At 36.3% G+C, this 72,089-nt stretch overlaps 5 protein-coding genes across 6 annotated transcripts; 3 read left to right on the forward strand and 2 right to left on the reverse strand.

Annotated features, from left to right (window-relative positions):
* Positions 1-22,240: 22,240 nt before the first annotated feature.
* LOC140865747 (protein ROOT HAIR SPECIFIC 17-like) lies at positions 22,241-25,864 on the reverse strand. The gene is made up of 9 exons (XM_073270491.1): positions 25,484-25,864; positions 25,134-25,224; positions 24,382-24,458; positions 24,210-24,298; positions 23,941-24,115; positions 23,660-23,847; positions 23,461-23,563; positions 23,034-23,365; positions 22,241-22,931 (listed from the first exon to the last, which is right to left on the reverse strand). Exons 1-9 carry the CDS (start codon positions 25,709-25,711, stop codon positions 22,613-22,615), a joined length of 1,602 nt encoding a protein of 533 aa, XP_073126592.1. The 5' UTR covers positions 25,712-25,864; the 3' UTR covers positions 22,241-22,612.
* Positions 25,865-30,601: 4,737 nt separating this feature from the next.
* LOC140864757 (glycerol-3-phosphate acyltransferase 9) lies at positions 30,602-35,935 on the forward strand. Its single transcript, XM_073269103.1, has 12 exons — positions 30,602-30,794; positions 30,881-30,938; positions 31,378-31,496; positions 32,179-32,278; positions 32,730-32,825; positions 32,935-33,031; positions 33,663-33,750; positions 33,819-33,915; positions 34,245-34,330; positions 34,663-34,782; positions 35,467-35,565; positions 35,736-35,935. Exons 1-12 carry the CDS (start codon positions 30,688-30,690, stop codon positions 35,782-35,784), a joined length of 1,116 nt encoding a protein of 371 aa, XP_073125204.1. The 5' UTR covers positions 30,602-30,687; the 3' UTR covers positions 35,785-35,935.
* A 795-nt stretch (positions 35,936-36,730) lies between these two features.
* LOC140863372 (isocitrate dehydrogenase [NAD] regulatory subunit 1, mitochondrial-like) lies at positions 36,731-39,618 on the reverse strand. The gene is made up of 4 exons (XM_073266748.1): positions 38,976-39,618; positions 38,238-38,477; positions 37,419-37,497; positions 36,731-37,134 (listed from the first exon to the last, which is right to left on the reverse strand). The coding sequence occupies exons 1-4, from the start codon at positions 39,477-39,479 to the stop codon at positions 36,860-36,862; spliced, it is 1,098 nt and encodes a 365-aa protein (XP_073122849.1). The 5' UTR covers positions 39,480-39,618; the 3' UTR covers positions 36,731-36,859.
* Positions 39,619-41,405: 1,787 nt separating this feature from the next.
* Positions 41,406-44,080, forward strand: LOC140863147 (U-box domain-containing protein 15-like). Its single transcript, XM_073266337.1, has 4 exons — positions 41,406-41,903; positions 42,081-42,197; positions 42,341-42,772; positions 42,862-44,080. The coding sequence occupies exons 1-4, from the start codon at positions 41,601-41,603 to the stop codon at positions 43,960-43,962; spliced, it is 1,953 nt and encodes a 650-aa protein (XP_073122438.1). The 5' UTR covers positions 41,406-41,600; the 3' UTR covers positions 43,963-44,080.
* An 831-nt stretch (positions 44,081-44,911) lies between these two features.
* Positions 44,912-50,796, forward strand: LOC140860977 (ubiquitin domain-containing protein DSK2b-like). Of its 2 annotated transcripts, none has more exons than XM_073263974.1 (9): positions 44,912-45,029; positions 45,201-45,470; positions 46,746-47,474; positions 48,083-48,279; positions 48,361-48,474; positions 49,689-49,744; positions 50,185-50,213; positions 50,292-50,387; positions 50,470-50,796. In XM_073263974.1, the coding sequence occupies exons 2-9, from the start codon at positions 45,245-45,247 to the stop codon at positions 50,616-50,618; spliced, it is 1,596 nt and encodes a 531-aa protein (XP_073120075.1). In that variant the 5' UTR covers positions 44,912-45,029; positions 45,201-45,244; the 3' UTR covers positions 50,619-50,796. The 2 variants fall into 2 exon arrangements, with proteins under 2 accessions (XP_073120075.1, XP_073120076.1); XM_073263975.1 differs by lacking the exon at positions 44,912-45,029 and adding an exon at positions 45,035-45,119.
* Positions 50,797-72,089: the final 21,293 nt, after the last annotated feature.

A 72,089-nucleotide genomic window follows, 5' to 3' on the forward strand; every position in this document is an offset into this window, starting at 1 on the left:
GAGCAGTTGGGAACTGCAAAGGGTATGTTCTATATTGAAATAAACATTTCACTTAATACTACTTCTTGGGTATTGGATACCGGATGTGGATCTCACATTTGCAATGATTTGCAGGTGATGACAAGAAGTCGCAGGCTTAGAATGGGTGAGACCCAGCTGAGGCTCGGGAATGGTTCCAGAGTTGAAGCTACAGCCATTGGAGATGTTTGTTTAATTTTGCAGAACGGTTTTAAGTTATTTTTAAGAGATGTTTTATTTGTTCCGGATTTAATTAAAAACATTATTTCTGTTTCTATGCTAGATAGAGATGGTTATTCTTGCAATTTTGTGAATGGGATTTGCAATATTTACAAGAATGAATGTTTGATTGGAAATGGACAACTTGAAAACGATCTATACAACTTAAAACTGAAAGACGTTCCAATAAATTATATTGATAAACCGGCAACAACAAACAAAAGGAAAATCGATAGTCAAAACCCGGCGAACCTTTGGCATGCTAGGCTAGGTCATATTTCCTCAAGGAGGATGAACAAGCTAGTGGGAGAGGGCATGTTTGATATGTCTGATATTAACTCTCTACCTACTTGTGAATCCTGTCTAAAAGGGAAAATGACTAAATCTCCTTTTAAGGGGAAGCCTGAGCGTAGTCAAAATCTGTTGGATTTGATCCATACAGATGTTTGTGGACCATTTAGAGTTGGGACTCAATATGGCCACACCTACTTCATTACCTTTACTGACGATTATTCAAGGTATGGGTATTTATATTTAATGAAATATAAGTCTGAAGCATTTGAAAAGTTCAAAGAATTCAAGGCTGAAGTAGAAAACAAGCTAGGTAAAAGTATTAAAGCACTTCGATCGGATCGAGGTGGAGAATACTTAAGTACCGAGTTTTTGGACTTTCTAAAAGAGAATGGGATTCTCTCTCAGTGGACTCCTCCTATGACACCACAGCTTAATGGTGTATCGGAGCGTCGTAATCGAACTTTGTTGGACATGGTTCGATCCATGATGAGCTTCACTGAGCTTCCACCTTCGTTTTGGGGCTATGCGCTTGAAACGGCGGTATTGTTGTTGAACAACGTCCACACTAAAGCAGTGGACAAAACACCATACGAGTTATGGAATGGCAAAGCTCCTAAGTATTCGTACTTAAGGATTTGGGGATGTCCTGCTTACGTGAAGCAGACAGTGGGAGATAAGTTGGATAGTCGATCCAGCTTATGTTATTTTGTAGGGTATCCGAAGAATTCAATCGGATATTATTTCTATTATCCTGCTGAAACAAAGGTGTTTGTTTCTAGGAATGCCACCTTCTTGGAGAAGGAGTTCTTATTGGATAAGAAAGGCGAGATGATGGAACTCGAAGAAGTTCGAGAAGAACCCGAAATACAAAATAACGATCCTACACCTCAGGAACCATTGCTGGACACGCCTGCACCTAGAAGATCCGAGAGGACTTCTAGACCTCCTATTCGATATGGTCTTCTTCTTGAAGGGGATCAAGATGAACCCGACATTGGATGTGATCCAAGAAACTTCAAGGAAGCAATTTCTGATGCGGATTCAAATTTATGGCTTGAAGCTATGCAGTCGGAAATTGATTCGATGCATACAAATCAAGTTTGGTCTTTAGTAGATCCTCCCGATGGAATTGTTCCAATAGGGTGTAAATGGATCTACAAGAGAAAGATTGGGCCTGATGGTAAGGTATTGACCTACAAGGCGCGATTGGTGGCGAAAGGTTATACTCAAAGACAAGGAGTTGACTATGATGAAACCTTTTCACCAGTTGCGATGTTCAAGTCCATAAGAATCCTTATTGCTATAGCTGCATGGTATGACTATGAGATATGGCAAATGGATGTGAAGACTGCTTTTCTTAATGGAGACATTAAGGAAGAAATCTATATGAAGCAGCCTGAGGGGTTCACATCCATGGGAAGCGAGCATAAGGTATGCAAGCTTCAGAGATCAATTTATGGTCTAAAACAAGCATCAAGAAGTTGGAACCAGAAATTTGATGAAACAATAAAAGATTTTGGTTTCATCAAGAACCCGGAGGAACCGTGCGTGTACAAGAAAGTAGTTAAGGATGCTGTGACATTCTTAGTACTTTATGTTGATGACATCCTACTCATTGGGAATGATGTAGGGATGTTGCAGTCAACAAAGATATGGTTATCAGGTAGATTCTCGATGAAGGATTTGGGTGAGGCATCCTACATTCTTGGGATACAGATCTATAGAGATAGATCTAAGAGAATGATAGGACTCACTCAATCAACCTACATCGACACCATATTGAAACGGTTTTCAATGGATGGGTCCAAGAGAGGACATCTACCCATGTGTCATGGAGTTTCTATATCCAAGTCTATGTGTCCCAAGACTGATGCAGAGATAGAGAATATGACACATGTACCATATGCGTCAGCTATAGGTAGTATCATGTATGGGATGATATCTACCAGACCGGATGTAGCATTTGCTCTGAGTGTCACGAGCAGATATCAGGCTAATCCTGGTCAAATGCATTGGAAAGCCGTGAAGGACATTCTTAAGTACTTACGAAGGACTAAGAATATGTTCATGGTATATGGAGGACGAGAAATGAAATTGGAAGGCTATACCGACTCTAGCTTCCAAAGTGACGTGGATGACTCAAAGTCAACCTCTGGATTTGTGTTCATGCTCAATGGCGGTGCTGTCTCTTGGAAGAGTTCCAAGCAGGACACCACAGCGGATTCCACCACTGAGGCTGAATACATTGCAGCATCAGCTGCTGCTAAAGAGGCCGTTTGGATGAGGAAATTCGTCCAAGAGTTGGGCGTAATTCCTGAATTTGTTGGTCCAGTCCCGGTGTACTGTGACAACACGGGTGCCGTTGCTCAAGCAAAGGAACCAAGGTCTCATCAAAGATCCAAACACGTACTGAGGAAATACCACATCATCCGGGAGATTGTGGAAAGAGGAGACATCACTGTCGAACGAGTGGCCTTTGCAGACAATATCGCTGATCCGCTTACTAAGCCCTTGCCAGGACCATTGTTTGACAAACATCGCGAAGCAATGGGTCTACGTAGTATGACTAGTTGGCTATAGGGCAAGTGGGAGATTGAAAGAGTGGGTGCCCAGTGAGCCAACTTGTGGCTATGGGCTTTGATGACTCTTTGTACAAACGATCTTTTGTTTAATGTAATTTACACTTTTATTAATGGCAATGACTTTATCTTTCTTCATATTGTTATATTGTGATATACTATTGTTGTTTTGATAAAGACCTTGAATATACTATAGTGTATGTAAGATGTGGTAGAACATGGGGATGTCTATCATGAAATACATCTTATAGTCACTGTATATTCTAAACTGTTCCTAGTCGATTGAGCCGTCCGAGAATAAGGATAAGGATTGCTCGAGTTTGAGACTAGCATTTGTGATGCAGAGTACCACGTTTCATTGGTAGGGAACATGGAGATGTTCGAAGCATGCAAATGAATATTCATAGGATGAATAATCGAACTACCCTATCCGGACTTTCCAAGTGGTTATCACTTATCGAGTGGATAAAGTCCGCGATTTTGGTTGTACACCATTAGTCCTTACTACTTGAAACATCATGGAGACTCTATATGCTAGTACTGTGCTTTGACTCGTTTACCGACTCTATGGGGGTCATCAGGTGTCGGGATTGGGTACAGTTACAACACATATAGGAGTCGATGCATTGTTGTCAAGGATTCACCACATACTTGCGAGTGTGGATATCCTATGCGATCTGAGGAGATATTAGTGTGACAAATCTCTGGCCAGAGTACTTGATGTGATTTAAGAAATGGTTTCTTAGTAGCACATGCGATGTCACTAATTTTATCTTCAAGATGTATTGCATAGTTATCGAATCTTGAGCGACTCTCGATATACCAATGGTTGTTGATTCGATCGGGATATATGGATGAAGGGACCGTACTGTACGCTAACCAAAATCTACTGGTTCTTGTAGGCACTATCAGTGATACCTAGGGAATCATGGGGCGATGTTGCTAGGCGCTTTACCATGATTCGTTGGGCAAGTTGGAAATCGTTGTTCCGAGTCACAAGGAGTTGTGAGCCCACGGCTAGCTGTATCCCTGAACCATTGAGGGTCACACAGTGTAATGGAGTTTTAATCCCCATTGAGATAGTTAAATTTAAAGAGTTAAATTTAATGAATAAAGAAGTTGGACTTCTTAAATAAGAGTAGGGGAGTAGGATTTCCTAAAATGACATAGGGATGTACATTTTTGGAAACCACTGAATTCGGATTCAGGAAAATTTATCTTGACTTTAAAATGTGCAGAAATGGTTTCTGTGCACATTGGTGAAATCGGTTCATCAATTGGAGTCACGATGAATTTTATATTAATTTCTGAACATGCGGGCTTTGCTTGTCGGGCCTCAACTTATGACTAATGGGCCCTAAGGTGTTAGTGGCCTGCATTATAAATAAGTTATTGGAGTACAGAAATCACAACACAACAGGTCATAATTTGAGACAGGTTTTTCGAAAACCCTAGCCTCCTCTCTCTCAAATTCGGCCGCCCCCTCCCTTCTCTGCGTGAGAAATTCCGGTCTGTGATTTTGAATTGCAGTCTGGAATAGCGAATCAAATTCGTTTATTCTCTTCGTAGAAAACTTCTGATAGATTTTCTAGTGCAATCTATCAGAGGGATTAAACCTCCATTCGTGGACCTGATTGAAGGAAAGCTTGTTCATCAGTTCCAGGGAGATACAAGAAGCGCAGAGAAATCTGTGTGGTGTCCAATAATCTCGCTTCGAGATTGAAGGTAAAAATTACATAACAGTTATTTAATTTTTACACACACAAATAATTTAATCGTAAACGGTTGATACCCACACTATGGAATTGTTCCATAATAAAATTTTTAAACTTCCGCTGCACCGGGTATCAATCGTGATTGATCTGAACGCCAGTTTTTCCAACATCAGTATGCTGCTTTAGGTGAAAACTGAATTCTCATAATTCCTAATGCATTTGAATTTGATTAGAATTATGAAAATTAATCCGTCAATATTTGAATAGGTTTAACTGTTCTAGAAATAGACTTTTAAATAAATTAGAAGAATTCTCTGTGATTTAAGATTAAATCTGGATCCTAGATTTGCCACTTTTTTGCATAATTTGTTTGGTACCTTCGTGTGTCTTGGTTGTCTCATTTTAATTAAATTTTCCTTTCAGCTATTTTAATTCATATTTCTTAAGCAGTTTTTATTTTAAATTCTTATTTTATTTAAGTCAAATCTCTCTTTATGATTTTGTCTAGATTAAGTAAAATAATTCATTCTTGAAAATTAAATACAGTCCCTGTGGGGTCGATACTTGGACTATCTGTCCACTTACTATTACTTGACCTAGTGCACTTGCTAGTTGATACAGAATTAAGCGGTCATAAACTAGGCTCAGTTTCAGGACATGACAGTTACATGAATTTTCATTTGTTCTATAGGCTCGTACCTCTATGTCCTTGAGTTTTAAGGAGACAGAAAATCATGTCTGGTAGATGAATCATGACTGCAGGACTAGAGCGTGATTAACAGCACCATGGGTAGGGCCATCCGGTTTGGTAGAGGATCGTTCCCATTATATCGGATGTTTCTTCGGGTACATACGACAAAATTTAGTCTTGTATTTACTTTTATTTTCGTTCTTTTTATGACCGAAAAACATGATAGACTCTATAAAAAATATCAAAAATGAAAATAACATACAAGTTAAATGGAAAAAAAAATGAAAATAAGATGCAAGCTACATGAATACAAATGAAATTCTGAAAGAGTGGGTGCCCTGTTAGCCAACTTGTGGCTAAGGGTCTTTATGACTCTATTTGTAAACAATCTTTGTTTAATATAATTTACACTCTTCATTGCCTTTTGCTTTATCTTTTATCATATTATTATGTTGTGACGTACTATACGATGTTTAGATAAAGACCTTGAATATACTAGAGTGCATGTAAGATATGATAGTAGATTTGAATGACTATCATGAAACACATCTTATAATCACTGTATATTCTAAACAGTTACTAGTCAATTGAGCCGTCCGCAAATAAGGATAAGGATCGCTCGAGATTGAGACTAGCATTTGCGATGCCAAGTACCACGTTTCATTGGTATGGAACATAGAGATGTTTGAAGCATGCAAATGGATATTCATTTGATGGATGATCAAACTACCCTATTCGGACTTTCCAAGTGGTTTTCACTAATTGAGTGGATAAGTCCGCGGTTTTGGTTGTACATCATTAGTCCTTACTACTTGAAACATCATGATGAGACTATATATGCTAGTACTGTACTTTGACTCGTTTACCGACTCTATGGGGGTCAACAGGTGTCGAGATTGGGTACAGTTACGACACATATAGGAGTCGATGCTTTGTTGTCAAAGATTCACCACACGCTTGCGAGTGTGGATATCCTATGCGATCTGAGGAGATATTAGTATGACAAATCTCTGGCCAGAGTACATGATGTGCTTTAGGTTACTTGGTTTCCTAGTTTCACATGCGATGTCACTATTTGATCTTCAAGATGTATTGCATAGTTATCGAATCTCGAACGACTCTCAATATATCAATGGTTGTTGATTCGATCGAGATATATGGATGAAGGGACCGCACTGTACGCTAACCAAAACCTACTGGTTCTTGCAGGCACTATCAGTGATACCTAGGGAATCATGGGGCGATGTTGCTAGGCGCTCTTACCATGATTTGATGGGTAAGTCGGAAATTGTTGTTCCGAGTCACAAGGAATTGTGGGCCCACGGCTAGCTGTATCTCTGAACCATTGAGGGTTACACAAGTAATAGATTTCTAATCTCCGTTGAGATAATTAAATTTAATGAGTTAAATTTAGCAAATGAGAATTAGGACTTCTTATTAAAGAGTAGAGGGAGTGAGATTTTCTAAAATGACATAGGGATGCCATTTTTGGAAATCACTGAATTCAGATTCAGAAAATTTATCTTGACTTTAAAATATGCAGAAAAGGTTTCTGTACACATTGGTGAAATTGGTTTATCAATTTGAGTCACGATGAATTTTATATTAATTTCTGAACATGCGGGCTTTGTTTGTCAGGCTTGAAATTATGACTAATGGGCCCTAAGCTGTTAGCAACCCACATTATAAATAAGTTATTGCAGTACAGAAATTAGACACAACAGTTCATAAATTTCAAAACCTAGAGAGATCTCTCCCTAAGGTTTCGGCCGCCCCTCTCCCCTCTGTGTTCGAAAATCCAGTCTGCAATTTTCGAAAATTGCAGTCTGGTTTAACAGATAAAATCTGTTAAATTCTCTTCGTAGAAACTTCTGATAGTCTTTCTAGTGCAGTCAATCAGAGGGATTTAGAATTCTGTTCGTGGACCTGATTCAGGAGTTGATCGAGCGAGTTATCAGTTCCTGGGATTTACAAGAAGAGCAGAGAAATCTGTTGGAGTCCATAACCTCAAGTTGAGACTTGAGAGGTAAAATTTAATTGCATTTTATTTTACTTATTTGTTTTAATCGTTAGGATTTGATACTCATGATCTGGAATCGTTCCATATCAGAAAAATAAAAATTTTTAAACTTCCACTGCTACGGGTATCACATCTGACAGCGGATCAAACGATTAAAATTTATCGATTGTACAAAGCCTCGATTTTTCAAAAAAATAAAACAAAAAAAATATTTTTCGGGAGGCTGCCCGCTGCCCTGCGCACAGATTGTCTGCGCGCAGCTAGGCCGCGGGCGCGGCCCAGCAGCCCAGCGTGCTGGGCTAGGGCAAACGTTGCCCTAGCCCGGCGCGCAGCTGGGCCGCACTCGGCGGCCCAGCAACTGGGCTGGGCTCCCAGCCCGAAAGTCGGGGGGGGGGGGGGGGTGCTGCCCGGGATTGTCCCGGGCAGCCCAGAAAAATTAAAAATATTATTTTTGAAATTTTGAATTTTGGCCCGTTAATTGTTATCGGGCCCGGTTTTTGGCCCGATTAAAAATTGTTTAGTTGGGTCAAAATTGTTCGAGCCCAAAATTTTAAGAAAATTAATTTTTGGATAAATTTTGGAAATTTATAAATTTAATCCAATAAATTAAAATTTTTAAAATTAATTATTTTGGTACAATTGATTATAAAATATGATTTTATATATGAAATTAGATTTTATATATAAAATATGATTTTATGGATAAACTAGATAAAATATGATTTTATATATAAAATAAGATTTTATGTATGAAATATGATTTTATCTATTTACTATTATTGCCACTTTGAATTGCATGTTATCCAATCATTTAATTGAATTAAATAATTGGATAAAAGGATGATCGATTGCCATGACCAAATTTTTAGGTGCATTTTAGGTTGTTTACATTTGGTTTTTATTATTACTGTTGGATTTTATTAATGGGCTTGGTTTATGGCCCAATTTGATTTGTCATTTGTAATAAAAGTGGGGCCTGGTTAATGGCTCGTTCCCACCCTTAAATATGTATCCCCTACTTGTCATCGAAATTTATTGTAAATTTATTAGACTTAGTGGGAGATAAAGATTTGAAGACAATGGTGGGCCCAGCAGACAATAAAAACCGAAGAAATGTAAATTGGAAGATCAATGTAATAGGATTGCATTGCATACTTGCATATCACCTAGGATTGGACTTAGACTCGTGATTGGCAACCACGGGTCGAGTAGATCTAGGCATCGATCATCCTTTATATAATATTTGATATTATTGTTGTATGCATGTTTAGAAGAAATTGCATGAATCCCGCAAGCATACAAAATTTTAAATGATGAGACAAATTTTTCAAAATTAAAATCCCTCATTTTAAATATGATTTAAAATTGATATCAAGATTAACAAAAGAGAATTTAAATATTGTTTAAATGTTCCTACCTTCCATCAAGATGCTACCCGCGGGCATGGTCCGTCTCATATTATTGGGGGGCCCGTTCATCGGAAAGTTGTACATTGGATCGACACATATTGTAAGTTGGGTGGAACTCCCGTGGGATTGGCTCATATTATTGGGGATCCATACGGCGATCTTCCATCACAACTTAATATCGGTGGGTCATCTTGACATGTCACAATAAACGGCGTCATATTATTGGGCTCTTATTGGACATGAGGTAAAAACATGGGGGTTGTTTTGGAAGCAATTGAGCTCTACCTTTTGAAAAATTATGGTTGGCTGATATTATTCGTGACTATAATTTGTCAATTAGACTCCATGTTCCTACTAAGGAAACCAGTTTCTCGTTTTCATTAGAGGGTGGTGAAATCGTTAAAATAGTGGGAGTGTAATTCATAAAATTAATCTCGCCTTATTTTATGTCTTAGTAAATGAATTAAACAATCACCGATTATTTTCTGTTTCTTTTCAGTATTTCATTATGATGAATTCGCGCAATCCACATGTTCCAATTCTCAAACAAAATAAAATGACTGGCGCAAACTATACGGATTGGTTCCGTAAATTAAAATTGTCCTGAGTTCGGAGAAGATTTTCTACGTGCTAGAAAAGGCTCCTCCGAAAATAGCCCCGGCTGATGTAACTTCGGAAATGTTGGCCGAACTATAGAAATGGTGGGACCATGATCTCAAGGCTAAATGTTCATGCAAAGCTGGAAAAGTCTAAAGAAGTTTGCCATCACTTCAAGAAACTCGGTTACTGGAAGCACAACAGCAAAGAATATATCGAGCAGTTACGAACTGCAAAGGATATATTTTATATTGAAATAAATGTTTTACTTAATACTACTTCTTGGGTATTGGATACCAGATGTGGTTATCACATTTGCAATGAGTTACAGATGATGACAAGAAGTCGTAGGCTAAGGATGGGTAAGACCCAGTTAAGGCTCGGGAATGGTTCCAGAGTTAAAGCCAAAGCTGTGGGAAACGTTTGTTAATTTTTCAAAACAATTTTAAGCTATTTTTTAGAGATGTTTTATTTGTGCCAGATTTTATTAAAAACATTATTTCTATGCTTGATAGAGATGGTTTTTCTTGCAATTTTGTGAATGAGATTTGCAATATTTACAAGAATGAATGTTTGATTGGAACTGGACAACTTGAAACGATCTATATAACTTAAAATTAAAATACGTACCAGTTAATTATGTTGATAAATCGGCAACAACAATTAAAAGGAAAAACGATAGTCAAAACCCGGCAAACCTTTGGCATGCTAGGCTTGGTCATATTTCCTCACGAAGAAGGAATAAGCTAGTGGGAAAAGGAATGTTTGATTCGTCAGATATAAACTCTCTACCTACTTGTGAGTCCTGTCTGAAAGGAAAAATGACTAAAACACTTTTTAAGGGAAAACCAGAGCGTAGTTAAAATCTATTGGATTTGATTCATACAGATGTTTGTGGCCCATTTAGTATTGGTACTAAATATGGTCACACCTACTTCATTACCTTTACTGACGATTATTCTAGGTATGGGTATTTATAATTGATGAAATATAAATCTGAATCGTTTGAAAGGTTCAAAGAATTCAAGAATGAAGTAGAAAACCAGCTAGGTAAAAGTATTAAAGCACTTCAATCTGATCGAGGTGGTGAATACTTAAGTACCGAGTTTTTGGACTATCTGAAAGAAAATTGAATTCTTTCTCAGTGGACTCCTCCTGCCACACCTCAGCTTAATGGTGTAGCAGAGCATCGTAATAGAACTCTGTTGGACATGGTTTGATCTATGATGAGCTTCACTGAGCTCCCACCCTCTTTTTGGGGCTATGCACTTGAAACGGCGGTATTGTTGTTGAACAATGTCCACACTAAAGAAGTGAACAAAACACCATATGAATTATGGACTGGAAAAACTCCTAAGTATTCGTACTTGAGGATTTGGGGATGTCCTGCTTACGTGAAGCAGACACTGGGAGATAAGTTGGATAATCGATCCACTTTATGTTATTTTGTAGGGTATCCGAAGAATTCGATCAGATATTATTTCTATCATCCTAATGAAACAAAAGTGTTTGTTTCTAGGAATGCCACCTTTCTTGAGAAGGAATTCTTACTTGATAAAAAAGGCAAAATGATGGAACTCGAAGAAGTTCGAGAAGCACCCGATATACAAAATAGCAACCTCACACCTCAGGAACCAATAATTGACACGCCACCTCTTAGAAGATCCGAAAGGACTTCTAGACCTCTTGATCGACTTAATCTCCTACTTGAAGGGGATCAAAATGAGCCCATCGTTGGATGTGATCCAACAAACTTCAAGGAGGCAATTTTTTATGACGATTCGAATTTATGCCTTGAAGCCATGTAGTCTGAAAATAGACTCCATGCATGCAAACCAAGTTTGGTCTTTAGTAGATCCTCCCGATGGAATTGTTCCTATAGGGTGTAAATGGATCTACAAGAGAAAACTTGGGCCTGATGGTAAAGTGCTGACCTACAAGGCACGATTGGTCGCAAAAGTTTATACACAAAGACAAGGTGTTGACTATGATGAAACTTTTTCACCAGTCGCAATGTTCAAGTCCATAAGAATCTTAATTTCCATAGCAGCATGGTATGACTATGAGATATGGCACATGGATGTGAAGACTGCATTTCTTAATGAAAACATTAAGGAAGAGATCTATATGACGCAGCCCGAGGGATTCACATCCATGGGAAGCGAGCATAAAGTATGCAAGCTTCAGAGATCAATTTATGGTCTCAAACATGCATCAAGAAGTTGGAACCAGAAATTTGATGAAACAATAAAGGAATTTGGTTTCATCAAGAACCCGGAGGAACCGTGCGTGTACAAGAAAGTGGTTAAGGTTGTTGTTACATTCTTAGTACTTTATGTTAAAGACATCCTACTCATTGGGAATGATGTAGGGATGTTGCAGTCAACAAAGATATGGTTGTTAGGTAGATTATCAATGAAGGACTTGGGTGAGGCGTCCAATATTCTAGGAATACAGATCTATAGAAATAGATCTAAGAGAATGATAGGACTCACTCAAGCACCCTACATCGACACCATATTGAAAAGGTTTTCTATGGATGAGTCCAAGAGAGGACATCTACCTATGTGCCATGGAGCTTATCTATCCAAGTCAATGTCTCCAAAGACTGACGAAGAAATAGAGAAAATGACACACGTACCATATGCGTCAGCCATAGGTAGTATCATGTATGGGATGATATTTACCAGACCGGATGTAGCCTTTGATCTGAGTGTCACGAGCAGATATCAGGCCAACCCCGGTCAAATGCATTGGAAAGCTGTGAAGGATATTCTTAAGTACTTAAGAAGGACTAAGAATATTTTCATGGTTTATGGGGGAAGAGAATTGAAATTGGAAGACTATACCGACTCTAGCTTCCAAAGTGACGTGGAAGACTTGAAATCAACCTCTGGATTTGTATTCATGCTCAATGGCGGTTCTGTCTCTTGGAAGAGTTCCAAGCAGGACACCACAGCGGATTCCACCACTAAGGCATAATACATTGCAGCATCAACTGCTGCTAAAGAAGCCGTTTGGATGAGGAATTTCGTCCAAGAGTTGGGGGTCATTCCTGAAGCTGTTGGTCCAGTCCCGGTGTACTGTGACAACACTGGTGCCGTTGCTCAGGCAAAGGAACCAAGGTCTCATCAAAGATCCAAACACATACTGAGAAAATACCACATCGTCCGGGAGATCGTGGAAAGAGGAGACATCACTGTCGAGAGAGTGGCCTCTGCAGACAATATCGCTGATCCATTTACTAAGCCCTTGCCAGAACCATTATTTGACAAACATCGCGAAGCAATGGGACTACGTAGTATGACTAGTTGGTTTTAGGGCAAGTGGAAGATTGAAAGAGTGGGTGCCCTGTTAGCCAACTTGTGGCTAAGGGCCTTTATGACTCTATTTGTAAACAATCTTTGTTTAATATAATTTACACTCTTCATTAACTTTTGCTTTATATTTTATCATATTATTATGTTGTGACTTAATATACGATGTTTAGATAAAGACCTTGAATATACTAGAGTGCATGTAAGATATGATAGTAGATTTGAATGAGTATCATGAAACACATCTTATAATCACTGTATATTCTAAACAGTTCCTAGTCAATTGAGCCGTCCGCAAATAAGGATAAGGATCGCTCGAGATTGAGACTAGCATTTGCGATTCCAAGTACCACGTTTCATTGGTATGAAACATAGAGATGTTCGAAGCATGCAAATGGATATTAATTTGATGGATGATCGAACTACCCTATTCGGACTTTCCAAGTGGTTTTCACTAATTGAGTGGATAAGTCCGCGGTTTTGGTTGTACACCATTAGTCCTTACTACTTGAAACATCATGGAGACTATATATGCTAGTACTGTACTTTGACTCATTTACCGACTCTATGAGGGTCAACAGGTGTCTAGATTGGGTACAGTTATGACACATATAGGAGTCGATGCTTTGTTGTCAAGGATTCACCACACGCTTGCGAGTGTGGATATCCTATGCGATCTGAGGAGATATTAGTGTGACAAATCTCTGGCCAAAGTACATGATGTGTTTTAGGTTACTTGGTTTCTTAGTTGCACATGCGATGTCACTATTTGATCTTCAAGATGTATTACATAGTTATCGAATCTCGAACGACTCTCAATATACCAATGGTTGTTGATTCGATCGGGATATATGGATGAAGGGACCGTACTGTACGCTAACCAAAACCTACTGGTTCTTGCAGGCACTATCAGTGATACCTAGGGAATCATGGGGCGATGTTGCTAGGCGCTCTTACCATGATTCGATGGGTAAGTCGGAAATTGTTGTTCCGAGTCACAAGGAGTTGTGGGCCCACGGCTAGCTGTATCCCTGAACCATTGAGGGTTACACAAGTAATAAATTTTTAATCCCCATTGAGATAATTAAATTTAATGAGTTAAATTTAGCAAATGAGAATTAGGACTTCTTATTAAAGAGTAGAGGGAGTGAGATTTTCTAAAATCACATAGGGATGCCATTTTTGGAAATCACTGGATTCGGATTCAGAAAATTTATCTTGACTTTAAAATATGCAGAAAAGGTTTTTGTACACATTGGTGAAATTGGTTTATCAATTTGAGTCACGGTGAATTTTATATTAATTTCTGAACATGTGGGCTTTGCTTGTCAGGCTTGAACTTATGACTAATGGGCCCTAAGCTGTTTGCAGCCCACATTATAAATAAGTTATTGCAGTACAGAAATTAGACACAACAGTTCATAAATTTCAAAACCTAGAGAGCTCTCTCCCTAGGGTTTCGGCCGCCCCTCTCCCCTCTGTGTTCGAAAATCCAGTCTGCAATTTTTGAAAATTGCAGTCTGGTTTAACAGATCAGATCTGTTAAATTCTCTTCGTAGATACTTTTAATAGACTTTCTAGTTCATTCTATCAGAGGAATTAAGAATTCTTTTCGTGGACCTGGTTCAGGAGTTGATCGAGCGAGTCATCAGTTCCTGGGATTTACAAGAAGAGCAGAAAAATCTGTTGGAGTCCATAACCTCAAGTTGAGACTTGAGAGGTAAAATTTAATTGCGTTTTATTTTACTTATTTGTTTTAATCGTTAGGATTTGATACCCATGATCTGGAATCGTTCCAGATCAGAAAAATAAAAATTTTTAAACTTTCGCTGCTACGGGTATCACATCTGACAGATCCAAGAACGTGTTCTAACAAATTCACCATAACATAAGCAAAAATAAAAAAATACATGCAAGTTACATGTCATGCACTGAGTCCAAGATGCATCATCGACATTATTTAACAATTTAAAAATCGTGAAAATACAAGCCATGTAGTATGTAAAATAGCCAAAATACAGTCTATAACATAAATCCTAACTGTTTTTACAATGAAAACCAAGTGCGGAAGTAATACCATAATAGAAATTAAAACCAAATTTGATGCTTGAGTCTTCATGTCTCGTATTTGATCTCCAACCCCTAAACATGTGTTGTTCATCATCTTCCAATTGATCCTATCCATTATCTGAGAGGAAAGTAAGAGGTGTGAGTGTCTGGGAAACACTCATCAAATGGGAGCCAATCGTACATACGAATATCAAGACATACATATAATAAGAGTTGAAAGGTGACATGTCGCAGAACATGTCGGGAAATGAATCAAGATAGAGATCAGACATAATTCAAAACATTGCATTAGAACATATTATAGCTGAAGCATAAACTTATACATGGCACACTTATTAATTTTCTTTATCCATGATATATTGATCAGTCTTTAATTGTAACTCCTTTAAGGAACAATGTCTTATATTCGTTATTATAATCAATCGTATCAGGGTCTTATCATATCTTATCATGTTTTCGGAAATTTTCTTATCTTTTCTCAATTCAAATCCTAACAGTGCATTTCCAAATTTCACAGCATATCAAGGAATCATGCAGAACGAAACCAATAGCGGAGCTAGAAATTTCAATCTACCCGGGCTATAATTTTTACCTCTTGAATCATTCAATATTTTGAATTTAATTACCCGGGATAATATCAAATTATTTCAAAAAGTTTTGAAATTAATATATATAAAATTTTTTAAAAAAATTGTGCCACCCGTGCTTTGTGTGGCTCCGCCATTGAACGAAACATATATGAAATTGACGTGCATGAAACGAGTATTGTACGATCAAGTTTTTAGAAAATAGGAACATCATTATTTTAAAACATACATATACAAGCCCACTTACCTTGATTTATTGGATTAAAATGTGAGTGAAACTTGCCGGAAGGATCTAACACAAAGGCTTTCGAATCCTTGAAATTGTGCAGAATTCGGTGCTTCAGGTTTGTATTATCTACTCTGTCTTGGGCATGCGCAACTCCTTGCTTGAATCTTGGGGTAGAATTTTGGCTACTGCAATGGATTGAAAGTGGTAGAATAGGGACACAAAATTCTGATGTCCTTCTTACTCGAAAATGCTAGTGTTTTTGTGCTTAATAGTGTGATTTTCCTCTCAATTATTGGTGTATTTATAGGGAACTTGAATCATATGAATGACCATGATTTTAAGGACATTATAGTCTATTTTTAATGTCATTATCAGCCATTAATTGGTTGTTAAAAATTTGATCAGTGACTCTTCAAATTCAAAATTGAATGAGGATGAAATGCTTGGTCCAAGATGGGGTTACATTGAGCTTAATTCAGCTGAATAATCCCTCAACAAATTCAAATTTGTGGCTGTTGATGGGTGCATGAATTTTGAATTTTGTAGTGTCAAGTTGTGGTGCACTATCTTGCTACATGCTTGGCCTTTTATATCTCCTTATGCTAGTTTGAGTCTTCACATTACAATTTACAGGACTAAAAATACAAATTTATCGTTAACATGTTCAAAAGTGAAAAAAATACAAATAACATGATAGCAGTTGCAGTTCTCCTATCTTATGTATACACACACAATTATTCATTGTAATTTTGGTTCTCAAAGAAGTCAGAATTTTATTTTGAGTTGGTGATCATCTTTGTTTTATTTCAATTTTAATCTATCATTTTACTATGTTAGCCCTTCTGTCGTGGGAATATTTGGGGGTGGAGTGCTCGACACCACATTGACATTTACTATTAAAATTATACAAAATAAAAGACTGAACAAATTGTTAAAAAATATTTGAATCAAGATCGAATTAGGACAATATCGAGATACAAAAAGTTCATAAAACCGTCTCATAAGTCAATTGTGTGATACATATATTGTTAGATATAAGTTCTTAAGATTTTATTTTATCTTATATTCTTGTTTATATTTTTACCTTGTATATAGGTATTTATCTTGGGATGTGATTTGCATCCATCTAGACTGATAGTATTACTCTTGTATAAATACACTTATTGTGAGATCAATAAAATTATCATTCTCTCAATCTCTACATGGTATCAAAGCCATTAGACCAACACCATTAAACCCTAAATTTTTTTCTTTTTACATGGTCGATGGCTTGCCCCAAGTCACCATCGTGACCAACACTACCTCCTCCTCACCGTTCGCCTCTCTCATTGCCATCAATGTGGCGGCTCAAGTTCCTTTGAAACTCACCTCTACAAAATACCCAGCATGGCGACTTCAATTCCAGTCTCTGCTCATCGGTTATGATCTCTTTGGATATGTCAATGGCTCGACGCCTTGCCCTTTGTCGACCATCACAAGTGCCGGTGTTACGGTCTTCAATCCTGCTCACACCTTCTGGGTTCACCAGGATCAATTGTTTCTCAATGGTATTATTGGTGCTCTCTCCCCCACCTTAATTTCGTTTATTGCCGCCTCTCTCACGTCTCATGATGCATGGCACACCTTAGCCAAAACCTATGCGGCTCCAAGTCGTGGTCTATCTTACAACTCAAGACTCAGATTTCTAACCCGATAAAAGGCTCCAAGTCTATCACATACTATATGCACGACATCAAGGCAACTGTTGATGCCCTTGCTGTGATGAATGTCCCCATCGACATTGAAGACCTCATGCTGAAAGTGCTCCATGGTCTTGATGACAATTATAAAGATCTCTCTCATGCTCTACAGGCTCGTGGCGTTCCTGTCTCCTTCGATGAATGCACAAAAAGCTCATTCACTTCAAGGCCCAGCTTTCTGCCAAAGCACCACCTTCTGGCCATTCAACTACGGCCTTTGCTGCATCTCGCTCTGGCCACCAGCAGCCCTACAACTCCTCCCTTGGTCAAACTCGTTCACCGGGTGGTCCACGGGGTCGCGATTATCGTCCACCAAGCACTTTGCAGTCACGCCCCTCCAGCTCCAGCCACACCCCTCGCCCCTACCTCGGCCGCTGCCAACTCTGTGGCACCCAAGGACACTCCGCCAGGTGTTGTACCATATACCAACATCTACCATGAAACCCGCAAACCCAACCTCCAACTTCTCAAACATGCCCTGCCTATACTCCACCCCAAGCCCATACCGCCTCCCACTCCTATCCTCCTCCGAGTCCTGCCGAGTGGCTTCTAAATTTTGGGGCCTCTCATCATGTCCCCACAGACTTATTCAATCTGTCTTTGCACTCGCCCTACCATGGCCCTGACAACATTGTTGTGGGCAATGGTTCTGGTTTGTCCATCTCACACACTGAAACTCTTACTTTACGTACATTTTTGTCATTCTTATCCTTGTTTGATACATTATATGTTCCTTCAATGCAAAAAAATCTTATTTCTGTTGCCTATTTATGTAATACTAACAATGTTTCTGTTACATTCCTTCCCTCCTCTTTTCAGGTGACGAATCTTCACACGGGAGCTCTGCTGCAAACGGGTCATGTAAGAATGGTGTTTATGTTTGACCATCCCCTACCACTTCCTCTACTACCCCTGTCGCACTCACCTCTGCTGCTGAGTCTCTGTCTCTCTGGCACTCCCGTTTGGATCATCCCACCTCGGCTGTTGTCAGTTATCTAGTTTCTAATAAGGCCATTCCGGTCAAGTCTCGCTCTTTTTCAAATTTTCATTGTAACTCATGCAATATTAATAAAAGTCATAAACTTTATTTTTCTGATTCGACTCTTACTTCCTCGTCCTTTCTTGACTTATTGTTTTCGGATGTCTGTACCTCTCCGGTCCTCTTTTCCGATGGGTACAAATATTACTTAATAATTGTCGATCACTACTCTAAATATATTTGGTATTATACCCTGCATCGTAAATCTGATATTTTGTTTTCTTCGTCTATAAAAGTCTGGTTGAAAATTACTTTAATCGTAAAATCAAATGTCTTTACACTGATAATGGTGGTGATTTTCTTGCTCTCAAACCCCTGCTAACTCAGTATGGCATCACCCATCTCACCACTCCACCCCATACACCTAAACACAATGGCTTCGCTGAACGCCGCCATCTGTATATTGTTGAAACGGGTCTCACCCTTCTTCATCAAGCATACATACCCTCTAATCTCTGGCCCTTTTCCTTCACCACTATTGTCTATCTAATCAATCGCATGCCCAAGTCTAATCTGTCCATTGTCTCTTTCTATGGAAAGCTTTACCTTTGTCGCCCCAATCTCAACAAGCTTCAAGTTTTTGGCTGTCTATGCTATCCTTGGTTGCATCCGTATACCAAACACAAGTTAGATCCTCGCTCCTCTCCGTGCGTCTTTCTTGGCTACTCGCTCACTCAAAGTTTCTATCTATGTCTTGATCTCAATTCCTCTAAAATGTTTGTCTCCCGTCATGTCCGCTTCATTGAGTCAGTCTTTCCTTATGTACCGTCCCTAAACAGCCCCTTACCCAAAACATCTTCGTCCCCTAACCTCTCGGCCATTCCAATCCACAACCATGTCTGCCCCGTACCTGCGCCACCTTGCATGGACCCACAAAAGCTCTCCCGTCCGGATTCTTCATCTGCTTCCCCGCCACCCACTCCATGCCATACGCCCTCAACCACCCCTTCATCCTGTTCGCAAAGCTGCCACCCCATGCTCACACGGGCTAAAAATCATATCACCAAAACCAAATAAAAAGTACTCCCTTGTTTCCACCTCTGGTGCCGATGATAGCGACCTCACCTGTGTCACTTCAGCTCTTCGTGATCCCAGATGGCGTTCTGCAATGTCTTTAGAATTTGATGCACTACTCCAGAATGGTACATGGGATCTTGTTCCACCTAATCCTTCCTATAACCTGGTTGGCTGCAAATGGGTTTTCCGTACCAAACGTCTTGCTGACGGGTCTGTTGAACGGTATAAGGCTCGACTTATTGCAAAAGGATTTCATCAACGTCCTGGTCTTGATTTCCATAACACATTTAGTCATGTGGTTAAACCAGTCACTGTTCGCACTGTTCTCAGTTTGGCTGTGCACCGTGGCTGGCCTCTGCGTCAGCTCAACGTCAACAATGCATTCCTTAATGGTTCTCTTGATGAAGAAGTTTATATGGCTCAGCCTTCAGGGTTCACAAACAGTAACTTTTCATCTTATGTTTGCAAACTCAACAAGGCTATCTATGGTCTGAAGCAAGCTCCCCGTGCCTGGTTTCATGAGCTCCGACGATTTCTTCTTCATCTTGGGTTTTTGAATTCTCGCTCCGATAGCTCGCTGTTTATTCTTCGGAGTTCAGGCCACTTATTATATCTTTTTGTCTATGTTGATGATCTGATTCTAACAGGCAGTCCCGACCATCTGGTTGATGATATTGTTACCCATCTGGCCTCTCGTTTCTCACTGAAAGATTTAGGCCCTCTGTCTTACTTTCTGGGTGTTGAAGATGGTTCTCATTCTGGTGGTCTCACTTTATCCAAATCCGTTATACGCTTGACATCCTTGAACGGTTTAACATGCAGCACTGTAAGCTCGTCAGCACTCCTCTTGCTGTTGGTAGTTGCTTGCAACTTAATGATGGTGCTTCTCCCACTGATGCTACGTGTTATCATCAAGCGGTTGGTAGTCTTCAATATCTTCTCATGACTCGTCCTGACATTGCCTTTTTTGTCAATCATCTTTCTCAGTTCATGCACTCTTCCTCTGAGACATATTGGAGTGCTCTCAAGTGTCTGCTTCCCTATTTGCATGGTACTATTAACATGGGCCTTCACATTCGCCCGAATTCCTCCTCATCCCTTCATGGCTTCACTGATGCGGATTGGGGTGGTAATCCTGACGATCGCTACTCCGCAGCGGCATATGTCATCTTTCTTGGTGCCAATCCTATTTCCTGGAGCTCCAAGAAACAGAAAACTGTTGCTAGGTCATCTACTGAGGCCGAATACAGGGCGTTAGCTTCGGGTGCTGCTGAAATCTCTTGGATTTGTTCTTTACTCGATGAACTTGGTGTCTCTCTCCCTTCCGCGCCTGTTATCTACAGTGACAATATTGGTGCTACATATTTGTGATAATCATGTGTTTCATTCTTGTATGAAACATATAGCATTGGACTATCATTTCGTTCGTGAGCTTGTTCAAGCTGGCGAGTTGCGTGTTTCCCATGTTTCGTCTGCCGATCAGCTTGCCGATGCCCTTACCAAACTTTTGTCTAGCCAACGTCTTCGGCACTTATTATTCAAGATTGGTGTTTCTTGGAACCTCCATCTTAAGGGGGCATGTTGGATATAAGTTGTTAAGATTTTATTTTATCTTCTATTCTTGTTTATATCTTTACCTTGTATATAGGTATTTATCTTGGGATGTGATTTGCATCCATCTAGACTGATAGTATTTCTCTTGTATAAATACACTTACTGTGAGATCAATAAAATTATCATTCTCTCAATTTCTACATATATCCTATCCGATACGACCTATAAAAATATTAAATATTATTTTAAGACCGAATTTTACTTTAAATGAATCAAATCGTTCAATCTCACCACACGACAAGAGACCCGCTCTACATGGATGAAAAGAACGTGGCAATAGTATACTGTATACATGGGGTGTGTGTGAATTGTGATGAGACAATAATTGAAGGATTGATGAGGCAGTGGGGCATGTTGTTTCACTGGGCCCGTCAGGCCCACCATCCAGAGCCCACAAGTATTTTCCACCAAATTCTAATCATCCTATGCCACAAATTTCATTTGCGTCAAGTCCTTTGTTTGTTTTTTTTTTTATAATTGCCTATTGTCAAATCAATTCTCAACTTTTGGTCATTTCTCTCTACACTTTACAGTTTGTTAGCAACATGGGATCCATCCTATTTTTTTTCCTCAAGTTTTGATGCGATCATGCAATCACCGAAAGTGAAATAACATGTATATTTGTTTTTTTTTTTTTTTAATTTCTGGGTTTTTCGAATTTGGACACAAAAATCAGTATTTTTTTTTTTGACAATTTTAACGTCCCATTTTTTTAATGTTTTATTCCCAAATATCTCATATTGTGGCTGCTTTTTGGTGTTACACATAGATATGAATGCAATTTTGGTTAATGAAATTGGTCGAATTCAAATAAAAAATATTTCAGTTTTTCATTTTCTTCGCGATTATGTTTGAATCAATAGGTCCGCTACATAAATTAAAGTTCCCACCTCTGTGATTTCCTTTTTTTGAACGAAAAAACATTCATTAAAACCACAAAATTAAGTCATTAGTTACAAGAACAGAACGTAGAACACTACTATTAATTCACCCTATATTCGATGGAGAAAGAAAGAATTTAGGTTGTGTAGGATCATCAATTCATTCAATATTACAATATAATGTTGAATTGAGAGGGGTGAAATTTGTTCTCAAGAGTCAGTATACCAACTCCTTGTGATTTGATTTGTGCTTGAGCACTATAAACATGTAAAAATTGTTGCCTAGTAGTAACAGATACGAAGAATGGAATGCCTTCAAGAAATTTACAACTTCTACAAGAAAAAAAAAAAAAAAAAAAAATATAGCTAGCCCTGTACAGCAGTTCATCCATCATCTTTCCTCAAAACCGTGCCGCTGTGTTACTATATTATAAGATCGAGCACGCGCCACCGCGTGCTGGAGTGAGTTATCTCCATTTAGCTGTCAGGAAATGCATCATCCAAACGTGCATGCTCCTAAGAATTTAAGGGAGGACCCGGAAGATTTTGCATGATTTAGGCCACACTTGGGATCAAATTAAAGTCCACTCGAATATTCATTAAAACTTGTGTCCGTTGAAACTTGCTCAATATCTTCCAACAGTGATTCATCTCTAACGTTGTTAACGTTGTCCCTTGCTTCATGAGAGTACTTTTCACAGATGCAAGGCTGCGGGTTTTCGTGGAACACAGTACCCTTTCCTGGCTTCACCTCATCAGGTTCTCCCATGAAACCAACTTGGGATTTTCGCACCTCTGAGGCGAATTCTTCCCACGCCATTCTGTGTCGATCATGAAATGATCGATACAGCTTCCTTGCGTTGGGGCGAATCGTAGGCTTGTGTCCGAAATATCTCCTGCAACAAGTAAAGAAGACGATTTTAATCGGAGTATGTACTACTAATTGAATATGCATAAAAAAAAATAAAAATAAAGAGCAGTGACCAATTATTAGTTACCTCCTCCCAGCTAGTATTCTTGCCATGTTTCCATTGTTATTTGCCACGAAAACATCGCTTTTGTCACAGACGATGAAGTCCAATGCAGCCATGCGAGAGGAATACGGCGAAAACTCTGCTAGCTCTTCCTTGCTAGCAAGGCTCTCTTTAGTGTGGAGATTTGGGAAGAGGGCTTTCAGAGGTGCCAGTGTTTCATCACCTCCGTATACTTCCCCTGACGCTACGTATATATGAACGTCGCTCCCGAATCCTAACGCTCTCAACATCAGCCCAACTTCCTCAGGACTAAGAGGGCACTTTCCATTCCTCCGTTCCTTGTCTGGATTTTTAGTCTGCAATATATATTTCAAGCATGCCAATGGTAAACATATATACTATGATCAAAACTTTTGATGGGGTATATACTCATGTTACTGTCTGGACTTACATGTAAAGTAGGCCATCTCTTTCGTATCGCTCCAAGTTCTTTTATTTCTTTCTCTCCACCACCATAATAGCATCCAGAGAATGCCAGCATATCGGGTTCGTATCTGCCATGTTAGAAGCTTGGCATGAATATTGGTCCTTGTGTATGAATATTAATCCTACATTGCAAATAATGCACAAGTTTCATGTATATATAGTACCTTAAATGCAGAGCAACAAAATGTTTGCTTTTCATCCTCATTCTCTCTGTCAGTTTCCCACCCATCTCAAGAATAGGATCGGTATACCTCAAAGCATGGTAGTTAACCCTACATCTCAGTTTCTGTAAATCCACGTCCAGCCGATTCGACAGCCTGTAATCAAACTTTGTAAGCTGGACTGCCTGCACCTAAAGAGAGACACGAGATGTCGATCGCTTTAGTGCTTGTATTGTATCTCAATGAATCAAAGAAGGAAGGACATTTAATTAGCATATACCCACATGCTTTTTGTTGAACTTGGGCAGGACACGAGTCCGGTAGCACTCTGGATCGCATTTCCTTGGAACACGCATGGTTACGACGTTTCCTGCATCACGTGGAAGCTCTTGTATAATTTTGACATCTTCTGACAGAGATGTCTTGAACCAGGCTACGTCAAAGATCTCAGAGAAGTTACTGCAGGACAAAAAAATCTGAGACTTTGCAATATAATGCCCCTTAATTTTCGCGAATCAACACGTTGAAAGATTGAAACAATCAATCAATCTACCTGGTATCCTTCCAGAAAGATTTTTGGTCCAACATAGGAACAACCAGGTGGGCATTCAATATATAGGCTGCAACCACAGCATCTGTTATCTGTGAACACAAGATCAGGTCATATTTGAATCATCAAACATATATAAAACCAAGAGCTAATGCGTGTGATTGGTTACACTTACCCCTGTTCTTTGTTGATTTAAACCTCCGCTCGTTTCGATCAACAAGTACCTATTAGGTTCCGTGTTCGTTTCAGCCGCTGCAGTAGGTAATATACAGCTGAAATCAGAATCAGTGGACATAACATTTTGGATTCTATAGAATCTGAGCTATATATATTCGATTGCAATCTAGCTATCTATATATATATCATCCATTCATGAATATTTTACGATTTTATGGTGTGATCACTCTTCAATCCTGATGAATCTGGTTCTTTTCAATTGCAATATGGCTGTCCAAATTTCATACCTTCGCATAGGGGAACATTATTACTCTTCTCCGGATGAATCCGCTTGCAATCAAATGATTCTAATTATAACTATTTATTATGACTCATTATGAATGTTCATGTATTCATGATAAATCCCAGACAGATCGCAAAGTGCACCAATGCGACCTTCGCGATGTGCATGGGTGCGGCTCCTTGACCTTCCCTGTCTCAAGTGCTGTCTCTGATGGTGCTATGCCTCATCATGACCACTTGTCAAATTGGCAAGTTAGTGAATCTTATGTTTTATATGATATAGTGGGACAAGAGGCTTGTTCACCCTCCCAATGAAACGTCCCACTCAAAATATATATAGGGGAAAATTGGGCCAAACCAAATTTCATAGCTACTTCTTTTTCTTATTGTTTTGTTCATGCTGTATATATATCGATATCTCTATGTTATATTCTCTAATACATAAATTAAACTAGTACTGTAGCTTACTCATAAAGTCATGGCTGGCATTGCTGCATCCGTAGAACGAACCGGATTGTTTCGAACTCCATAACTCACGGCCTATGCTTCCTCCATTCATCTACAAATTCACAAACCAAAACAAACGATCGATCACTCCATGGTCGCCAATACATTTCTAAAGCATCAAATATTGTCTAAGTCGATCTTTAGATATTCACCGGAACTTGAAACACATTTTCGCCCTCCACGTTATTGATACTATCATAAATCTTCACAAACAATGAATAAACGAATAACACGGCCATCATCCATGTACAGAAAGTGAATAACCAAAAAAATTAAAGAAAGAAAAATATTATATATGTCAACATGCATACAGAGGAGTTGTTCATCAGGCTCAGATGGAGAAGAGGAGGACCGTGGTCCGTGAACAGGGACGGAGACGGAGACAGAAACGAAACAAGTGTGAAAAGAAGCAGCAGACATCCGGTGGCGGCGGAGAGTAGAGGGAAAAGGCGGTCATGGCGGCGGTGGTGCCGCCGGCAGATGATGAAGGCGTGCACAACTTGGAGTCCGATCAATGGTTCCTTATGCTTCTTCTTCATCTTCTAGCTAGCTAACTACTATTGGCGGAGAAATTAGAGAACATGATCAAGCTGCTAAAAAATGTCGAGGATTTTTGTCGATACATCGACGTTGAAAGATATCATATATCGTAGTATATATGAAATATTGTATGTGTTATACGTGCGCCCAACGACAACTTTACAGAGTAATTGTTCAAACAGGGTAGAGGAATTTGTCTTTATAGTTTTATATATATGTTCGTAGATATCGAGGAAGCAAGGAAAATTAACTTTTCTTAAATATTCAGAAAAATATTGGCGCATTTGTGATAGCATGAAATCTTGAGTTTCAGATGTTGAAGTAATATAATTTCATCTTATCTCGAAATTATTTGTAAATTTATTTATAAATGATAATTAAAATACAAGTTGATTAGGAATATAATATAATGATGGAGAAACTTGGGTTATAAGGCAAAAGATGGCATGCCGTCCGTTGGACAGATAAAATTATTTAAATTCTATATATTTTGTAATATAATATATAAAATAATAATACTTGTATTTATAAAATATTATTTGTATAGTAAAAAAAAAAAATACTTAGGAGAGTTGCAGCTGAACAAACTGCTGGTGGGTTGATCAACCCATCTCATCTTACATACGACGTAGTCCTATTACGCATCTTATCAATTTATCTGATGTTACATAGGTTTTTACAACGTCCGCAAAAATTCTTATAAAATCGTATCATAAATTAATTTTATACGTGATACAGAAATCAAAATTATTGCTCGACTCATAAATTTTTTTACATTTATGACAAAAAAACATTAATTTTCACCGAAAGTATATATGGACCAGATCAACAAGTCTCAAAAATTTTTTTTAATAATAATAATAATAATAATAATAATAACTATACTTATCATTACTCATTCAAAGTACATACAAACCAATTTGTTTTAGTTTATTATTAATCATTTTGACCATTAATGAATAAGACGTGCAACCCTATAAGTTGACATTACAAAAACAAGACTACCAACATTCTTGTTTATCTTTAAAACAAAGAAAAGAAAGAGAAACATGTTCCTACATTTTTGTTTTGTTTTATCTTGTTTTGTTTTATTTGGAGTAACAATATGGTTGTTTCGTGCATGAATAAATCTAATGTTGAGATAGTTACTCTATATATATTTCCCATCCTTTTTTTTTCGATGAAATTTCCCCTCTTAATTTTACTGCCAGTATCATGTGTTTTTGTACATTTTCTAAAATATTACGTGGATTATAATCATTTTTTTTTGTAATTATTTGATATTATAGTTGTGAAACTTTGATTTCATAAAGAGTATAATAGTAATTTTATTTTGATGTAATTTGATTATACAAATAAGGATTGTGACATAACATATAACTAGTGTCCATTGCAAGCGATATGAGGCATACACATGCCTAAAATTATTTGAATAGATAATGTTTTTATATTAAATAATTTTCATGTTATTTTTCAGGATTGACATGATGATTAAATATTCAAAAAATTAGATTAATATTAAAATATTTATTAATTTAAAATTTCTAGAAAATATATAATATACGATAAACAAAATTTTGAGTAAAGGTTAAAATAAAATAAAGATTTAAGAATATTTCTATAAAATTAATTAAATTTCACCAAATTGATTAGAAATTAATCAATAAAATGATATATTTTTAATAAAATAGTAAGATAATAAATTCAGACAATGTGCGGTCAGATACACCAATGCGTTTATAAAATATTGAATGACTGTTATGTACATTTTAATTTTAAAATATGTGCAATGATTAATGTGTATAGTTGTGAAACTTGTGATGATAAATTATAAAACATGATTATTAATTTAGAGAGAAGATATAACATGATTCTAAATGTGATGATATCATGTAATTTATTGCAAAATATGAAAACCATATATTGAGTAATGTTTTTTTTTTTTTGAAAACATATTGATCACTAATGTTATTATTATATGTTAAATGTGAAAACCAATTAAAGAAACATGTCAATGCCCCTTGGTTACGTACAATAAAAATAAAATATTACTTTGTACTATATTCAATAATTCAATTTTAATTTGGTCATGAATGTCTATATATTTTTATGAATTCCACATTTTCAAATCAATTTTAAAACCTTGAATTTAGTGTTATACTACTCTTATCATGTTACATCAATCTCGACCAAGTTGAGACTTTGCAATAGAAGTTTACATGTCATTTCCTTTCATCAATAACCCAAAAAATTCCGTGAGACGATTTTACTGGTCAGTTTTGAAAGACATATATCTTACTTGAATCATCCATGAAAAAAATTATTTTTATGTCAAAAATATTATTTTATATTGTAAATATTTATAGGATTCATTCGTCTCTTATATATAGAGATATGAGAGTGTCTTATGTGATACCAATTCATAATAAAACTTTTTTTAGTTTAAGAAGTTGGAAAATCTTAAGGAATAACTCTAATTATTTTTCTTTCTGTTTTGCAAAATTATAAGATCGAAAATTTTTTAACCAGGGCTGTTTTGCTAAATCATGCAAAGAAGTTTCATTTATGCTAAGATCACGCTTGATTTTAAATATTGTCATTATTGAATGATTAATAAATAAATAATTTAAAAAATATAGATAATTAAGAAATATAAGATATGATGATAAAATAGTATTATATTTGATATGATTTTTGTAGAAATATCCTACAATTATATATAAAACCCTAAGGACATGATTGGTAGGAGAGAATGAGATAGGAATGGAATGAGCATTCCCATCTCATTCTCTACAACTAGAGCTGTCAAACGGGCCAACCCACGACGGGGCGGGCCGGCCCACCAATAACCCGCCTTTTGGCGGGTCGATGGCGGGCTGAAAATCCTCAACCCACCTCAATCCAAGATGGGTTGCGGGTTAGGCGGGCCGGCCCGCGGGTTGGATCACGACAAATAAAAAATATTATAATTAATTATAAATATCATTTCATAAATAAATATTAATAGAAACATATTAATAAAAATTTTAATTATTGATTTCATGTGTGTAAATTTTATATAAAATAATTAATACAAAAAAAATCACAACTTTTATTAAAAAATACATATATAACAATAAAAATAAAAATAAATTATTAATTTTTCAGGCCCGCGGGCCAACCTAGGCCCGCGGCGGGCCAACCCGCGCGGGTTGCGAGCCTAGGCGGGTTGGCCCATCTAGGCCCATCTTTTGTTGGGTTGAAAAAATTTCAACCCAACCCACTTAAATTGTGTGGCGGGCCGGGCCAACCCAGCGGGCCTAATCCAAATTGACGGCTCAACCTACAACCATGTTTGGTTTGGATTTGGAATGAGAATGTTCATTCCCATTGAAATGACTATTTCCATATTCATGTGAATAATCATTCCATCCATTTTAGATAGGAATGGTCATTCCCACTCCTAATTTTATTCCATTTATAAAATTCTTTCCTTATTTAGTTTAATAAAGTACCTAAAATAATAATCATAATAATAATATTATTATCAAATTAATATACTACCATTTATAAATATAGAATTATTAATGAATAATGATAATATATTAATAAATAAACAAACAAATAAAACGTTCACTAAATAATAATGTATATTATAAAATATATAACTATCATTATATTTTATTAAAAAAATAATTATTTTTTAATAAATAAAATTATAATAATAATAATAAATACTAAATTCAGATTAATAATTATATTAGTTTTATTATAAAGATAATTTTATAATGATTAATAGGCTATAAATAGTTATATTTTTTTATTGTTTTTAAATAATAATTATAATAATATTTTTTAACTTATAATAAATATTTTTGAATAGCTACTATTTTGGATTTTAATGAAAACATTATTTGATAATTAAAAATAATCCGATTCCATTCCAATTTTATGGTACCAATCATTTGAATGGAATAAACTTATCATTTCATTCCTATTCTATTTCAAAGTTTATTCCATTTCAACTCTATTCCATTCAAGCATATCAATCATGCCCTAAGTCTTTATTAACCAATAGGAAAGAGAATGTTGAAAGTTCTTTCTGGCTAGGGCAAAAGGGCATTTGTTGAACAAAACATATATATAGTTTAAAATATAGATCGTTAATATAAGAAGTGGAGATGAGTTTATTTTCCCAATTTTAATACCACATACTCGTAGAGATGGTTGATTCACTAAGCTTGTTAACAAAACGTATCAAAACAAGACTTTAGTCCCAAAACCTACTCATAATCTCACATTATCACTTGTATCAAATACAACTTAAGATAGAAACTAGACTCTATGTTATTCTTAAAAGATGATGAAATCATAAGATATAGATATTTTATCTTTTTTTTTTTTTAATTTTTAACGAGAAGATAAATCTATCTACCTAAATCCACACAAGTGAAACTCTTGACAAAAAATTATTTGCGTCTTAGGCTACGCATCCTCGGCAATATTATTTGCTCTTACACCTTTTTTCCAAAATAATTTTTTTTTTAAAAAAAGGAAAGAAAGAAGAAGAAGCAAAACACCGCAAGTTAATGATTGCGTTTATACTTTATACGCGTTTCTAACGAGTATTATTGTTAAAAAAATTATTTAAAAAATTATTAATGGCTTTTGGCAGCGAACAAATAAAAGTTGACGATTGAAAAAAGTCAGATCATATTAAAATTTTTTTTTATCGCGAATGTTGGACTGGATCTGGATGGTTTTAGCCCACGACAAAGCTCTATCGTGGACCAAACATATGGTTTGGGCTTATCAATATGGGCTCATATGAATCGGGCTTTAACCCAGTTATATTTATTATTATTATTATTTCGATAATATATATTATAATGGGGAAATGAGGAGCAGCGGTAGCAGACTGAAGGAGAGGGGAGCAGTGCTAATCTCCGCATATATTATTATCAGTATCATTAATTATGCTGTGAAGATTGGGAAAATGAGCAAGCTTCGAGCATCGGCTTCCGAATTGGATTTGGATCGCCCCAATATCGAAGATTACCTTCCATCTGGATCCATTCAAGAGCCCCACGGCAAACTGCGACTGTGATTTTCCCCCCTTTTGAATTTCCTTTATCATCTCTCGTCTCTGTGTGCATCTGATATTGTTATATGTGTTTTTGGTTGTGTAGGCGTGATTTGTTGGATATTTCGCCGACATTGTCTGAGGCAGCTGGTGCGATTGTTGATGTGAGTGTTTTCCCTCGAATTGATTGGTGGATTTCATGTTTACCCTCTTTTTAATTTATCATAATCAGTTTAGAGGAGATGTAGGTGGGCTTAGGGTTTAGATTACTAGCGTTTTGTTTTGATTTTAATTGCATCCGATGAAAGGATGCTAGCTGCTCCAGTCGTTTCCCCATTCCCATAGCTCACTTCTGGAAGTTTACGCGCTGAACTTGTTCCTGCTCACTGCAAGCTTCTTGATTTGTTTTATTTAGTACTTTGTTTTAGCTGGACATAAATATTGGACAAACTTGCTGCGATTAGACTTGTGTCGAAGCTATTTTTCTTGCACACACGACATATTCACTGTTTCCTTTATTCCTTTCTGTTATTTAGTTCCCTGTCTCAGTGTTGAGTCCCCCCAGTGTATTTATGTTTTTCCTCTGATTTTACTCCTGGTTAGGATTCTTTCACAAGATGCTTCAAGTCAAATCCACCAGAACCTTGGAATTGGAACATATATTTGTTTCCTTTGTGGTGCTTGGGGGTTGTAGTCAGATATGGGTTGCTTTTCCCAGTAAGGTGAGTTTGTTCCCCATGCAAATAATACTTGTTTAACTGAAGACTTTTACCTTTGTTCAGCATCAATATGTAATGGAGTGCCGTCATCTTTCACTCAGGATCAATCACCACTTTTCATTTTCAGGGCATTTATCATCATCATCATCATTATTTATTAGTTATTTTAATTTTTTTATGTTCTATCTGAAAACCCTTTCCTTTGAGCATATTACGTGGCCAATAAGATTCTAAATTTTTAATCACTAATTGGGGTTCAAATGAGAATTAGGCCATACTTTATGGATGATTTTCGGGACCAAGCTTATTATAAAGCTTATGTTTACCCTTAAAAGTTGTGCATTGTGACGTTTCAGATTATAACAGAATGTGTTGCATCCGTGTGTTGATATTTCTGTTGTGTATGGTAAAACCTTATTTGGTGTATCCTCTGGTTTGCAGAGCTTCATATGCCGAATCATTGATTAAAATGTGCACATCTGAAACACATAATCATCAAGTGTTTTTATTCTTTGTTTGGTGGATGGTGTGGTTCATTTTTATGAATTGCAACCAGTCACACTGTCAAATCTTTTGTTTCAGCCTTTCAGGATATAATGATAGGAATTTGGGTCTATTTTATGGTCCACTAGTTCTAGTGATCCTAATGCATCGCGAGGCTTCATGAATTTCATATTAAATGCAGGGTTATTGTATTGGCAGCTGGATGGATAGTATTTCTATCATGCTATTTTCCTGTCCATTTCCTGTTGAAAGGGCATGACAAGCTAAGGAAAAAGTTAGAGGTGTGGCTGATTAATTTTCCTTTTTGGTTCATCTTGTTATAGTAATAATGTTATTAATATACTGGACATAAACCTAAGATGTTCATAATTTTAAAAATCTGGATTTAGATTTTTGTCATCGTTCTCTTTGAGATTAAAGAATGACTGGGTAAAAGAAATGAATGTTTTATCCAATTTGGATCTGCTCAAATCATAATATCTGGAGTTGGGTAATAGGTAGCAACACTAGAATTCATTTCTCAGGGAAACCAGAGAAAACAAAGAACAAGTAAAGAAAAAAAGAAAGGAAGAAGGAAATAGATGACCACCTTGGAAATAAAGAATGCCCCCTTGGCAAACATAATTTTTGCTATTTGTGAATTTGTCATTATTTAGTTTCTTTTGTGCAGAAGATATTGCATATTCCTAGATTGGACTTCTGTAACTCACTAGTTGGTTATTTTCTGCTCAGAGAGGTCTAGTGGAGCTCATTTGCAGCTTTTTTGTTGCATCGTGGACTGGGGTTGTCAAGTATCACGGTCCTCGCCCCAGTATTCGGCCTAAGCAGGTATAAGTTTGAGTACTAGTTTAAATTATCTTATTGTTTATGGTTCATGAAATTTGTTCTCATATGTATGCATGAAAATTTAAGTTCTTTTTTCACACAAGCGTTTCAGGTGTTTGTGGCAAACCATACGTCAATGATTGATTTCATTGTTTTGGAACAAATGACCGCATTTGCAGTGATCATGCAGAAGCATCCTGGTTGGGTCGGTAAGTATTAGCATTTAGCATTTTTGATCTCTAATCTTTTGATTGTGTAACCTTCTGGATTATTTTGTGCGTGAAAAGCCAGAAAAAAAATCCAGATAATTATTTTAGGAATTCCAAATGTTCATTATCTTACTCCTGACTTCTCAAAATTGACCGTTTCATGTTCTTTGTCCAATTTATGCCATAAAAGCTATTGGATGTGTGTGTGTGTGTGTGTAGTGGAATTCCAAATGTTCATTATCTTACTCCCTGACTTCTCAAAATTGACCGTTTCATGTTCTTTGTCCAATTTATGCCATAAAGGCTATTGGATATGTGTGTGTGTGTGTGTGTGTGTGTGGACTATTTCATAGTAATGTTGCTATGGAGTTAGGAGTTTTTGAATCTTGGATCGGGATTCGGGAGTCTGAAAATTGATGATGATTGCTTTAGGCAGCTCAATTTTTGAACCTCAATGAATTTTAGAAAAGATTGTGAGTTTTTCTTTGGAAATGTTTACCATCTTGTTTAGTTAACTGGTGGAGGTACATAAGAATCAAGACATTTGTTTGCTAGGGTTAGATACTGGCAATGTAGTGTGTTCTTTTGCTTGATTGTTCTTTCTTACATTATCGTGGTTGCTCCTGTATAGGATTGTTGCAGAGCACTATTTTGGAAAGTTTAGGATGCATCTGGTTCAACCGCTCAGAGTCCAAGGATCGTGAAATAGTGGCAAGAAAGTATGTGTTCATAATGGGGGGTCAATATATGCCAAAAACATCATTTTGCTGCTTGTATTTTGTCCCAGGTTAAGAGAACATGTCAACGGGGCTGACAGCAATCCTCTTCTCATATTCCCCGAAGGAACTTGTGTGAATAACCACTATACTGTGATGTTTAAGAAGGTGACAACGTTTTATCCTTCAAAGTCGAGTTTATTATATAAGCTTGGAACCCATAAATGTCTGTTGTCTTGCTTTCCGTATCTCGACCAACATTACAATTATTTTGCCGGTGCATGTTCTCATTTCCCCACACTTTTAGCGTACTGTTCTCTCCCCAAACATTATTTGGCTTACTGTTCAATGTGGATTTTCTTCTGGTGAAATATAGATGATCATGTAGAATATAAGTTGGTGATACAAGCACAAGTTGCATGCTGTTAAATTATAGTTCAAGTGTATGTAGGAGATTAAAACAATTTGTGTAAAAGATTTTTGTTAATGGCGTTTAGGGTGCATTTGAACTTGGCTGCACTGTCTGTCCAGTCGCAATCAAGTATAACAAGATTTTTGTTGATGCCTTCTGGAACAGTCGAAAGTAAGTGTTTCATTTCTCGTTTCCTTATGCATATGATTCTTTTTTAATTGACATACTGTTGATATTTTCTGAAATATATATTATTTAGGTATTAATTCATGTGTTGATAAACATAGTTTTAGGAGTTAATTAGGTTGCAGGAAATGGGAAAAGACAACGATCATCTTTCAGTGTCTTCAATCGTTTATTTCTACAGTTTGTTCGGCGGAAAATTGTGACTGCGTGATATTTGTTAATGATGGCTAGTGATCTCTCCTTTTGATGTGGTTCTACAAAACTATTACTTCACTAGCTAGAAGGTTTTCTAAGATGTGTTCTAATCTCTTTTACAGGCAATCGTTCACAACGCATTTGCTGCAGCTTATGACATCATGGGCAGTTGTTTGTGATGTATGGTACCTGGAGCCTCAAAATCTGAGATCTGGGGAAACACCTATCGAATTTGCTGAGAGGTAGATATTGGTATCATATGATCAATTCATAAAACTAGTACGTAGGTACATGCACAGTGTGTGCGTAACGAATTACTGAAATAATGCCTTTTGTTACGAAACTATTTAAGTATTTATTTTGAAATCAATTTAAGAGATCCTAAATAAATAAATTTAACTTCTTAGATTTCTTGATAATTATATAACAGCAAGATGAAAGAAGATAATAATTCATTAGCACGAATGTATTAGATTAGAACTTTGACTTTTTTATGCGTATTTTTGTAAATTAACTCCACATTATCAAGATAAAAAATAAAACACGATCAGTCTCCTCAGGCCTAACACGAGAAAAATACTTTCTGTAGTTTAAATTTTTCGCAGTTGAAGTTTACATCTTTTGATTATTTACTTTTATTAATAGTTCACTTTGGATGTGTGAAAGTAGTTTGTCTAGTCTCTAACAGTTAATATATTAATATATGCTAGATGAATGTTTGATTATATTGTATTCCCAAAATTACCATTCTCTTGTCCTTTTTCTTTGAGAGTTATTTTGGCTAGATTTATTTTGAGTCCCAAATAAATCCTCAATTCCTCATTAGGCTCTCCCTATCACTATATAGAGAGACGTGAGCAAATTTGAATTCCCAAGCCCTTCTGACTAAGTTAACTTTTGCCAAATTCTTTTCGTGTTTATTTCAGGGTGAGGGACATCATTTCTCTTCGAGCAGGTCTCAAAAAGGTGCCGTGGGATGGATACTTGAAATACTCTCGCCCCAGCCCCAAGCATCGAGAGCGCAAGTAAGTTTTGATTAACCTGATCCTTCCTTCAACAGCATTGTTCCGTTGTACAAATGTTATTATATGCATTAAGAATTTTTGGGAAAATTAGTGGATTGCCAATGTCAGGCGGCTGATGTATAATATTTTCAAATGTACAACGTTACTCATTTGTATCTGTACGTTTGCAGGCAACAGAGCTTTGCAGAATCACTGTTACATCGGCTTGAAGATAAATAGTGTGTGATTTTGACGTCGCTGTGTCAATGTGTTACATTTGTTGCTGGATAGCGTTTGTAGCTAGTATGTAAGTACATAAATCGTAGCTTTTGTCAGGTGTTCTTGTGAACATGGACTTTTTAATAAATAAAAAAACAGAAATCGAGTTATATGGGTGTACCCAGGTGATCATAATTTCTAAAGCGTATGATATTCATGCATCTGAAAAATTGTAACTTTAATCTTTATATGGCTGGCCATGTACCATAAATTACACAAAATATTGCGAAAACCTTCGTTTTCAAGATTCTTGTTTTACTCCGAACTGTCTTCCTAGTTTTTAATTTCGTCTTGGAAAATATGGTGCCATGCCTACGTCTAAGCTTGTCCCATAAATTTCCGCAAAATCATCAACCAAATGATCAATTGATTTGTCGGCAATTTGACGCAATGCCCAGGCCTTATACACAGTAAATGGAAGCCTATCCTTGCGGGAAATGCGCCTTGAGCTCCTTGCCAAAGAGTGTACATATTTCAGGAGAATGCTGCAAAAATCGTAGCATCTTCCTTTTCTTTTCTCCAGCACATGCTCTAGTGTAAACTACTGTTGCTGGCCTTGCGGAAACCAAAAGTATATTCAGCAGGCGTTTGTTTCACCCAAATATACTCGAGACGCGACCGAAGTTCATTTAAACTTCAATAGCTCATTGCTGGGAGAGGGATCCGAGTAAAGTAACTTAGGATTGTAATCATATTGTTTGGCTGAAAATGATACATAGCCAATTAGCCTTTGAGGAGAAACCCCTTCAAATTTACAAGAGTACAAGCAACAAGACTTCTATAAATGGAACCAATCCAAACTTCTTTGGACATTAAAAATGTGGATCATCAGTCAACAACCCAAAAACATACAATGGCTTTAAATTTTTCTTGTTTCTTATTGTGATGTGTGCTTTACTGAAGAAGATTCATAATCATTATTCGACTCTGGATATGTGGTGAATGCATATCATAAAATCATTACAAGACTTGCAACAACGATCAAGGAAAATGGTGAGAGGAATCAAGAAAACCATATTCAGTCCAGAAACCATATTCAGTCCAGATTTGCAATGACAGCGTCCACAACTTCTTGGGTCGTACTGTCTCCACCAAGATCTTTTGTCCTGTACTTACCTTCTGATATAACACGCTTCACCGCAGTCTCTAACCGATCAGCAAATGAAGGAAACTGTAGGTGTCTCAGCAACATAGCTGATGAAAGAAGCAGAGCCACTGGATTTGCCTTCTTTTGCTCGGCTAATTTCTCATTTCCCACATTTCCTGCTGAAGCACCTTGCTCAAAGACCGCATGATCAGCCCCCACATTCCCTGAAAATCATTAGACCTAGATCCGTGACTAAAGAAAATCTGCAAGATGCAGCACCCATGTCCCCAACCAAGGATTTTTTTTTTTTTTTTTTTTTTTTTTGAGATATCCCCAAGCAAGTTAATGACATCAACTGTAGGCATGAAGGCGAATGAAAAGCACCACCATGTTTTTAATTTCAGAAAATGTGATTTGCTCAGTGAAGAAACCACCACCATTTAAATTGTAACTCGAAATAGGGCAATTCATAATCTTCCAGTTTTGAAGAGGGAAATAACCAACTTACCGCCAGGCATGACACCGGTACCTCCAGCTATACCAGCAGCCGTATTTGCAACAAGATTCCCATACAGATTAGGAGTCACCTACAAAATGTATATTTGCTAGTCGAAAAGCTATGAAACCAAAACAGGGACCATAAAGATAACCAGATTAAGGGGTGACCATAAGCTCTATGTCATTCATCACGTCTATTATGCATAGCATCTGTCAACACAAAAATTGGCCCTTTTAGTTGAACTCAAAGGCTACAGCATATGATATGGTCAAAACATGTTTTGTTCGTGTTTGCATTCACCACCACCAGGACCTTATTCCATTTACAACGTGATAGAATAGTAGCACATTTTATATTTTAAAATTAAAATTCCAAATCAAGTTTCGATTATTTGATAGCTCAACCAAAACAACCATGAATCATGATATGCTTGCAATTCAAGGTCCCATTCCATAAAGAAGACCAAAATAAAACTTTTCACATAGTGATTTATACCAACAATCAATCACAAATCAATGAGCTATTCCTGAAGTCCACTTTTTCTATAAAAGTATACTTTAGCATTTACGCAGAAGTGCTACAAGGGAATGCACTTGTGTACATCCAACAAACATCTTTCTATACTAGGTACATCATGATATTACAACTTGTTGACAAAATGGAGAAATTAAAACTCTCATCAGTTAGTTCTATACACGAAAATATAAAGAAAAGGATCAGAAGAAAAGGATAAAAATGCAAGCATCACACGAGAAAAAAAAGGCATAGTCAAATAGGTAGCATAAGAACGATATGCGTGCAAACGAAAACACATATATTGTCACTTACCATGACATCAAATTGCTCTGGTTTAGAAACAAGCTGCATGGAGCAATTATCCACTATCATCTCAGCGTATTGTATACTAGGGTAATCGCTAGCAACTTCACGGCAGGATTCTAGAAAAAGACCATCCGCAAGTTTCATTATGTTTGCTTTATGCACAGCGGTCACTTTCTTCCTGTTGTTGAGATAGGCATACTCAAAGGCGTATTTTGCTATTCGTTCTGAGCAGAACTTTGTGATCACCTAGCAATTTGACTAAATGAGAAACAGGGGGAAGAAGAGAGAATCTCCAGAGAAAATCTAAGAAAAATTGTACTCGAAACATGCACACCTGTAGCTGTTATTGTGCTAGATTAGAATCAAATGTTGACTTTCATTTCTTCATGTTTTAGTATCAATCTAAAGGATTCCTTCTAATTCCATTCTGTTTGGAGATTAGAAGACTACAAGAGATCTCCACTGAACAAGAAACTCAATGCACGTACATATCGAGTACTTGTATTTCTTAGTTCAGGACATATTCACAAGAAGGTTAGGATTTGGAATAAAGGACTTCGATACATTTTCTTTGAAGATCAATTCTTCCTCTTCACATGTTAAATGGCAGACAAAAACTGTAAAGCATAAAGTGCGAGCAATCCATGTTCAAAACAGAAAAGACCAATCTGTGACCGGACAATTTGCAACTACTTGATGCAACAGATGCACAAACATGAACATAAAAATGAATCTCAATATCACCTTAAGGCTTTCTACAACTCCAGGAACAACCTCATGCTCGAGCCCCGAGTACTCTCCCTCCGTATTCTCCCGGATCACGACAATATCTACATTCTCATGACGCGTAGGCAGTCCCTTGAGATTAAAGCAGTGAACGAGGGAAGCGTAGAGATCGAGTTCCTTCCTCAAGATGACATTGAGAGAATTTACACCCCCGCCAACAGGAGTTTTCAGCCCTCCCTTGAGACACACCTTGTTCTTCTTGATCGAATCGATCACCTCGGGAGGGACAGTCTTCATGTCCCCGTGTATGTCATATTTCTCAAAGTAGACGGGGGCGTGCATGGCCTCCATAACCTGCTCCACCGCGCCGGTGACGAGGGGCCCAACTCCGTCGCCGGGAATGAGGGTGACGGCGCGTGGCGACCCATCTCCGGGTCGGGGCATATACGTAACGGATCGGGTGTGGGACCCAAATCTAGATGAAAGATGGTGCTTTAGAATGGGCAAGACTCTCCGTGACATAATTCGAGGCTTCGGGTAACTGCTTCTGCTTCTGTTTATGGAAATGGAGCTATCTGGCTATGGCGATGCTGCGTTCTGTTTCTGTTTCAGCTAAATCCATCAATGTCTGTGCACAGAGAAGAGAAGAGAAGAAGGGAATTGGAAACGATGACTTCGTCGTAATTGGGCCAATCGTTGACTTATATTTGGGCTTAATACTAGATGGGTTCAATAGAAAAAACAATCATAGGTGAGCAAATGTGTGGGCCTGGACTCCGAGTCCGGTCCAATTTGGCAAGGTGATTAAGCTTTTTTAATTTGGCTTCTGATATCAATTATTGGGCGTGCATGTGGCATTATCTACAGGTGTCTTTTTAATATTTTATATCATTGGATGCTTTTTTACTTTTTGAATAATCTATAACTAATTGCAAATGGTGGCCACCCCCTAGGATTTCTTTTCTTTTATATGTGGTTCGAGTGGAAACGCGTAACATGGTGGGAGAGTGGTGGAATCGCGGGAATTTTATATAATTACTTTTTTTGAATAGTAAAAAATAATATTTTTGATATACAAATTAATATTTTTTTATATATCAGATTAGATGAGATATCTATCTCGTGAAATTAAATTATGAGATCGGAATTTTTATAAACATTTATTTGTTAGGCACCGTTCTGTTCACCATATTACTAATATACGTATAACTCATCTCATCTCATTTCACGTTCTTATCATCATATTATTTATTCATATATTAACTATTTATTTTACATCAATCAAATCATTAATTATTTATATCACATCAATCAAATCATTGAACTCAAATTACTATATTACCTCTTATAAATAATATAATTTATTTTATTTATTATTAAAAGAACAAAATAGTCATTTAACATTTTTATATAAAATTTAATCAATCAAATCAAATAAATCATAATCTATCAATCAAATCCAATATTATTTTAACTATCATTTATTATTTATTTTTTATTACATTATATTATTTATCTATATATTACTTATACCATACCTCAAACCAAACTGTGCATTAGTGTACAGAAAGAAGGAACCAAGAAATACCACAACCAATAATTAAATTCCTTCCAAGTACAAAACTGATGTAGTCTGAGTCAGACAATGAGTTCTTTCCAAACAAAAAAATTATTCAAAAAAGCAAATAGCATCCCATGTAACATGCTGCATTATATGTTTCTTGGCCTTGACGTATATATGTATTTGTATATATCTATTATTGTAAATCGTCCTGATAAGTACTACGAAAAACTTACTTCACATTTATGATTTTAAATGAAATTTTGTTACAATTAAAGATACCTTGGCACACACATTTATTGTGTCTGTGCTCTGATCATTTGGCATTAGTGTACTATGTGTAGCAGCTAAGACATGGGTCCTCATTTTCTCCATTTTATTCACTTTACAATCCAAATAATTGACGCCGGTAATAGTAGCTAGTGGGTTTTGTGACATTGTCTATTACGAGTATTCATAAGACGTGTCGATCAGATGCATATTCATAAGAAAAAACTAATGTTTTTAACATTAATATTTTCTGATGAGTAAAAGATCAATCTCACAAAACTTAACCCCGTTAGATTTAACATTATCTTGCCAAATTGACGATGTAACAGATGATGTGCCATTAATATTGGAACAACTTTAATCTAGCGGTTAAATGATGCAGAAAGAAAAGAAGGGTCCACGCATAGATTTTCTTGTCCATGAAAATCTAAAGAAAAGAGGATAAAAGAAATCAGAAGAAACGAGAAAATGAATAAATAGTGGGCTTCCCTTGCCCTGGTCCGCTGCCGTGCATGCATGTGAAGACGCGTCGAATATGTCCATACCGAAACCGCGTGGCCCAGCCGCTTTCATTTCACCACCTCATGCACATTAGCCCACCAAAAATCCAAGTACACTCTGCCCGAATTCTTTATCCTTAAATTCCGTTAACACCCAGCGAAAGAATAGGAAACAACCCACAGTTAAAAAAAAAGTGAGCAGATTAAAGAAAAGATCATGGCTTTTTTAGAATCTAGAAGTTGAGTGGCATTCCCTTGGCTCCAACCACCACATATATTGGAGTTGGTTTTGCAGTGATCTGCCATACTTAGATGGAATTCGAAGGGAGTGGGCTTGAAGATAAGGGCATCGGTGTATTGGGTTGTTCGAGGGGGGAGGGGAATCTGGTGAAGCAAATGGTACAGATGATTGAGAATGTGGGATCGTTTGGGGGTTTCAGAAAAACACAGAGGAAGGAGTGTTTAAACTTGGTGAGGAGGCTGAGGCTTCTGATCCCTCTTTTGGAAGAGCTCGATTCCGATGAGGCATTGTGTTATTTGGATGGTTTGAATAAAGCATTGTTGGCTGCTAAGAAATTGCTCAAGACTTGTATCACTGGGAGCAAGATTTTTCTTGTTAGAATCCTCTTAGACTCTCTGCTCCTGATCATCATAATCTTTGGATTACACTAATTGCCCCTTGTGATAATAATTAGTTTTGTTTTCTTGATTTGATCCAATAATCTTTGGATTACACTAATTGCCCCTTGTGATAATAATTAGTTTTGTTTTCTTGATTTGATCCAATATCAGGCCATGGAGAGTGAGGCAGTCTTGAGCAGATTTCATGGTGTTTATGATAAGATATCCCATGCACTGACTGATATGCCTTATGAGAATCTTGGGATCTCCGATGAAGTCAGAGAACAAGTAACTTAATTCTACTTTGCTTCATGGTGATTTGGTATTGTTTGGTTGAATGAAGTTATTTTTAGCTTGTTATGTTGATGTATTTTCAGAAATCTGAGGTATCATGTCTTATCATTACTTGATTTGGTGGGTTTTTCCGCCAGGTTGAGCTGATGCATATGCAACTGAAACGAGCTAAAAGGAGGGCAGAAACTCAAGATATTGAGCTTGCAATGGACTTGATGATTGTATTTTCAAGAAATGAAGACGACCGGAACGCAGATGGTGCGGTAATAGAGAGGCTAGCCAAGAAGTTGGAGTTGCATACTGCAGAAGATCTCAAGGCCGAAACCACGGCTGTGAGAAAACTTGTCAAGGCCAAAGGGTCACTTCATTCAGAGAACTTCCAACAGGTAGTGGATTTGCTGCAAAAAATTAAGCAAACAGCTGGAGTTGATGAAGACAAGTGTGTTCTTGATGGACCTCTGGCGATAAGACGTTTAGAGAAGTGTAAATCTTTGCTGATCCCTCATGAATTCCTCTGCCCGATCAGTCTCGAGATTATGGCAGATCCTGTTATCATTGCAACTGGCCAGGTGATTCCTAAGCTATATTCATCACCCACCATGAAATGTGGAGTGTTGGTGTTTATGTATGTAATCATTTGCTTCCCTTGTTTTCTCAGACTTATGAGCGGGAAAGCATTCGGAAGTGGTTGAGTTCAGGACACAGAACATGCCCGAAAACGGGACAGAAGTTGAATTACTTGACACTGGCTCCTAATCTAGCCCTCCGCAATCTTATCCTCCAATGGTGCGAAAAGAACAGCTACGACCTCCCCAAGACAGAGGTATGCGATGAACCGGACATAGCCTCTTCGCCACTTGCCGAGGAAATCTCTTCCTTGGTCCAAAACTTGTATTCCCCGCAGGCTAACGTGCAGCGGGACGCTGTTTTCAGGATTCGTGTCCTGTCCAAAGAGAGTCCCGACAGTAGAATCTTGTTTGCAAACAGTGGAGGCATCCCTCCCTTGATCTCACTCCTATCATCGTCATCTTACGCAGATGATTCCGCGACCCAACAGCACATTGTCACTGCTCTATTGAACTTGTCACTGGATGAGTCAAACAAGAGGCTCATAGCTAGAGAAGGAGCCATTCCTGCTATAGTTAGAGTTCTGATGTGTGGAACACAAGAGGCTAAAGAAAACTCGGCCGCAGCCTTGTTCAGTTTATCGGTTCTTGATGAGAACAAAGTTGTTGTGGGATGCTCGAATGGGATCCCACCTCTCGTCGATCTCTTGAGAAGTGGGACAAACAGAGGGAAGAAGGATGCAGCCACCGCGCTTTTTAGCCTGGTGCTCGACCAGTCGAACCGAACAAGAGCCATAAAGGCTGGAATAATCCCACCATTGCTTCATATACTTGAGGATAAGAGCTTGGACATGGTGGACGAATCTCTCTCCATTCTGTTGCTCATCGCATCTCATCCGGAAGGACGGAACGGGATCGGGAAGCTACCGTTTATCCGAACTCTGGTCGAAATAGTCAGACATGGGACACCTAAGAACAAAGAATGTGCTGCAGCTGTGATACTAGAGCTAGGTTCGAATAGTTCATCGTGTTTGCTAGGAGCATTGCAGTATGGGGTGTACGAGCATTTGCTAGAGATGACCAGATGTGGCACCAACCGAGCTCGACGAAAGGCGCATTCGCTGTTGCATCTCATAAGCAAGAACGAACACATACCCTTTGTTCCAATACCAAAACCAAAACTTTATGTATGATTAATTCTTTATCAAAATTCACTGTTTTATGGATTATATATATGATATGATGATACCATGTACTATTGATATGGTGGTTTGGTATCTTCATAATTGAAGGCAAAGGACTACACACTCACCTTTGTATCATGCCATTAAATACCAGAGTGAGAATATTTTGTGTCCCTTGATTTTGGCTGGAAGAATTTAACATGCCTCTAAAGTCAAGTTGTAGGATCCCGCATGGTAAATATACCATTTTTAGCATTTTCCATGTAAAAATAATACATTTTTATTTTATAAAATAAAATTTGGTTTTATAAGTTGAAATAATCATAATGACAAATCCAAATAAAATATTTAAAATTCAAGAAATCGGATGATGTTGATTGTAGATAAGCCGGTTTACAAACCACTATGGATAAAGGATTGAATATCACTGGAGATAATTTTGGGAAGAGTTTAAGATAAAACAAAATTTTAAAATCGTTAAGTACTAGAAAAAAAATATGGGACGAAACATATTTTAAATCGTATGTATCCAATCAATTAAAAGTGGCAGATGATATCTAGGACGGAATGTGCATCACAAATTGTTGGAGCAAAAAGTAAACAAAACATGTGTAAATTCTTTTCGTTGTCTTGTGCATAATTGTATGGTTGTGTGTTTCACACCAAGATTCTTTCCCTCCTGACTCCTACAAACCTAAATTCTCCTTAAAAAAAAAGGAAAAAAAATCGAAATTAAAAGAAAATGAATTATCAATTTGCATTTAATATGAATAAAATAACAACAATAATAACAATAACAATAATCCCTTCAAAGGTTACATGTATGTATTTTTGAAATGGATACGTGGTTTGTACGTTGTTTATCGAAAAAAAAAATAACAATAATAATAATAATAATAATAATAATAATAATAATAATAATAATAAATGATTCAAAATATCGCCTTATCGCTGTTTTAGGAAATGACGCTTTTACCCTCCACACCACGCAAACGCAACAACTTCCAGGAATATTCCGACCGAAGGTCAACCAAACTAACCTTCTTCTCTCTACTCTGATCAAATTCACCTCTGCGGTATGCGTTCCTCTCTCTCTCTCTCTCTCTCTCTCTCTCTCTCTGTATATATATATGTTTGTATATGTATGGATAATATATATGATTCAGGTTGATTAATTTGATCTCCAATCGCAATCTGATTTGCTAAAATTGAAGTTGTTGCTATCAATTTAACATCTCGCATTTTAGGGTTTTTAATTAGGGATCGAGCTTGTTGATAAAAAAAAAACCCAATGGGTACAGAGGGAGAGACAGGCGTCGGTGTCGTGGTAGGGGACGAGGTGAATATCAGCATCCGATGCTCCAACGGCTCTAAGTTTTCGGTGCGAGCGTCTCTGCAATCCACGGTGGGGGAGTTCAAAGGTCTTTTGGGGCAGAATTGCGATGTCCCCGCTGAACAGCAACGGTTGATTTACAAAGGTCGGATCTTGAAGGACGACCAAACCCTCCTCAGCTATGGTATGCTATTTCCTAAACTGCTACCTTTTTATTTGGTGTTGAAGCTTCCTGTTTTTTTTTTTTTTGGCTGTAAACGAATTTTGATGTTGTGTGGCCATGTGGTTTGTACCTCGTTTCGCTAATTATCGAAATCATTGTTTTTCGAGAATTTCATTTGTTTAATGCTTGTTAAGTTTTGGTGTTTTGAGGGTTTAGGTTGCGGGGGTTCGCGTGCGCTTGGATTAATTATCCTTTGTCGGTTGATACGCCTGCATGCATTGGGATTGATGACTAGATTGCTGACATTAGTTTTTTGCGATTGTTTGCATATTCAGCTGAATAAATAGATGTGTGAATATGATTTCAAATTAGTCGTTCCTGTTATCCCTGCAGTTTAGGTTGGAATAAATGATGAACTTGCCCCAAGCACAAACTTGATGACAGGAATATTTAACAAAATGACCTTTGTTTGACAAATGAATTTGAAATCTAACTTTCTCAATTTTTAACCTTTGTTTGGTCTTTGAACGAATGAGATTAATATGTGCTTAACGAATTCATGATGCATGCTAAGAGATGTATTCAGTTACTGGAATCACATTGGGGTGGTCAAATTAGGGCATTTTAGTTGACAATTGGTATAGCATTGCCGGAAAATGGTAATTATTTTGTGTCACCTTTCCCATGATGGTTGAGTTGAACCATTTGATTTTCAATTTCGTGTATTGTTCATTGAAGTTTTTCAAGATGTACATAACTGCTCACTTGTAATAGCTACCTATAGAGATCCTCATTAAAAAAGTGTAAGAGCTTTGTTGGCTGAAAGACAAAGGAGATGTTCCTTATATTGAAATTTGGAAGCAATATGCTTGTTTGGTGTATGTCCTCACTTTTCTCCTTGTTAATGACAAAAAAAAAAAGAAAAAGAAAAAGGGGAAACTAAAAACTTTTGCCTTCCTCGAATTTTTTTGGCTAAAATCTTTAAGCCACATATCATTTTACTTGTCAATAATGATATATATTGCTCAATCCTTTTTCCTTTACTGTTTTTCATGCAAAATCATATTTAATTCATCGAGTTGTGTAATGTATATCTGTATTCCGACGAAATTATATCTTTTCCAATCACCTCATTTATCTCTTGTTGTCCTAAAAAATTGAGTTGAACAAGGTTTGTTCAACCAAGCACTGTCAAAGTGTTTCCCTCTCATATTGCCAATTATTTTTTATTAATATTTATGCTGCTAATATTTGTCCTTGCATGTAGCATAAAGGGTTCATTCTTTTCTTAAATAGGTTTGCAGGCAGATCACACTGTCCATATGGTTCGTGGTTCTGCACCCGCTGCATCACCGCCCTCTGCTGTTCCTCCCAGTGCTGCCCCCAATAATGGGGGTGCTGGGCTTACTGATGGCGGTGCTTCATTGTTTCCTGGGCTTGGTTTAGGGACAATTGGTGGCACGGGGGCATCTGGATTATTTGGAAGTGGGCTTCCTGAGTTTGAACGATTGCAGGAACAGCTAACTTCGAACCCTAACATGATGAGGGAGATGATGAACACCCCTGTGATCCAAAGCCTAATGAACAACCCTGACGTTATGCGCAACTTAATAATGAGTAACCCTCAAATGCGTGAGATCATGGACCGGAATCCTGAACTTTCTCACATTCTTAATGATCCCAGTATCCTTAGGCAAACACTTGAAGCTGCACGGAATCCGGAATTAATGCGTGAGATGATGCGGAACACTGACAGGGCCATGAGTAATATTGAATCTTCTCCCGAGGGATTTAATATGCTCAGGCGCATGTACGAAAATGTCCAAGAACCCTTATTAAATGCAACAACAATGGGTGGTGGCACTGGAACTGACGTGGCATCAAATCCATTTGCTGCTCTATTGAGGAATCAAGGTGCTACGCAAAACCGAGTGGGTTCTGATTCTTCAGCCACTGGTCCAGAAATGACCACAGGAACCACAATTCCAAACAGCAACCCACTTCCCAACCCATGGGGTAATTCTGGTGAGATACGAATCGATTAAATCTTAAAAGCTTATGCTTGCAATTTTACTTCATCTTGTAAAATTCTCGACTTTAATCTCATTGGTGGAAAGTTATATATAGGTAATAGCAACACTTGTTTCCAATTCTACAAGTTGATACTCTCTTTACTGTTTTTGTTTAACTGCTGTGCTCTTTATCTATTTCTCGAGTTTTAGTTAGCTTTTCATGTTCATTTTCTTAAGTTTCCTGTTACTGATAATCTGATTTGGAAAATGTGACGTCTCCGTGTCTCTCCTTTCCCTATTTGATGCAATTGTCTGTTTTCTGATCTAGTTGAAGCAGCGATCATCCTGCACCTCATGTCGTATCCTCAGATTGTGGTTTGTGTATTCATTTAGTTTTGGTTATGTTTTTTCTGTCTCTTATTTCTCCGAGCATTACACCCTTCTCCAGTTGAAGAAGGGAAGCTTATAGAGCCTTCCTACTTGGTTGTGTAGGAACTGTTCAATAAACATAGTAGATTCTTATTTTGGTCCAATAGATTCTTTCCCCTCTTTAGTTTGCACGATGTTTCTTTCTCTGCTTTTAAAGAGCTCTCTAACTGAGCTTCCAATGCAATATTTTAGGCATTTCCCAGTCAAATAATGCCAATCCAACTGGTGATGCGAGACCACCCTCTGCTGCTGGGGTAAGGGGGCTTGGCATACCTGGATTGGAGCAAATGGGCATGCCAGATCCCTCTTTATTCAATCAAGTGTTGCAGAACCCGGCCATGACGCATATGATGCAAAATTTGCTTTCTAATCCCCGGTACATGGATCAAGTACAACCATTTATACTGTAATAATTTGATTTAGTAATTTTACGTGGCGCTACTTTTCCATGAGCTACAACTTGATTGCAGATCCTAGGCTTAAATCCTCAACTTCGCAGCATGCTTGATATGAACCCTCAGTTGAGAGAAATGATGCAAAACCCTGAGATTGTTCGTGAGTTGAGCTCTCCTGAAATGATGCAGGTGTACCTCTATGAGTACTTTTACTCTTTTCTCTGCAAACAGATATTTTTTCTTTTTACTTGAGATAACCAAAGTTATTAAGGGCACAACGTGTGCCAAAGGATCTCAGAGCCCGAGGCTCAAGGCATAAGCCGGCCAAAGATTTTATACTTAAATGATTGGTTAATTGGTTAGTTATTAAACTGGTAGTTTGTCAGTTGATAAAATGAATGTAAATTAGTTAGTCGGTTATGCATGCAAATAACTCAGGTGAAATACTGTTCATAGATAGATTTTTTGACTCATTATTTGCTGTGGAATGTTGAAGATGAAGGTCTTCTTCTTTTCATTCTTTTATAGTATTATGTTTGTTAATAAAATATGGGGCACATAACAGTTCTGAATCAACTTCTAACATAAGGCATAACCATTAAACTTTAGCGGTAAGCTAATATTCAGTTATAAACTATGAGGTATAGCCCAATTTAGGAATTTAAGCTACCAAATTAAGATTATTAGATTTAGTAATAAATATTCGATCTAAAATCAAAATTTCAGCCAGTACAACACAAATATTGCAAACAGCTATAATAAAATATGAAGCCAATAATTTTTGTCAATAGAGTAGTAAGAATTTTTTCTAAATATCCTGGGCTCGCTATATACGCAGGTGCAAAGAGGCGCTTGCCCCGCTGTATTTTCCTGGCGCAGAGGGGTCAACTGGTGACACCTCTGGCCTTATTGGCGAGCTCCTCTCGCCTTTACCAACTCAATACTCTCAAATTATTGTGATGTTGTCGCATGATACTATTTAATGACTAATATGCTATATACAACTAAATCATAGTGTTCATTATTTACAGTTGTCTAAAATTTACAGAAAATGCTAAAACTGTTGGATGGAGACTCCTCCCTCACTCCTTATCCACAGTTTAGTGTATAAATCTACCATTTTTCAGTTATTTTAAGACTATATTTATCACTTTGTCAAAACTAAATTTAGTATTGTTGCATTAGTGATGTTGATAATTTCCACGATAAGCATCAATTAATCTCTATAAGATATTAGGTCAATCACGGTCACTTAACCAGTTGTTTCTTCATGTCAAATGATCTGTTATAAATGGTTCGTTTTACAGCTGGAGAATAAGTATCTAGGGTGTGAGTTTCAATGTAGGTTAGAAGACTTTTTTTGCTCATTTTTTCACTGTCCCTTTTTTTTTTTCTCGTCTCAGCAAATGATGGCTTTGCAGCAGCAACTCTCTCAACTTAGTCGGCAGCAATCCACCCCGTGAGTGAGAAACTTCTGTTTTCACTTATTTGTTTTTATTTTATGTTATTTCAATTTCAGATGTTGACGACGTGGATCTAGTTGTCTGCGTAAAACGTTTATCAATGCAGCTATCCTTGCATATGAGTAATTATTGAATGTTTTTTTGCTGTTTATGACTATGGCCTTACATTCAGTCGAATGGTAATTTTTTTTCTCTTTGCTCCTGCTCAGTCATATAGTACTTGCAACAGATAATGTAGTACTTTGTTGTTGGTTACATATTTCCATTTGCCTTGCAATTAGTAGTAGATCGTGTTTTCATTTGCTGTCAGAAACCAACTTTAAGTATCTGTGTTTGAGTTCTTTAAAAATGATGCCAGAAGGTTAATTCTTCATTGGATCGCCATTAAATTTAATACAAACGCAGTTAATTGTAACATTGCCTGTCTATATTTCAGGGAAGGAGCTCAGACCAATCAGGGTACAGGTATGAATGTGAACCAAATTTAGAATATTTGTGTAGATATTCTTACTATAATGTTTAGCTGGTGTCTGCAAAATGCAGGAAACCAAAACAATATGGGTCTTGATGCTCTGATGAACATGCTTGGTGGATTCGGAGCTGGTGGTCTGAATGTTCCAAGCACAAACAATCCTAATGGTTTAACTCTCTTTCCGACTTTGGTCCGTTATTATTTGAGGGTTTTCGTTCGAACTCACGATTTTCTCTTTTGTTATTGTAGTGCCCCCAGAGGAGCTGTACGCGACGCAGCTATCACAGCTTCAAGATATGGGTTTCTATGACAGGGAGGAAAATATCAGAGCTCTCCGTGCTACATCAGGAAACGTTCACGCCGCTGTTGAACGGCTTTTGGGGAACACAGCTCGTTAGTGTTGTAACATTGCTTGCCTGCATTTGTTTGTTTGAGACCTGGGGATTATTATGCATATAGTACTTGTTATGGACCATCTTCTTTTTCCACAGCTATTAATATTATTTCACACCAGGCCACTTTCGGGACATTTGATCATTATTGGTTATATTAAATTCAAAATTAGACCATTCTTTTTCTTTTTTCCCTTCCCCCACATATTTAATCTGGTATTTAATTGTAGATTATTATCTCATCTTGATGAGATTATTAATGTTTTAATTGCGTTTTACAACTGTAATCTATATCTAATCTCACAACAATTTAACTATTTAAATGCTTTTAATTTGTATAACGACAACAACTGCAATATTATTTATTTCTAATATGTTAGAAGTGTTATAAAAATATTCATTGATGTAGTGTTTGAGAGAACTTTTAGAAAGTATTTTTCGGCTTTTTTTTCATAAAATTTATCAAAAGTTATTTCATAAATTTTATCAAGAAAAAGATAAATGTTTTCTAAAAACTCTTCAAAACATTGTCTGAGTTTGATGTTGTCTTGTAGATTTCCCTAAGTTTTTTTCCATGGTTACATTCGTCATTGTAAAACATATTATAAGTTCACATAGATAAATGTATGGTAAAAGTCTTCCCACAACTCTAACTTTGGAAAAATAATTATTTGGATTGTTTTGCAGTATTATATTATTTAACCACGATAATACAAAAGACTTAATACCATATATATTAATTGACCTTTATCAATCTATTTTATTTGGATATATCTTGTAGGTTCTATTTGAATAAGTACTTATGCAAATGTTTTTTAAAAAATCTGTATAAAATATTTTAAAGTTTTTGAAAAATTAGTCAACTATTCTATAAAAACTTTTTTAGTGTTAAGAAATAATATGTTTTTATTTTTTTCATTGCATTCAATTCTAAAAACAACAAAAAACCAATGTTATAAATGATGGTAGACAATGGCGGGGCGGTTAGTGACCGCCTACCGCCTCGACTGCCTAGGCGGTTAAATTTTTATGTATTGTTTTTTACGTCTAATTACACATAATCATGCAATACATGCATAAATTAAATGATCGTTATATATAAAACTGACCGCCCCGCTTCGACTGCCTAGACGGTTACATTTTTATGTAATGTTTTTACATCTAATTACACATAATCATGCAATAACATGCATAAATTAATGATCGTTATACATAAATAATCTGCTTACAATATAATATAATTCGTCACCATATTCATTTCTACTATAGAAGTATGAATAGTGAGTAAAGTTTTTGCATTGTGTATTTACTACATTGCCTAAAAAATATGAATGGTTGACATTAATTGCATGGGCATGGGTGGAAAAATGGTGTAAAATTTAAGGTCAATTTTGGGATATTGAATTTGTTGAAATCAATGTGTTGCTTATTCATTTAATTGGTACATTTATTTAATTTAATGATTGTCATCATATTCCTAAATTCATTCTTTAAAAAATAAGAAGAAAATTATAAGCATAAAACATTCCAAATACCATATCGCATTTATAAAATTAACATCATAGACTATTATAATATAAGTGCAATCAAGGAATAAATTATTTTCATATAGTTTTTTTATTATTAAAATTAAATACGACATGTCAATTCGTCTCTTATTTAAATGAAAATAAGTGATTATGGATTATATATCAATGTTAAAACTTAGGAATAAATGTAAAATATTTTAAGATTAAAATAAAAAATTTTGTGATTTAATATAAATATTTTTAGCAATATTAACAGTACTTCTACAAATGTTGTTTTTAATATAATATATATGGATAGAGAACATGAGAAGAAAAATTATAATGGTTGTCATCATATTCCTAAATTCATTCTTAAAAAAAATGAGAAGAAAAATTATAAACATAAAACATTTCTACTCTCTCTTTGAATCATTCTTATTTTTATTAATTATGAGTATTATTGATGATGATTTTTCGTCTTGAAATCTATTTCTACTATAGAAGTATGAATAGTGGGTAACGTTTTTGCATTGTCTATTTACTACATTGCCCAAAAAATATGAATGGTTGGCATTAATTGCATGGGCATGGGTGAAAAATGGTGTAAAATTTAGGGTCAATTTTGGGATATTGAATTTGTTGAAATCAATGTGTTGCTTATTCTTTTAATTGGTGTATTTATTTAATTTAATTATTGTCATCATATTCCTAAATTCATTCTTTAAAAAATGAGAAGAAAAATTATAAGCATAAAACATTCCAAATACCATATCGCATTTATAAAGTTAACATCATATACTATTATAATATAAGTGCAATCAAGGAATAAATTATTTTCATATAGTTTTTTTATTATTAAAATTAAATACAATGTGTCAATTCGTCTCTTATTTAAATGAAAAATAAGTGATTATGGATTATATATCAATGTTAAAACTTAGGAATAAATGTAAAATATTTTAAGATTAAAATAAAATTTTTTGTGATTTAATATAAATATTTTTAGTGATATTAACACTTCTACAAATGTTGTTTTTAATATAATATATATGTATAGAGAACATGAGAAAAAAAAATTATAATGGTTGTCATCATATTCCTAAATTCATTATTAAAAAAAAATGAGAAGAAAAATTATAAACATAAAACATTTCTACTATCTCTTTTTTCTTATGGACTATTTTTGAATTCTCTAAATGAATCTCTTTTTTCTTATAGACTATTTTTGAATTTTTTAAATGAATCATTCTTATTTTTATTAATTATTAGTATTATTGATGATGATTTTTCGTCTTGAAAAATGTAAAAAATGAGGTATATATATTAAAGTAGTCTTTGAAACCTCTAAAAAATAAGTGATTATAGATTATATATCCATGCTAAAACTTAGGAATAAATGTAAAATATTTTAAGACTAACATAAAAAATTTGTGATATAATATAAATATTTTTTTGCAATATTAACACTTTAAATATAATATATATGGATAGAGAACATTATCATAAATGCTATGAAGAATAAGTTTCATATAATTTAATATACTTTTAAAAACATGCTATATTAGAAATAAAATACAAATTAATATAATATTTTTTGAACTCATTAAACACAAAAATTTAATTGGTTTTCCAAATATAATATCTTATTTATAAAATTAACATCATATACTATTATACTATAAGTGCAATCAAGGAATAAATTATTTTTATATAATTTTTTTATTATTAAAATTAAATACAATGAGTCAATTCGTCTCTTATTTAAATGAAAAATAAGTGATTATGGATTATATATCAATGCTAAAACTTAGGAATAAATGTAAATATTTTAAGATTAAAATAAAAATTTTGTGATTTAATATAAATATTTTTTAGCAATATTAACACTTCTACAAATGTTATTTTTAATATAATATATATGGGGTGAGGACCTAGATCATGCTAGGTTCGAACAATAATCAGCTTTTGGAAAAAAAAAAATATATGGATAGAGAACATTACCATAAATGTTATGAATAATAAGTTTCATAATTTAATAAATATATATATATATATATATATACACTAATAAAAGCATGCTATATTAGAAATAAAATAAAAATTAATATAATATTTTTTGAACTCATTAAACACAACATTTTAATTGTTTTCCAAATACCATATGGAATTTATAAAGTTAACATCATATACTATTACAATATAAGTGCAATCAAGGAATAAATTATTTTCATATAGTTTTTTTATTATTAAAAATACAATGTGTCAATTCGTCTCGTATTTAATTATAAAAATTCACCTTCAATGAATTGGTTCGACTTATTTCCTATGAGTATCAAGTGGTGTTTTTTAAAAATTTCTAATAGAAAAATAAAATTTAATTACACCATAATTATAAGAAAATTTGAAACAATGATACTTAAAAATTGAATAGATATTGATAATAAAAATACATTAGGGATATAATTTTTTGTCGAAACATAATTCTTAGGAAAATATAAAAACAATGAACAGAAAAATGATTAGATATTGAAAAATAAAAATATAAATTCGATTAATTATTAAAAGATAATATAAATTTATTTTTAGAACCTAAGAGAGGGGGGGGAGGGGGGTATTTAGGTTCTATTGGACCCTTTAACAATTTATAGTGATTTTGCAAATACGCAGGCGGAAGACTTAAAGCAATCAAAATAATAAAATCAATAATAAGTAAATAAATGAAGTAAGTAAATAAAGCGGTAAATAATCTTGACCTTGATGGCTCCAAGGATAGCCGTACAACAACAACACGATCACTGCATCAACAACTTTACAACTCGATACAACTTGGCCTTAAGAGCTCCAAGAATAGCCTCACAACAACTAGATGAACTCGGCTTCACACTCGAGTATTCAACAATGATTTTTCTCAAGCACTATACAACTCGATAACAAAATATATTTGAAACACTTGAAATATGCTTAAAAGATTTGATGGATCGCTCAATATATGCTTGAATAGATGAGAGAATTGTTGGATGAGTTGATGCTTGAAATTACCTCGGAATGACTCTATTTATAGTGCTGATTCGAGTGAATTCGGATTGTTCGATCTGGCTTCGGAACGTCCGAACCGTGCTAGTTCAAATTCAAAAATGTGCGGTTGAGAACTGTTCGGATCATCCGAACTGGGCTTCAGATCGTTCGATCGGCTGCAATAAATTCACTATCTGGAAAAATTCTTCTGACAAAATCTTTCAATCGCCGTAAAGAGATCGGATCGTCCGATTGTGTCTTCGGATCCCCCGAACTTCATGCTTCGTGCCCTCCAAACTATCCTCCATTCTTTATAAAATTCTTGAAATACTTCAGACCGTCCGAACTCCCTTCGGATCGTCCGAACTCCTGCCTTCGCAGCATCCGAACTTGCTTCCGAACTATAAAAAATTCCTGGAAATTCTTCTGAGGTTCCGAACCACCTTCGGACCGTCCGAACCCTGGCAATTCCGAACACTTGAATTTTTTCTTCAATATTTTGCTATCGATTCTTGCTTCCAAAATTTTTCTTAGTCAAGAAATTTTAATATCTGCAAATTTCTAACTTAAAAATATTAGTAACAATTAACCTAGTTTTGTAATCATCAAAACATAATATTTAGAGACTTGTTAATGCATTAAAAACATTAATTTTACAACACGAGATTTGTATGCGTTTAAGGCGTAACAATCTCCTATTTTTTGATGATCACAAAATTTGGTTAAATAGAAAAAATAAAAAATATGCATAAATAATTAAATAACAATTAATCATTTAATGAACATAACATTTTTAAATAACTCTTTAAATAACTCCCCCTCAATTTAACAACTTAATTTATTATTTAACCAACTTAATCCTCCCCTTTTTGCGATAATCAAAAAGTAATAAACAATAGAGAGAAATAAAACACAATAATTTCATTAATTATAAATTTAAAATATTACAACTTAAAGTACAAAAATAAAATTTAAATATCATCTTCGTGACGCGGCGGAGGATGAGCCGTGAAGTGGTCAAATCGAGTCTCCAAACTAGAAACTCTAGCAGTCAGAGAATCGATAGACGTGGTAGAAGTGGCGAAGTGGCTGGCTAAACTCCCCTCAATACGACCTACATTCGTCTCTAGACGATGAAGAGTCTCGAAAAGGCGATCAGAAGAGAATTGGTTCAAAGGGGTTGGAGGAACTTCAAGAGTCTAAAAAGGAAGTTCTCCGATATTCTCCGCAAAGGACTGAAAACCGAAAGAAGAAGGAACTTCTTCGGTAGGAAGATTTGAATAAAGAATGAAAAAATATTTAACCGGATAAAATTTTGAAAAAATACGAGTTGGGTCGTCAACCCAACGAGAAAGGACAGGGTTCCAAGATAAATATAATTTGGTGATAGTTGAATGGTTAAAAATATGAGTTTCCAGAATAGGAAAATATTCCACACCATCTAAAGAGATATCAAAATGAGTTAAAATACAATTAATGAAGCGAGCAAAAGGAAGAGTTACTCGCTTCGAATATTTAGCTATGTTATGCATTACCTGTATAACAAAGCGAGGGAGGTTGAAAGGACAAGAGGAAATAATATGAAAAAGAACATATAAGTCAAGATATTTGCAAGTGGAGGTGTCTTCACTGCGAGGAACGATATACGTAGTAATTAATTTTTGAACAATTTGAAAATCAGGAGAGAGTTGTTTGAGAAAAACACGATCGTTTACGTCAGTAGCTGGACGATCGAGAATAGTAGATAAGACCTCGTTACGATCAAAAGTAGGATTTTCTTGAGGCCATCGCTGAGAGAAGAAAAAACTAGGTCTGACCCGGGGAAGGCCAAACCACTCAGCGAGATCAGCTGTAGAAAATCGAATATGCCTACCCTGAAAAACTATGACAATGTGGAGATCACTGCCCAATTCGAGTTCAAGGTTGGCGTAGAACTCAAAAATAAGCGAAGGGAAAAACAAATTGGGAATGAAAGGTAGGAAAAAAGATTCCCAATGTTGAGTGGTGATAAACGCCAGTAGTAAGAGGTGAGAAGTGGCAAGGTAGGCCGTATCGAGAGTGCGGCCAGGTAAGATAGGACAGTAATGGTAGTCATCGGGGATAGGTCGAGAGACGGCTGGCAGGGAAGGATCGAAGGGCTGAGATTTGAGTCGTGGGCGAATAATACGACTCGACCCACCAACTTCGAAATTGCGACGAGGCATTTTTAGTAGGCTATTTTCGAGTAAAAACAAGAAGAGAGAAAAGTATTTGGTGTGAAAAATTCGGAGGATCCAAGGCCTTTATATAGGAGAGGGATCGGACGTCCGATCCTAATTACCGAGACGATAAGATTTTAACTTATCGGATAAGTTTTGACGAAGATCGGACGGTCCGAAGGTGTTTGGAACTGTTCAGAAACCCAAGAGAATTAAATGAAATTTTGACTGAATCGGATAAATTAAGGGAACGCATCGTTCGAAGGGGTTCGGACAGTCCGAAGACTGGGCGGTGAAATTTTTAAATTTTGAATAATTACCGCGCTGGGATCGGACGGTCCGAAGGCTGTTCGGACGCTCCGATCTAGAGTTTTTGGAGGTAATTTGAAAACAAATTTGAACAAATTTGGTGCTAAACATTTCGGACGATATTGAAGTTCTCAAATAATTAATTCACATAAAATGTGAGCTTATAATTATGAATAAATACAATTAATTTGTATTATCTAAGATTAAATTTCTCAAAATTAATATTAAGCTCTCCTTTAATATGACATTAATTTTAAAATGTGTCTAAATGTGATTACAACTCAATAATGCCAAGTTCATAACGCAAACAAATAAAATTATTTTCATCTAGTGGTTTTGTAAAAATATCGGCAATTTGATTTTTCGTGTCAACATATTGAAGTTCAACTTCATTTTGTTCAATGTGGTCACGAATAAAATGATGTCGAATGTCAATATGTTTTGTGCGAGAGTGTTGAATAGAATTCTTTGTAAGACATATGACGCTAGTGTTATCACAAAAAATAGAGATTTTTGAAAAAAAAACACCATAGTCAAGCAATTGATGCTTCATCCAAAGGATTTGCGCACAACAACTACCGGCAGCCATATATTCGGCTTCGGTTGTTGGCAACACAACACAATTTTGTTTCTTTGAAAACCAAAAAACTAAAAAGTTTCCTAAAAAGAAACAGGTTCCATTAGTGCTTTTTCTATCAACTTTATATCCACCAAAGTCGGCATCACAGTAAGCTTTTAAATCAAAGAAAGAATTTTTGGAATACCATAATCCGAGATTTGGGGTATTTGAAAGATATTTAAAAATGCGTTTTAAGGCGAATAAATGTGACTCCTTTGGACATGATTGGAATCGTGCACACAAGCAAACACTAAACATAATTTCAGGTCTACTAGCAGTTGCATAAAGTAGGGAGCCAATCATGTTACAAAAATAAGATTGATCTACTGTTTTACCACTTTCATCTTTGTCGAGTCTGATTGATGTGCTCATTGGTGTGGATGATGATTTTGAGTTCTCCATTCCAAACCTTTTGAGAATCTCCTTGATGTATTTGCCTTGGTTTATAAAAAAACCATCTTTGCACTGTTTGATTTGCAATCCGAGGAAATAATTAAGTTTCCCCATCATGCTCATCTCAAAATGATCCTACATAAGCTTGGAGAATTCTTGGCAAAGAATTTCGTTAGTAGAACCAAAAATTATGTCATCAACATAAATTTGCACAATAAATAGATCATCTTTAAAATTTTTGGTAAACAATGTAATATCAATTTTTCCTCTCGAAAAACCCTTTGAAATAAGAAAGGTAGACAATTTTTCATACCAAGCTTTATGAGCTTGTTTCAAACCATACAAAGCTTTATTGAGTCTATAAACATGATCAGACAAGAAAAAATCAACAAAGCCAGAAGGTTTTTCAATGTATACTTCTTCCTTTAGATCACCATTTAAGAAAGAACTTTTGACATCCATTTGAAACAATTTAAAATTTCTAGAGTAGGCAAAAGCAAGCAGCATGCGAATAGATTCTAGTCTAGCAACAGGCGCTTATGTTTCATCATAATCAATTCCTTTTTCTTGACTATATCCTTTTGTTACAAGCCTAGTTTTATTTCTAGTAATTGTTCCATGTTCATCAAGTTTGTTTCTAAAAACCCATTTAGTGCCAATGATTGATCTATCATGCGGTCTAGGAACAAGAAACCAAACATCATTACGTTTAAACTCATTCAATTCATCTTGCATTGATATAATCCAAGAATCATCAAATAATGCATCATCAACACATTTTGGTTCAACATGAGAAACAAAAACAAGATGATTGCAAATATTATTGAGAGATGAACGAGTAGATACTCCCTTTGAAGGACTTCCGATGATAGGATCCATTGGATGATCTTTGTGAAGCGTCCAATCCTTTGGTAGTGGAGTTTCCTCAATTATAGCTTCTTTTTCATTTAAGCTTGAGGAAGCCATCTCTTCTTCAAGTAGGCCTACATCATCAATGTTAGTGCAAGAAATAGTAGACACAGATTCATCAAAGATTACGTGGATGGATTTTTCTACTAATAGAGTGCGTTTGTTAAACACTCGATAGGCTTTACTAGAAGCAGAATACCCAAGAAAAATACCTTTATCGGACTTGGAATCAAAATTACCAAGGTTGTCCTTACCATTATTGTGGATGTAGAATTTTGATCCGAATGCTAAAAAATACGAAATGTTAGGCTTTATCCCTCTCCATAATTCATATGGAGTTTTCTTGAGAATGAGCCTTATTGATACACGATTGATAATGTAACAGACAATGTTCATTGTTTCAGCCCAAAAATATTTTGGTAGAGAGTGCTCACATATCATGATCCTCGCAATCTCTACAAGTGTCCTATTTTTTCTCTCAACGACACCGTTTCGTTGAGCAGTCCTAAGACAAGAAAAATTGTGACCGATGTCTTTTTCTTCACAAAAATTTGTAAAATTTTCATTTTTAAATTCAGTTCCGTGGTCACTACAGATCTGTTTTATTGAAAGATTTTTCTCATTTTCAACACTTTTGACAAAGGTTTTAAAATAATCGAAGACATCAGTTTTGTGGGCTACAAACAATGTCCACGTGAAACGTGAGAAATCATCCACAATGATAAAAGCATAATGCTTGCCTCCTAGGCTAGCGTTCCTTGAGGGACCACATAGATCAAGGTGAAGAAGTTCAAGGGGCATAGAAGTTTATACAAATTTTTTACTTTTAAAAGATTCTTTTGTGTGTTTGCCAAGCTGAAAATCATCACAAACAAAATCTAATTTTAAATCAAGTTTTGGCATATCAACAACTAGATCAAGTTTAAAATCTTTTCAATGGTATTAGTACCAACATGATCTAGTCGTCTATGCCAAATAATGTTGTCATCAACATTCAAGGATACCAGACTTTTTATATTTGACAAAGATAAATTATTTAAAAAAATCTTGTAAACATTTTCACTTTTATATCCTTTGAAATTTATGGATTTGTCAGTTGTGAGTGATATAGTGCAGTGTTGGGGAGTGAATTTGACTTCATAAACTCTATCGCACAATTTACTTATGCTAAGTAGATTAGGATTAAGTCCTTTCACTAGGAGTACATAATCAATCAAGCAGGATTTAGATATACCTATTGAGCCGATTCCTTCAATAACTCCTTTGCTGTTGTCTTCAAAGGTGACAGTTCCATTCTCCTTTGGTTTGACCGATTGGAGTAGCTCTTTTTTCCCCATCATATGTCTAGAACATCCACTGTCTAGATACCAAATACTAGGGAGAACATTTTTACCTATTTTCCTGCAAAAAAATTTTTTGGTACCCTTTAGTTCTTGTGAGTCCACAAATGTTAGAAAAGAGAAATATAAAATAGATTTTTAAGAGTTCAGTCTCTCATAGCGACAACATCGACACTTTCCAAGAGTGCTCCCAGTAGTAGGTAGGGCTAAGACCACTTTAAAAACCTATTTTCTGGACAGAGCAACGTTCATCAGGGAGACTAGTCGCAAGTCAAGGCAGTTTAAACCGGTCTATGAAGAACTCCCTTAGATCATGTTCCCATAACGCCGACTGATGAGTTGCTAAGAACTCTTAGGCCTCCATTTCATATAGCACTTTTTATCATTTTGAAATTTAAGAGATCTACATTTATTTCTACCATGGACAATTTTACAGCAGTAAGTGCATGTAGGGGGTGATCTCATTTTAGCTTTAGCAATAAGGCTAGTGAAGTCTATAGATTTCTTACCATACCCTATTCCTCCTTTATCAAAGCTACATTTTTGCATACTTAGAAGATTGTTCAATTTATTACTACTAAAGTTAAATTTATCAAATGATTTTTTTAATTGAGCTACATCATCCCTTAGTCTAAGGTTTTCACGCTCCTTAATATCTAATTCATTTTTCATATTTTTATTTTCTATTCTAAGTAATTTAGCCATATCAAACAAATTTGTATAGACAGAAAGTAATTCATCGTAAGAAGGTACCTCATCATCATCGTCGGAGATGATGCCATCATCCTTTGCCATGAGGCAGATGTTGGCTTCCTCCTCCTCATCATTACTGTCGCTCCACGTTTCTATGAGAGCTTTCTTCTTCCTTTTGTCAACCTTCTTCTTGAGAGAGAATTAATTTGCATAGTGCCCTTGTTGTTGACAGTTGTAGCATGTCACTTCTTTCTCCGGCTTCTTTTCATTTTTGAATTTGTTTACTCGCATAAATCTTTTGAATTTCCTTGCGAATAGCGCCATGTCATCATCATCATCTTCTTCAACTTGGCTTGATAAGGCAATCCCCTTTGCCTTGATTTTTTCATCCTCCTTCACTTCCTTCCTTGTAGATAATTATAACTCATGGGGTTTTAAGGTCCCATGGAGTTGATCAAGATCGTAGGAAGCGGTGTGGCCTTTGTTGGACTCAATGATGGTTGTTCTCTTTGCATCCCACTCCTTGGGTAGGGGTCGAAGAGCTCTCATCCAAACTTTCTTGGGAGGATATTGCTCTCCAAGTTGGGCTAGCTCGTTGATGATTTGGGTGAGCCTCCGGAACATTGTATCCACATCTTCTTTGGAATCCATCTCAAATGTTTCGTATTTTAGTTGTAGTAGATCAATATTTGTTTCTTTGACTTGGTTGGTTCCTTCGTGGCATATCTTCAGTTTGTCCCAAATTTCTTTTGCGGAGGAGCACATCGAGATCCAGTTGTATTCGTTCATATATAAAGAACAATGCAAAATATTCATATCTTTAGCATTTTGAGAAATTAACCGCATGCCCTCTTTCGAAAAATCATCAATTCCCTTAGGAACTTCAATCCCATCAACTATTTTCATAAGTGTATAGGGACCTTTCACCGTCACTTTCCAAAGATCATAATCTGCGGATTGGATATAAAGACATTCTATTTTTCCAATACCCATAGTTTATGCCGTTGAAAAGAGGAGAATGATTGGTTGATTGCACTTTTGCATAATCACTCGCTAGATTGTTCATTAGAACCTTTTGAATTTTTTTTCAAAAGTGTCTCTGATACCATTTGTTAGAACCTAAAGGGGGGATTTAGGTTCTATTGGCCCCTTTAGCAATTTATAGTGATTTTGTAAATACGCAGATGGAAGACTTAAAGCAATCAAAATAATCAAAGCAATAATAAGTAAATAAATGCAGTAAGTAAATAAAGCGGTAAATAAGATAGGATATGTTTATGGAAGTTAGACGATAAATCGTCTACGTCTCCTCTTTTTGGTTAAGGTCGATTAACCAAGGATCCATTAGCACCGCAACATCTTGGTCTTGATGGCTCCATGGATAGCCGTACAACAACAACACAATCACCACGTCAACAACTTTACAACTCGATAAAACTTGGCATTAAGGACTCCAAGGATAGCCTCACAACAACTCGATGAAATCGGCTTCACACTCGAGTATTCAACAATGATTTTTCTCAAGAATATACAACTCGATAACAAAATGTATTTGAGACACTTGAAATATGCTTAAAATCTTTGATGGATTGCTCAATATATGCTTGAATAGATGAGAGAATTGTTGGATGAGTTGATGCTTGAAATGGCCTCAGAATGGCTCTATTTATAGTGCTGATTCGAGTGAATTCGGAGCGTTCGATCTGGCTTCGGAGCGTCCGAACCGTGCTAGTTCAAATTCAAAAATGTGCGGATGAGGAACTGTTCGGATCGTCCGATCGGCTGCAATAAATTCACCGTCTGGAAAAATTCTTCTGACACAATCTTTCAACCGTCGTAAAGAAATCGGATCGTCTGATCGTATCTTCGGATCCTCCGAACTTATGCTTCGTGCCCTCCGAACTATCCTCCTTTCTTTATAAAATTCTTGAAATACTTCGGACCGTCCGAACTCCCTTTGGATCATCCGAACTCCTGCCTTCGCAGCATCCAAACTATCTTCCGAACTATTAAAAATTCCTGGAAATTCTTCGGAGGTCCGAACCACCTTCGGACCGTCCGAACCCTGGCAATTCCGAACACTTGAATTTTTTCTTCAATATTTTGCTATCGGTTCTTGCTTCCAATATTTTTCTTAGTCAAGAAATTTTAATATATGCAAATTTCTCACTTTAAAATATTAGTAACAATTAACCTAGTTTTGTAATCATCAAAACATAATATTTTGAGACTTGTTAATGCATTAAAAACATTAATATCTCAACACGAGATTTGTATGCGTTTAAGATGTAACATTTATTTTATTATTTTAAACTATAAAAGTGTGAATATAATGATAAATATTTTTACGGTAGATTTTCTATTTTGACCTTAGATTGTGTATTCTTTCGATTAATTGTATGAAGATTTTTTACATAATGCTTTGAAAATCTAAAAATTGATATGTAAAGTAAATATATGTGACAAATAAAATAATAGTTTCACTGAAATTAGTAAAATAAAATCATGTATATTGAATATATTATATTATATATATTATATATATTTATAAAAGTGTGAAGAGAAAGAAAGAAAAATTCATTAAAGAAGTAACTTTTTTTCAATAAATAATTTAATGATTATTTGATGGAAAATGGGTGTAAAAAATTAAAGAAAAATATTTATAATATTTATGGATATTTAGAATTTTAAAAAAATTAAATATTATAAAGTAAATTCATCATAAATAAGTCAAATATAATTATTGAAAAATAAATAAAAATTTGCAATTTTGGTCTGTTAATTTTGACATTGTGATTTTGCGCCCTATATTTTGATATGAGATAATTTCATACACTATCCCTGTGAAATATTAAGATTGCTAAAACCCCATATGAAAAATGAATTATCTATACTCTCATTGTTTTCAAATCTTGAACACATACATCCTCATGTTTTCAAATTTGAGCATTCATCCACTTATTTGTAAGTTTTTTCATGGTTGTTTGTGCTCAAAATTTGAAAACACAAGACAGTTATAGAGGTTTTCAGCAATTTCGTAATTTCAGTTTATTCTTGCATGTTTCGATTTTTGGCAATTTTAGTTATTTTTCATAGAAAATACTGATGGAGCACTGTACACGTCAGCTCTGCAAATGTGTTACATCAGCGTCACATCGAAAAAATGACTAAAATTTTAAAATAGAAAAACAAAAAGTAAAAAATAAAAATAACGGACTAAAATTGAAATCAGATAACCTATAGTATCGAAATTGCAAATAGAGAAACTTATAAAATCAAAAAATCAATTTTCCCTAAAATAAATGTCAAATTGTAATCCTTATTTATCTAAATAAATTTAGACTCAAACAAAAGACCTTATCGACTATTAGAAATTTAATAGATCTTAAAAAAAAATAAAACAAATAGATTATTCGAAATTCTAATCATTGCTTATTTTAAGTTTATTAATGTGAGTAAATTTAAATTTATTATTTTATTTTATATTATATCTAATATATTTTTCACGTGCGAGACACGTGCTTATTACTAGTTAGTACTAAACAGCGTAGCATACTAATGTAATAATAGTTCTAACTTCTAACCTAGTGGGCTGACGCGGAGGTTTGAGGCGGAAGATTATAGAGCTTGTAGCACTTCTGCACTTGTAGTGATTGGTTGACTATTATGTTTTGAAGAATAATGTATTAATAAATTAGGATTTTAAATTTTGTTGACTTTTTGACCCTCTAAACCCATCTCACCTTCAACCGCCTACATAACTTCCTCGAGCAAAAGCGGTGTAGTCGATGGCCGTCTCGACCACAATCTTGAACACTGCGAAAATAAAACATCAAATTTCAATCTTTTTTTAATAAATATATTTAGAGAAACTTTTAAAATAGTTTTATAAAAATCTTTTCCAAACGTATATTTAAATTTTTTTCAATTATAATCAATGTTCTAAAAGTAAAAAGCGGTAGGCGGACAGTCACCCCGTCTAGGTGGGTTTTTTTAGCCTAAATATTATTGGAATATATTCTATATCTTGGAATATATTCTATATTATCTTTTGTATATTTTTTATATTATATTTCCTTTTATTCTCATTAATTTTAGTTGTATATAAACATGTATTGTATTAATTCTTTGGAATATATTGACATTATATTTTCCATCAGTCTCTACATGATATCAGAAGTTTCTGTCATACGCTACTAAAAACCCTAACCCTACTATACTATCCGTCGCCGCCCCTTTCTTTCACCGAGCAGTCGCCGTCGCCGCCGTTTCTATGGCCGCCACCACCACTCCCGCTGCTGCTCCAGCTACACCAATCTCTTTCAATGTTGTTGCTCATGCGCCCTTGAAGCTCACTTCCTCCACCTTTCTCTCATGGCATCTACAGTTCACGACCCTCCTTACTGGTCATGATCTACTTGGATTTGTTGATGGTACTCATCCATGTCCAGCAAAATTTATCACGACCGCCACAACTCAAGTGTTGAATCCTGCGTACACCGCCAGGATCAACTGATTTTGAATATTCTCATCGGCTCGTTGTCTCTATATTTGATTCTATTTATTGTTACTGCCACCACATCTGCAGATACTTGGAACACCCTTGCTCTCACCTATGGCAAGCCTTTTCATGGCCGAATCACTCAGTTAAAGATGCAACTGCGCAATTCAGTCAAGGTCTCTCAGTCCATCACTGAATTCATGCAGCTCATCAAATTCAAAGCTGATGAACTGACTCTCATGAACGTTCCTATGGATATTGAGGATCTCACTAACAAAGTTCTTCATGGTTTGGATGATGAATATAAAGAACTCGCCCATGTCATTCAAGCCCGAGATAGTGTCATCTCGTTTGAGGAATTACATGATAAGCTCCTCAATCATGAAGCACACTTTGCTGCCAGTCGAGATTCACAGATAACTCTTCCGATCACCGCTAATATGTCTACTCGCTCGGATGGAAATGGCTGCCATCCGTCGCCTACTGCCCACCACCATCCCGTTCGTTCAGCAGTCCCATAGCCCTCACAACCTTCGTACCTGCCGTCTCCTTTGGTGCCGGGGCAGCGTGTTCCGCGCCCCTAATTGGGCGCTTCTAGCTTTGCGGTCATTAGGGCACTCTGCCAAACGCTGCCTGGATTTTCAGTATATGCTAGCCCCTACTCCTGCGGATCCTTCTGGGCACCCTTATTCCACCACCGGTCCATCTGCCTCTCCTATGGATGCTTAATATCTTGCGTCATCTTCTCCAATTGTCTGGATTCTTGACTCCGACCCCACTCATCACGTGGAATCTGACTTTGCCAATATCTCTCTGCATGCACCGTATGTTGGTTCATATGGTGTAATTTTTGGTGATGACACTAGTCTTCCAATCACTCACAAAGTTTGTCTCAAACCACCTATTAATCCTGCTAACCTTCACTTTCCTCATACCCTGTGCGTGCCCTCCATTAATAAGAATATTTTATCGATTTTCCAACTCTGTAAATATAATGACGTTCTATTTGTTTTCTCTTCCTCTGTTTTCAAGGTGAAGGACCGTCATATCGGGGCAATTCTCCATCAGGGTCAACTTAAGGATGGTGTCTACTCCTGGTCTGCGTCCGCATCATATTCACCACTGGCGCTTTCTTCCTCTATCATGTCTCTGCCCATCTGGCATCATCGTCTAGTTCATTCGTCTGATTGAGTCCTACGTCAGTTAGTCGTGACTAAGTCATTGTCGTCCTTTAATTCTCCGTTGCGTCGTTTTAATTTTAACTCTTGTCAATGCAATAAAAGTCATAAATTACTTTTTCACGACTCTTTGCTTTCCTCGCAATTTCCCCTTGATCTTATTTTCTCAAATGTCTCGACCTCCCCTGTTATCTCTAGTGATGTCTATAAATATTATGTTATCTTTGTTGATCACTACAACAATATATTTGGCTTTATCCCTTAAAAAATAAGTCGGACGTTCTTGCTGTGTTTCGTTGTTTCAAGTCCCTTGTACAAAAGTGGTTTGGTCGTCCCATTCTCATTCTGTACACTGATAATGGTGTTGAATTCCTTGATGTCAGAGACTTTCTCCGTCTGCATGGGATTTTCCATCCCACCACGCCTCCCCATACTCCTGAACACAATGGCTTCTCTGAACATTGTCATCATCATGTTGTCGAGTATGGTTTGGCACTTCTACATCATGCCTCTGTTCTCACCTCGTTTTGGCCCTTTGCCTTTGCCACAACAATTTACCTTATCAATAGACTGGCTAAACGCAATATGTCCTACAAGTCGTCCTTCTACTGTTTGTTTGAAAACCCACCTAATCTCTCTAAACTTCGTATCTTTGGTTGTCTTTGCTATCCCTGGCTCCGCCCTTACTCTTCTCACAAGCTCACCCACCGCTCCTCAACTTGTGTCTTCATTGGTTACTCTCTTACACAAAGTGTCTACCTTTGTTATGAGTCTTCGTCTGGAAAAATCTTTGTTTCCCGTCATGTTGTTTTTGTTGAGTCTTAATTTCCAATTTCCAGTGGTGGTTCTGGTGCTGGTTCCTCTCTAGGAGTTCCGTATGGTGTGACGATGGAGGATTCCCTAGCTGCTGATCCTTCACCCTTCTGTTCACCTGAGCCGTGTCTTGTGCCAAACACCTGCACACCCGAACCCACCCCCAAACCCCCCACCTGTCGAGCTCGAACCACCATCCTCACCTCATCCCGAATCCGAACATCCCACTCCATCATCCAGCACTCAACCTATGGTTACCCGCTCCTGAAATAATATTTCAAACCCAACCCTCGCTTTGGCCTCATTGCTGTCACTGACTCCACTTCATCTGAACCGACCACCCATAATTTTGCTCTCAAGGATCCTCGCTGGCGTGCAGCAATGTCCGAGGAATTTGATGCTCTTCTCCGGAATCACGCCTGGGATCTTGTTCCCTCTGATGTCTCTCAAAATTTCGTTGGGTGTAAATGGGTGTTTCTCATTAAACGGAAACTGGATGAATCAGTTGATAGCTACAACACTAGCCTTGTTGCGAAGGGTTTTCATCAACATCCGGATCTTGATTACTCTGACACCTTCAGTCCTGTGGCGAAGCCTACTACTGTTCGTATCTTGTTGTCTCTAGCAGTTTCTAATGGGTAGTCTCTTCGAAAAATGGATGTGAATAATGTCTTTCTGCAGGGTCAATTAGATGATTGTGTTTATATGGCTCAACCATTTGGTTTCGTTGATGACTCGCTTCCTTAATATGTATGTAAGCTGAACAAGGCGATCTATGGCCTTAAACAGGCCCCACACGCCTAGTACACCGTTCTTCGCTAGTTTGTACTCAGTGTTGGCTTTACTTGATCTCTCGCTGACACGTCTCTATTTATTTATCGTTTTGGCAGCACTACTATGTATCTAATTGTTTATGTTGATGATCTGATTCTCACAGGGAATGATTCTGGTGCTCTCCAGGACTTCATAGATCGCTTAAGCGACAGTTTTTCTGTCAAGGATATGGGTTCCTTGTCTTATTTTCTAGGTGTTGAGGTTGATTTCTGTGCAGAGGGCCTTTGTATGTCGCATAAAAAGTATCTTCTTGATATTCTCACCAAGACGAACATGGTTGACTCCAAGCCAGTTCAATCTCCTATGACATCATCTTCAGCTCTACATCTGTTGTATGGCTCTCCACCGGCCGATGCCACCTTGTATCATCACACAGTGGGGAGTCTACAATATCTATCGTTTATTCGCCCTGATATTGCATTTGCTGTTAACAAACTATCTCATTTGATGCAATCTCCTTCTCTCCACTGGGGTGCTGTCAAACGTCTCCTGCGTTACTTAAATGGTACACAATCCTATGGACTTCTCATTCGGCGGCATAGTTCTCCGTCTCTGCATGACTATTGTGATGTGGATTGGGCTGGTGATCTTGATGATCGTACTTCCACTAGTGCCTAAAAAATAGGGGTCTGTTGCTCGCTCGTCTACTGAGGAAGAATATCAATGGGTTCGATCACTGCTTGCTGAACTTGGAGTTCCTGTTGGGTCTTCCCCAGTTTCTATCTACTGTGACAACATTGGAGCCACTTATCTATGTGCAAATCCTGTCTTTCATTCTCGCATGAAACATATTGCCTTGGATTATCACTTTGTTCGTGAGCTGGTTCAGAGTAATCAAATTCGTGACTCTCATGTCTCGTCCTCTGACCAGCTGGTAGATGCTTTGTCAAAACCAATCCCCAGTGCTCGCTTGCGTCTACTTTGTTCCAAGATTGGTGTCTCTACGAGTTCACCATCTTGAAGGGGCCTATTGGAATACATTATATATCTTGAAATATATTCTATATTATCTTTTATATATTTTGTATATTGTATTTCTTTTTATTCTCATTAGTTCTAGTTGTATGTAAACATGTATTGTATTCATTCTTTGGAATATGTTGAAATCATATTTTCCATCAATCTCTACAAATATCTCATTCTTCTTATTTATCTTAATATATCTTCAATAGTTCATATTTATCGAATTCAAACTCAAAATTCATCGTATATTTCTCATCTTCATCTGATACAAATTGATCGAAAAATATATAAAATAATCTTCTTTAAAAGTTTAATTTTTTTTAAAAAATAAATAATATATTATATATTAATCTAGGTGATCACCTAGGGGGATTTTGAGTCGCCTAAGCGGTAATTAGACGGTATAGGCGGTCGATTAATGAAACAATACCTAGAGACATCAACTGTCTAAAATCGAGGCGGTGAACAAAATCCTAGCGCCTAGACACCGCTTAAAAGGTCCTAGACGTCGCCTTTTAAAACATTGATTATAATACATCAAAAACATTTTAAAAATATTTGTCCAGTTAGAGCCGCAGTCTATACACTTAGGGTGCGTTTAGTTGGTGTGATGGGATAACTGAGGGATTGATAATTTGGTGGATAATGAATGAATAATTTAAATATAAATTTAAAAGTGTGTTGTTTGGTATTAATGATTAATATAAATAGATAATATGTATATCTTGTTTGTTTCTCATGATAAACGGTTGGACAGATATTACTCAATGTTAATTTACCAAAACACCCTCCACTAACTTTTAGACCATTTCAACCGCAAATCTCGGAGCGGCCCATTAATTCACGTGTATTGTTCCTCATCTTCTCTTTCATCTCATATCAACACAAATCCTGCGCATCTCGGATCAATATGCGTCTTTGACATTCTCTCATCGGCAATCTCATCATTTTTCCATATATTGGCTGGAAAAAAATTGATTTCATACTCTATTCTGATGCAATCTGAAACGATCTTCCCACGGTATTTATTTTTCTCTCGAATATATGAGAATCAGACCTATAGATGTAATCGATGGCAAATAATTTAATTTCATAGTTGATATTGACTTCAGTTCCTGTTAATTAAAGGTCGACATGCTATTCAGATGGATTGTTGAGTGATATTTGTTTGGCTTCACAACTTTGATGACCTAATCCCCAATAAATGAGTTTGAGGTTATTTGTAGAAATCCACTAATTTCCTTTTGACGTGAGAATGTGTGGTCACTTGACTTCATTATTGCTCTTCTACATTATTGTTCTTGTGGAAAATTGAATATACTATGTCATGCCACCATTTAACGGCTCCATTCATCAAAATTTGGAAGAAAATTATTACAATTGTGGATAAAAAAATATATATAGAGGCAACTCTTGTAAATGTTTATAGAACAAAATCAATGATATGAAAAGTAATGTTTTGTTCAGACATTGAAACCAATAGTTTGGATGCAGGATTGTTGTGAAAGTTTTGTAATCTTCTGCCTTTCAGTTTAGAATAAACTCAAGTGCAGCGGTTATCTGAAATGGTATCGTTTTCAACATCCACTTGCATGCAATTTCCTTAGAAATTTAGATTGTATACGCTAGGTAAATTTGCCTAATTTCTTTACTCCATTGACAGGGCAAGACATATGTTGTGTTCAAGGGACGGAACCCTGGAATATATAGTACTTGGGAGGAGACAAACGTACAAGTTACCGGATTTAGTCGTGTGGTGCACAAGTCTTATCGGACTAGAGATGAAGCATTTAAGGCTTATACCAAGTACATGGAGAAGATACACTCAACACAAGCCCCCTGTGCACCCAAAAACGAGGTATCGTTTTCAATTCCTATCTGTGTGCAATTTCCCCTACGCTATGACTTTATTGCCTATTTTTTTTACTCCCCTGGCAGGGCAATACATATGTTGTTTTCAAGGGATTGAACCCTAGAATCTATAATACTTGGAAGGAGGCAGACGTACAAGTTATCGGATTTAGTGGCACGGTGCACAAGTCCTAGCATACTAGATATAAAACATATAAGACTTATACCAAGTACATGGAGAAGAGGCACTCCACACAAGCCCCTTGTGCACCCAAAAAAATGAGGGATCGGGTTCAACGAAAAGCTCAAGTTCAATTGAACTCACTGAATCTCTCAACTTGAGCCAACTTATA

This window comes from Henckelia pumila, chromosome 4 (assembly GCF_033568475.1).
Source record: "Henckelia pumila isolate YLH828 chromosome 4, ASM3356847v2, whole genome shotgun sequence".
NCBI classification, from domain to species: domain Eukaryota; kingdom Viridiplantae; phylum Streptophyta; class Magnoliopsida; order Lamiales; family Gesneriaceae; genus Henckelia; species Henckelia pumila.

What these genes read in the sequence shown, in the direction of transcription:
- LOC140865747 (XM_073270491.1), bottom strand. Translation starts at nt 25,711, where the DNA reads ATGAAGAAGAAGCATAAGGAACCATTGATCGGACTCCAAGTTGTGCAC. An exon ending in GCCTGATGAACAACTCCTCT is followed by an intron (nt 25,225 to 25,483) that starts GTATGCATGTTG and finishes GTGAATTTGTAG; the next exon opens with ATGAATGGAGGAAGCATAGG. An exon ending in AGAGATGGCCTACTTTACAT is followed by an intron (nt 23,366 to 23,460) that starts GTAAGTCCAGAC and finishes TATATATTGCAG; the next exon opens with ACTAAAAATCCAGACAAGGA.
- LOC140864757 (XM_073269103.1), top strand. Translation starts at nt 30,688, where the DNA reads ATGAGCAAGCTTCGAGCATCGGCTTCCGAATTGGATTTGGATCGCCCC. An exon ending in GGGTTGCTTTTCCCAGTAAG is followed by an intron (nt 31,497 to 32,178) that starts GTGAGTTTGTTC and finishes TATTAAATGCAG; the next exon opens with GGTTATTGTATTGGCAGCTG. An exon ending in CGTGAAATAGTGGCAAGAAA is followed by an intron (nt 33,751 to 33,818) that starts GTATGTGTTCAT and finishes ATTTTGTCCCAG; the next exon opens with GTTAAGAGAACATGTCAACG.
- LOC140863372 (XM_073266748.1), bottom strand. Translation starts at nt 39,479, where the DNA reads ATGTCACGGAGAGTCTTGCCCATTCTAAAGCACCATCTTTCATCTAGA. An exon ending in CAGAGCAATTTGATGTCATG is followed by an intron (nt 37,498 to 38,237) that starts GTAAGTGACAAT and finishes TACATTTTGTAG; the next exon opens with GTGACTCCTAATCTGTATGG. An exon ending in TACCGGTGTCATGCCTGGCG is followed by an intron (nt 37,135 to 37,418) that starts GTAAGTTGGTTA and finishes AATGATTTTCAG; the next exon opens with GGAATGTGGGGGCTGATCAT.
- LOC140863147 (XM_073266337.1), top strand. Translation starts at nt 41,601, where the DNA reads ATGGAATTCGAAGGGAGTGGGCTTGAAGATAAGGGCATCGGTGTATTG. An exon ending in CTGGGAGCAAGATTTTTCTT is followed by an intron (nt 41,904 to 42,080) that starts GTTAGAATCCTC and finishes ATCCAATATCAG; the next exon opens with GCCATGGAGAGTGAGGCAGT. An exon ending in TTATCATTGCAACTGGCCAG is followed by an intron (nt 42,773 to 42,861) that starts GTGATTCCTAAG and finishes TTGTTTTCTCAG; the next exon opens with ACTTATGAGCGGGAAAGCAT.
- LOC140860977 (XM_073263974.1), top strand. Translation starts at nt 45,245, where the DNA reads ATGGGTACAGAGGGAGAGACAGGCGTCGGTGTCGTGGTAGGGGACGAG. An exon ending in GCTCTCCTGAAATGATGCAG is followed by an intron (nt 48,475 to 49,688) that starts GTGTACCTCTAT and finishes TTCTCGTCTCAG; the next exon opens with CAAATGATGGCTTTGCAGCA. An exon ending in AAGCACAAACAATCCTAATG is followed by an intron (nt 50,388 to 50,469) that starts GTTTAACTCTCT and finishes TTGTTATTGTAG; the next exon opens with TGCCCCCAGAGGAGCTGTAC.